Below are 71,438 nucleotides of genomic sequence, written 5' to 3' on the forward strand. Positions count from 1 at the left end.
GTCATGTGGGAACGTCCTGACCTGCTTGGGTCTGATAAGGTTCCTGGTTGAAGGCTTAGTATGAGTCGACAAGGACCACCTGCCCCCTCCGTCCTTGCTTCCGCCTGCCAGTAACTTTCCATTCTGTCTGAAAGAAATATATAAGTATGAGCTGAGATAATAAAGTCAGAGATTCCCCCCGGATGAAGAACCTCGGACTCCTGTGTTTTTTGTTTTGTTTTTTTTTTTAATCCCGCCGCCTCTCGCCGGACTCGGGCCATTCGCCGGAACGCGGCAGGGTAGCTCGCACCATCTTACAGGGACGTCGCGGTTGTCAAGGAAACAGTGAAAATCCTCGCTGTCACAGTCGCAGCCTCCCTCCTGGCAGAAGCCACCGTCCTCTGGAACCACAGAAACAGACCTGGGCGGAAAGGGAAAGCCTGGTTCCACCTCAACTGCTGGGCACCTTGAGGACAGGGGAAGGGTGGCACTCAGCCTCTGCCACGGGGCCTCCAGACCAGGGGGACACCCAGTGCCTGACCTGAGAAGAGTCAACCGAGGGAGACACAGCTCCTGGCTGCAGGCAGCTTCCGTTTGGAGGAACACTCAGCCCCTGCTCCCCGACGATGGAGGGGTCGACCTCTCCCTCAGGCACTGCTGAGCCTGGCGGTGGAGACACAGTTGCAACCCCGGGGAGCCCCCGTCTGATGGAGGGGGCCCTAGAAATCCTGGAGCAGACCCTCCGAACCATATTCCCAGGGACCCTACATGATCTGTCCCCAGTGAGCTGCTCCCCCAGCTTCCTTCCAGTGTCCCCCCACCGTCCTTCACAATGAACTTCATCCAAAGAAAAATCCTCTCCACTCACTGCCTCCCACCCTCCCTCACTCCTGAGCCACAGCCTGGCTTCCTCAGCACCACCCCACCACCCTGTCCTCACACACGGGTCCACTGGGCTCCAGGCCCTGGGCATCATTGTCCCACGAGGTCACACAGAGACTTTCCCACATTCGTTGCCTCTGGCTTCTTGAAGCCTCTGCCTGCCCACTCCAGGATGCGGCCTCTTCTCTGCCTCCCGTGGCTGACTGTCTTCCTTCTTGGCTCCTTTCTGGCCCTCTAAATGCCGCAGGGGTCATTTCTTTCTCCTCTCAGTGGGAGAGTCTCCGGTTGTCATAGTCAACTTTTCCTCTGCCGTGACTAGAAGATCGGACCAGCACAATTGCAGAGGAGAAAGGGTTTGGTGGAGGGATCACGGTGTCCGAGGTCTTAACCCACAGGCAGCCGGCTCCATTCCTAGGGGTCAAGGTGAGGCAGAACATCGTGGCAGAAGAGCATGGCAGAGGGACCAGCTCACATGAGACTCCCCTCTCCAGATACAAACATCCACCCCACAGCCCCGCCCCCAGTGAACCACTTCCTCCAGCCACCCCGCACCTGCCTCTGGTTCCCACTCAGGTAATCACGTCAGGGAATAACCCGCTGATCAGGTTGAGGCTGTAATCCAATCATCTCGCTGCCAAGCCTTCTTGCATTGTGAGCTTTTGGGGGACAGCTCACATCCTGACCATTACACTGGTTCAGACCCTGAGCTGCAGGGTGTAACCCAGCCATTCCTGGACATCTCCCCAGGCCCTCACAGTCACCATGTCCCAAGCTGAGCTCATCCTGCTCCCCAGGCCTCTATCCAAGACCTCCTGCCTTGGCCCTCGCCATGGGTGGAGGTGCCACCATCCCAAGCTGCAGACATGCTCACCACAGTGATGACTGTCCTGCCTCCCTGTCCTCAGGCCCCTCCTGCCTGTCCCACCACCTGCCCCCAACTCATGCACTTCACCTTCACTCTCCCTGCATTTTACACCAGCTCCTCAGACACCTCCCCACCTCCTCCCAGGTCATCCCTGCATGAGTCCCTCCGGACTCCCCAGTACCCCAAGGATGGGCCAGACCTCTATCTGGGACCTCCTGGGTCTGTGATGTGGCCTCCACTTTGGCCTCAGCCCTGCTGGTTTGTCATCCAGCATCTGCTCATCTGTCTGGCAGGGACCAGGTCCTCCCTTACCGTCCTCCTTCCCCAGCTTAGCCTCCCAGGGTCAAAGGTCATGGGTCAGCTCTGACCACAGGTCGTAAGCACAGCCAGCAGCAGCAGAGTGTTTGTGCCCAGGCCAGCCCTGGGGGAAGGGCCTCTGAAGGTGGTGTTTGCACAGGAGGGCGCAGCAAGTGACAGGCGCAGGGGTGAGGAGGCATGCAGGGCCCCCAGCTCCAGGGCCAAGCCCCATAGATACAGGCACATATTCACACACCCTGGTACCCGGGCTCCCACAGGGAGCCCCTGCCACACAGTTCACAAACACAGAGAGAAGCAAAAAACCTCCCAGAGTCACGGGCCCTCTCCACAGCACACGTACATGCACATGCCCACAACCTCACACTCGGCCTCCCTCGCACTGTGTGTGTAGCCTCACAAACACAGGCTCCGGAGGCCCTAGCCCTCTGCCCCCCTCGCTCACATCTGTGGCACCAGACAGCCCCACGGACCCCTCTGAGGCTGGGGTGACTTCTGACTCCCTGGATCCAGTCCTTTCTTGACTTGATCTTCCCCACCAGGAGGAACCTGGCCGGGCAGGCTGCAGGTGGCCCAGCCAAAGAAGTAGTGAGACTCCCTCTCTTCCTGTCCCCAAACCATCACCTCGCTTTGCTGGCCAAGTTGGGCCCTCCCTGTGGCAGCCAAGGGGTAGGAGGGACACTGAGACCCGCAACCTGCCTCCCTAGAGTGGGAGAATGGCCACAGGTGACCAACCACAGGGACAGGGACAGACGCCTACACCTAGACTGGGCCCCAGGAAGCGCGGAGCTAAGGCACTGCTGCCTGCTTCCGACCTCAGACCACCCTCTGGAGAACCAGCTGACAAGCGAGACCCCCATCAGGGGGACCCAGATGTCAGCTGTGTCCCTGCCTAGGATCCCGGAAGCACAGGGAGCCCCCACATACAGAGAGACCCATCCATGCTGCCCTCCTGTGGGACATCTGGGGGTCTGCCCAGTCCTGTCACTCAAAGATAAGGAGGGCGGTAACCAGGAGCCACAGGAGAACTGGCACCCCAAGGCCACTGCTCTAGAGGAGAGGCGGTAGGTGTGCTGGGCTGGCAGTCAATCCCTCGGGAGCTGATTGGGAGGACCCTTGAGTCCTTATATTTTTTGCTGTTGATAAAGAGACAGGGTCTCACTTTGTCACCCAGGCTGGCCTCAAAGGCCTGATCTCAAGCTGTCCCTCTGCCTCGGTCTCCTGTGTGTGCCACCGTGCACGGAGCTCTTACCTGAATTCTGCTACAAGGCAAATCCAGAGCCCAAGGAAGGCACTTGCCTTCTTTGAGCCTCCGTTCCTCCGGACGGGGGCGGGGTGCTGAGGTGCACCTCCGTGGTTGCTCACCCCTGCTCTCTGACCCTTCTAGCTCAGGTGCTCCCTCTGCCTGGAAGCCTGTCTGCCTGATCACGAGAGAGGGCCTGCATGGGTCAGCTCGCCACATCTGCTCCTGCTCTGGGTGGGAGCACCCCAGATTCCCCCAGAGAACCAGCCCCCTCCATACCTGCTTCAGCACCTCCACACCCCAAGGTCCAAGCCTGAGCAGGGGCCATCCGTTCCCCTGGCTCCAGCGACTGGCTTAGGGGGGACACGGGAGCCAGAAAGGGCCGACACCCATCAAACCTCAACTTCTGTTGCAAAGGCTGTGGAAGAAGCGCACTCTCTTGTGGACTTACGTGGACAGGCCGCAGCCCTGCACCCTCTACAGCGGCCACCTTCCACCTCTCAGAGACTGGGAACAGAGCAGCAGAAGGCAGTGCTAGAGGGGGGCAGACGGGGCTCCGCTGCGTGCGGAAGCCTCTGCAGGCCCTTTCATCATGGCCTAAGGCCACTGGCGTTGGCCTTCTGTCACTGAGATTGAAAAACTCCAAATTCACACAGGTCGGTGGATTCCTTCAAAATGACCAGGCCATTCAGGAACTCTCGGAACTGCCGTCCTCTGTGAGCACCTTGCTCCTGCCTCCCCCAGAAAAAGGGAGTTTTATCCTGTCGGATTGTGCCGGGGTGACTCCCCAGCCCACATGCCCTCACTTCACAAAACCACGCCGTGTGGTAAAGAGGAAAAGGGTTCTGAGTCCTGGCTCTGCTTCTGGCTAGCTGTGCCATCCAGAGCATGTTACTTGACTTCTCTGAGCCCAATTTTCTTGTCCAAAGAGAAGCACAACCACACCTCACAGGCTTTGTGTGAGAACTGTGCACCACACCACGCCTCCCCTGGGGCACCAGTAAGCAGCTAGACCGAGGGCAGTGGTGGGCAGATGATGGCTTCCCCCTCACTTTCCTCCTCCTCCCAGTTTTTATGGGGAGAAAATATTTGGCACAGCAGACATCAGTGATGCCAAGAGGACCACAGCAGTAGCACGAGGGAGACTGATTTATCCTATAAATGCCCACTCCTGCCTTCCCAAGATGGCACCAGGAGTGAGTCTCCTCACCTCAGGGGGAGGGGCTCATGCGTTGCCCTGGCCTTCACCACAGGGGCAGCAGAGAAGGCTTTGGCGCCCGCATCCATGAGAGCTGAGAACTGTAGCCTATCTAATCACCCTAGAAATGAGCCAGGAGCTCTCTGCCCCTGTGAGTGGGAGGAGGCAAAGGCTGCGGGAGGGTCCCACATGGCCCTCAGTGAGCCAAATGCCTTCTCAGTAAAGCAGGAAGAGCTGAGGGCGGACTGTGGGGACTGCAGGGGAGGCCAGGAGGTTTCAGGATGGACCCCTCACCAGGAGCAGGGCCTCTGCTATCTGGTGTGAGTTGACGAGGAAACACAGACGCACCCCCGGGCTTACTCAGGAAGGTCTTTGCATGGGGTTCCAGGGCAGGAGGGGCCATGAAGAGTGGTTCCCCCCCCCATAGCAGGACACATGGGATGGCCACAGGGAGGACGGCAAGTCTATGAGCAGGACCAGGCATAACCAGCGGGAGGCCCTCAATCATCATGAGCCCGGGACCCACCCACTCAGTGTCCCTGGGTTCACAGACTGTCACAGGGAGAGGACAGCAACACACCCCACTGGGACAGCTTGGGACTTGGGGAAGATGTGGGGCAGGTGTCAGAGCTAGAAAAACTTGCCTCTTCCAGGGTTAGCCCTTTGGGGAGAGGTTACCGTGACAGAGGTTGTGATCGCCTGAACGTCCCCACGATGTCCAGGGCCTGTTCCCTGAAACCTATGAAAATGACCTTATGTGGCAGAAGGAACTGTGCAGGAGTAATTAAGAACTTGTAACGGGGAGATTGCCTGAGTGGGCCCCGCATGGAACCCCAAAGTGTGCATCATCATAAGATGGAGGCAAAGGGAGGTTTTTCCACGGAGGATGACAGCCACATGACCATGAAGCCGAAGGTGCCCTGACACTGACTTTGCAGACCGAGGAATGCAGCTCTGTGAACCAGAAAGGCAAGGAAGTGATTCTCCCCTGGAGCCTCCAGAGGGGGCGTGGCCCTGCCTGCACCTTGACTGGCACCAGGAAAACTGATTCAGGACTTCTGACCTCCGGAGCTCACAATAATAAATGTGATATGATAAGACATCAAGTTGGCAAAAATGTGTCAGTGCAGGATAGGAGAAGAAGACAGAGACGACATACAAAGGTGGGTTGTAGGGCCTGGAGAACCGGGAAGGAGCAGGAGGGAGCTGTGCTTGATTGGCAGCTGGAGCTGCAGCTCACCTGGCAGGGAGAGGCTGCCCAGGACGCAGAAGCCAGGTTTCTGGCTTCCCAGTCCAGGGGCCCAGAGGGTAGGGCAGGGGAGCTTGCTGGGGAGGCAAGTTGAGACCCCACAGGACCAGCAAGGCCCCTGCTCTACTCTGAAGAGCCTGAGAAGCTCAAGATTCCCAGCAACCCCAATGTTCCGGCAACCGATTTGGGTGGAAAAGAGAATTCCAGGGTTATTGAGGATCAGAAGAGTGTAAGCAAGCAGGAGGCATGAGGTAGGAGGACATGGTGGGGACTCAGCATTTGGAGCCAGGTCTATATTCAAATGAGTCAAGCAGGAGTGCAGGAGGAATGTAAGGGGACAAGTGCCAGCTCAAAGGTCAGTGCCTCCTTGGCACAGCTGAGCACCGGGCCCACACCTAACAGCTCAGTGCCTGGTCTCCGCCACTCAGAATAATACGTGTTTGGGAAGGTGGCTCTGACACCTGGGGAGTCTCCTGGATGGGCCACCAGTGGTGAGCTGGCCAATGGCCTTGCCACTATGCCAAGCTCAACTGGACCTTGAACCTGAACATCTCCAAAGTTGAAAGTGGCGAATCTTACTGGGGTCCTACCCCAAGGGTTGCCTCTCTCTGTCACATGGTCAGGTTCAGTCATCCTCCACTCAAAGAGCTGGAGAAAATTCACCTGGTCCCAAGACAAAAACCAGGGCCAGATAAGCAGCATACGGAGAGCCAGACCACGGAGGACCCTACCTGCCTGCCTCTCACTCAGTGACAAGGAGGAGGGTGGAGAATGGACACTGTTGTTGGGGGAGGAGACTCCTGCAGATGGGAACTCAGTGACATAATTGGGGGACCTAAGGCTCCGGTTCAGTAGTACTGAGAGTTAGCAAGCCCCACCCTAAGACCTTAATTAGAGCCCATGAGCAAGCCCAGAATGAGAATTACAGTGACCATGGAAGAAGGGACAAAGCCAGAGCAGGCTTGGTGTTCAGTGGAGTAGTGTAGTCCATAACTCATGATTTTGTGGAATGTTGTGGGGTTTTTTTGTTATATTTTCAATACTCTACAACATTTAAAATGTCTTCGTTTATATGGGGCATTTAGAGGAACTATCTTTCCTAGTTCTTGGGAGATTTTATCTGTGTTGGTTAGCTTTCTGCTACTGTCACAAAATGCCTGAGATAATCAACTTACAAAAAGAAAAGGTTTATTTTGATTCAGTTTTGGACGTTTTAGTCCATGTTTGCTTGGCTCTGTTGCTTTGGGCCTGTAGCAAGGAAGCACATCATGGCAGGGAGCATAGGGCAAAGCCAAGCCACTCACTTCATGGCCAAGAAGAAAAGGGAGGGAAGAGGAAGATCCCAGGAATCCTAAAGTCCCTTTCCAAACACCCCCAATGACCTGAAGGCCTCCCTTTAGGCTCCGCCTCCTAAAGGTTCTACTACCTTCTAAATGTGCCACCCGGGGACCAAGCTTTACCAATGGACCTGTGGGGAATATTCAAGTCCAAACTACAGCACAGAGGGATTTGCTTTCTTCTTTTTCAGTTATTCCTGGTTTGGGGGGTTATGGATCAGATCTGTATTATTTCTACTCTTTTAAATCTAATTGATGATTCGAGGTCAAGAAGATGGTCCATTTTTCCTCTGACCCCCGCATACTAGCCCAGAAGGACAAGCCTCTAATTTTAGGGCACAGAATTAGACCTATGAGGTTCTCTCTTTCAATAAACACGTACTGAGCACCAATTGTGTTCCAGAACTGCCCCATTTGATAAGACAGCTGTCTGGCCAAGGTCCCTGCCCTAGAGCAGTGGGGCTGTGGGGAGGAGAAAACATAGAAACAAAAAAAACCACAATGAATAAGGACTTCAGAGAGTTTGAGAGAAGATGATAAATGGTATGGAAAGAGAAAAGATGCAGCCAGGTATGGTGGTGCACACCTGGAATCCCAGCAACTCGGGAGGCTGAGGCAGGAGGATCACAAGTTTGAGGCCCTCAGCAACTTAGTGAGACCCTGTCTCAACATAAATATATATATAAAGTTTGGGGATAAGGCTCAGCAATAAAGTGACCCTGGGTTCAATTCCCAGTGCCAAGAAGGAAGAGGAGGAAGAAGAAGGAGAGGAGGAGGAGATAATGGAGGAGGAGGAGGAGGAGGAGGAGATGTGAGTCAGGTTAAGAGGCGGAAGGAATGTCATGTGATTAAGGTGGCCAAGGTGGGCCTTATGGAGACAGTGACATTTGAGCACAGAACTGAGGGACATGAGACAGCTGGGAGAAGAGCTTCCTGGGCAGAGGCAGCATGCAGGCCAAGTTCCCAAAGCAAGGCTGTCACTCACACATTCAAGGACCAGCCAAGAAACCAGGCAGATGGAGCAGGGTGAGTCAGAGAGCTGCCCCAGAGGAAAGCAGCGTTGGCCTGCGCGGGGCCTGACCCACCAGCGCGAGCCTTTGCGTCTTCCAGAGTGAGTTGGGGTCCCCTTGAACATCTGAGCAAAGTGAGACGATACGACTCACACTCAACATGATGTGAGTCATTGAGAAGAGCCTAGAAGCACAGGCAGAGCTTGGAGAAAGGAGTTCACTGCAGTGATCAGGTAAGGGACGGTGGCAGCTGAGGAGGCAGAGGAAAGTGGTCAGTTTCTGGTCATGAGTTGAAAGGAGAGTTTTAAGTTAAAATACAGATGGGCCATTGTTTTGCAGAGCAGCGGCACTGGCCCAACAGAGAAGGCTGACATCCAAAATGGAGTCACCCGGGCCAACATTCCCCATCCCCAAACTGAAACCCAGCCATCTGATCTTCCAGGAAATCAGGAGAGAAAGGTAAATTTCCTAAACAGGCCAGTTTCAGTCAACCTAAAGCTCCCTCTGCTTTAATCCTTACCCCAAATAAGTCACTTGGAGTAGTCTGACGTTTCCCAATCAGTTATCTTTTTGTGTCTGTCTCCCTGTCCCCTGCCTTGCAAGGAGAGCAACTTTGAAATGACCGCTCTGGTTTTTATTCTTGCGTCCACTTTCTCTAGCCCTCTTCTGTCCACGAATCGACTCTCTCTGGCTGGCTCACTGCAATGCACCGCATCCTAGGGGATGAGATGTCACCTGACTCTAGAGTCACAGATAAAGCCAATTAAGAGCTTTAAGATGTTGTAATTTTGTCTTTTGACAAGATCCACAGGACCTGCTAACTGACAGGATGTGGGCGTGAAAGAAAGAGAAGGATCAAGGATGGATCCCAGGGTTTAAGGCATGGAAGGAGGGATTGCCCCAGGAAGGGGAGAGGGAGGGAGCAGAGCGCCCCTGGGGAGCTGTGGAGGGGGCTCCGTGGTGTGGAGTGAGAGGCTCCTTAGACACGTCGACTGGACTGCAGATGCATTTTGGAGTCATCAGCCACAGATGGTGTTTAAAGCCAGGAGAGCCGAGGACATCACAAGAGAGGAGCTATGAGGAGCAGCAAAGGTCCAGAGAGCTGCAGAAAGAGGCTGGGGAGGAGGAGGAGGAACAGCCCGGGGAGGAGGAGGGCACCTGGGAGAGCTGGCTGTCCCAGAGAAGGACAGAAAATAAAGGCTCTGGCAGAGGGGTCAGCACATTAAGCACTGGGGTGTGGGGGACAGGTTGGGGAGGGGGGCTCCCTCAGAGAAGGATGAGAACTAGCCCTTGGGCTAATGTGGTGGCCCTTGGTGACCTGAGGAAGGGACACTGTTGTGACATTCTGGGAGTGAGAATGATTGACTGGAGTATGTGGGTCAGTCAAAGTCTTGATGGAACAGAGGTGTCCCTTCAAATTGGTGAATTCGAGAATGTAGTAAAGAGACTTGGGGCAAAGCTGTGGGCAGGTGCAGGGAAAGTCCCAAGAATAGGTAACAAGGAGGCCGCTGTCACCACGAGCCACGCCAGCAAAGCCAAGGTGAAGAAGTGGCTGCTGGGACCCAGAGTGAGTGGTGAAGAAGGGGACACAGAACTGCCACCAGTGTGACACCCCTCCCCGGGGAAGGGCCAGGATAAATGCCCTGGCCTCGCTCTCCTCCCTCCCGCAAGTCCTGCCTGGGCCCAGCCCAGCGGGAAGCCAGAGGGCGAAGGGACCTGTGGATGCAGCCACGCAGGTCAGGCTGCCAGCCCGAGCAGGTGGGGCAGGGTGGGGACAGCTGCAACAGCAAAGGAAGGTTCCAGAGCGCTGCTCGCTGCGTTGATGATGAGAGTTTAGCTCCTCTGTGGCTCGAGGTGCAGTTGCTGCAAGAGAAGAAGCCTCGGACTGAGATGAATGGAAAGGCCATTTTCAAAAATTCTGTTACATTTTTAAAATTGAAAAAAAAAAAAAAGGATGAATCTTTTAACGGACTGTCGGCGGAACAAAAGAGCAAACTGAGCCAAAAGAGAGCTTGGTGGCCCTAATCAGAAGGAGAGGCACCGCCACATCCTTCCTCAAACTCTCTCCTCCCTTTGGACCTACTGTCCGCCGGTCCTCCTCCAGCTCCACCGCAGCCCGCGCCTCTACTTGACCCCAGTTCCCTCCGGCCTGCACTGGGGCCCAGCTCCTTTTTGAGTCAGCTTTGTCACTGCTGTGACTAAAGGACCCAACCAGGACCACTGTGAAGGAGCAAAGGTCTATTTAGGGGCTCACAGTTTCAGAGGTCTCAGTCCATAGAAGGCCGGCTCCACTCCACAGGGCTCAAGGTCGGGCAGGACATCATGGTGGGAGAGGGTGGCAGAGGGAAGCAGCTCACATGGTGATCAGAAGGCAGAGAGAGACTCCACTGGCCAGATACAAACATATACTCCCCAGCCACACCCCACCACCTCAGTCACCACCTAGTTAATCTCATCAGGAGGACTAATTCATGGATTGGATTAAGATTCTCACAACCCAATCATTTCTCCTCTGAACCTTCTTGCATCGTCACACACGTGAGCTTTTGGAGGACACCTCACATCCAAACCATAACATCTTCTGAAATGGAATGTGAACGCCAGGGCTGGCACTCCAGCAATCATTAATGATCCATGAGGTACTACACGAGGAATGGCAGAGCAGCAAGATAGAAGACATTGTGCCCTTGGTGACTGTAGTCTCACCTCTACATTCAAGACTGTCGACTTCCAAACTTCTTTTTGGTGAGGGACAAATAACTTCTATCTTGTTTAAGTTACCATTATTTGGAAATTCTACAGTCATGGCTGAACATGATCCAGATACATCATTTTAACCCCTAAACTGAAAATTCATCCCACGTTCTATTTCCAATTTCCCATCATTTCATCTTTATTGTCCAGTTCATTCTGTTGATGATTCTGCAATGAGTCCAAATGACATGAGAAAGGAGACTCAAATAGCAAATTCCAACAACAAAGTGCTCCTCATTTGAAAATGAACCCTCTCCTTCTATCCAGGTTGTCAAGAAGAAAGTATAGACTGAAAATTACCCTAATTCTTTTATTCTATAATGCATATTTCCCCCTCATTTTAGCATCTCTGCAATCTGGATGCATCTTAAAACAAACGTCATCCTACAATTGTCTGACAGGTAGCATTCATGACCTTGTTTTGTGAAAAACCTTCCTTCCACTGAGAGAGAGTGCCAGCATGGAAATAGATTAGATTAAATAGGGGTATGTCATCTTGCAAACTAAAACCCAAGTGGATTATGGGCCACATTTTATATTCCCACCCCCCCACACACACACCGATTTCTCCTTGGCTCAGCTTCAGCTAGAAGATTCTAGAAGCCTGACCTTTGAGACCTCGCTGTCCCACGTTTCTGGTCTGACCCTGGCATCTCCACCTTTCTCCTAAACAGCTCTCCTCCCGCCTGAGTGAGCCTCAGCATTACCTGGGGGTCTTAGCAAAATTAATTCCAGGACCCAAACCTGATTCAGCAGGTCTGGGGTGGGGCCCGGGGATCCGGGTTCCTACCAGGTTCCCACCAGGTTCCCACCAGGTTCCCAGTGGCTGCCTGAGCTGCTGGGGGTGGGGGGCTGCATATTGAGAACCACTCTCCTAAGGAAATCTCTTTTCCTGTCTTCCTTTGTTTTGTTTTTCTTCTGCTGCTGCTCCTGTTCGGATTCTTAAAAATAAAATTAAAAATGCACCCAGCCACACTTCTCAAATAATTCTGGCTCCTTTTAAAATGTCCTGTGCAATCCGGATCCTGGAGACAGAGGATTAGTGGCATGCTATATTTATAGTAAGAGTGCCCATAATTTAAAAAAAAATTTTTCTCTCTTGTAAAATCTACCATCCTTCCGGTGGGGGGGGGGGGGGAGTCAAACACTTGGCTATGGCCTGACTTCTGGAACTGGGACATCCAGGCCAGCTTGAGAGTTGGAGTGGGACTGAGCATATCTGAACAAGCCAGCCATCTTCGAGGCCAATCCTCGGGTTTCTCAACCCCACACGAGCGACCTCTCGGCTGGATCACTTTGCTGCAGGCATTGTGGGGTGTTTGCGATATCCCTGGCCTGCGCCCACCAGAGGCCAGTGGCACCCTCCCTGTTGATATCTCCAGGTATTTCCAAAGGTTCCCCAAGGGCCAGAGTCACCCCTGGTTGACAACATTGTGCTGTGGTTTAGTTCCTTGTCTCTGAGGTCCCTCAGAACAGTGTAAATGGAATGGAACATGTTTGCCAACTGAAGGGGTGCCAGGGACATCACCCCACAACACGGCTCCTTGGCATGCCAGTTATTTTTAAAGGCGCTTGGAAACCAGCAGGTGCTGTGACTTCTCTGAAGTTCCCCTTTCCTCGGGCCCTTCATCTCCCCGCCCCAACCAAAGCATTTACTCTTCCTCTAAAGTGCCTTACCACCCCCCACTTCTCCCCCCTGTGACGAAGGGTTAGAAAGTCTCTCACCGTGATGGTGATGTCCCCCAGGCACATGATGAATTGTACACCTTTTGTCCTGTGAATCGGTCTGTTGCCGGTTTCTTTCTCAGACTCACTATATGCACACACACAGGGAAGGACGGCGTCCCTCTCCCCAGCACAACTACTCAGACTTTCAGTGCCCAGAGCTAAACCCTCGGCACTCCGGAGCGGCACTTCCCAAAGTAAAACAGGCCTCAAAGTCACCCAGGGAATCTTACTAAAATGCAGATCCTGATGCAGGAGGCTGGGGTCTTAGTCCCCCACACAAACCAAAGGAATCAAAATCCTCATTAAAGTTGAGAAGCCCAGCCCCGTGTGCGCACACAGGCTGGAGTGGAAGCTAGAGTCCTGGCCAGGAGACCGGGCCAAAGCAGCACAGGAAAGGCAGCAAATCATCGTTCTGTCCCCAGGGGGCGGTGGGACTTGCATAGAGGGAGTCTTTCTTTCTCCCCATAATGAGTCCCCGCCTCAGCTGTGCATGCTGTCTGAAGCCTCAGCTAAAGACCCTGGTTACCCCCTGCCCAAGTGCTAAGGCCAGCCCCTTGTAAGCCCTAACCCTAGCCCCAGTACTCACATATTGCTAAGTCCTCTCCTATGTACCTGCCTGTTTCTGCTGAGATTGTCATAGCAGCTTGCCTCAAATGCCATTTATACTTTGCTTCCTAGTTCTCCTCCTCCTCCTCCTCCTCCTCCTCCTCCCCTCCCCTTCCCTCCCTCCCTCCCTTCCTTCCTTCCTTCCTTCCTTCCTTCCTTCCTTCCTTCCTTCCTTCCTTCCTTCTTTTAAGTTCCTAGCCATCTCACCAGCTCTGGGATTAATGATCTTGGAGGCAAGATCCTTAAATAATACCTTGTTTCCCTGTCCATACACAAATGAGTCAGTCAGCTAGTGATCAAATGATTTCTGACTTTGAACGTTTTGAATAAGGCTAAATCAGAATAGGAGGCTTATGATTATGAGAACAATAACTTCCTAGTTCCATTTACCAGAATTAGATGACTAGCCTACATACTCACCAGCAAGGCTGAGCGCCCAGAGGGGCAGAGCCTTTACAGCTAAGCTGGCCACCCACCCCTAAGCAGACCAAAGCCCATGCCCTCCACAGACAGGCAGCGATTCATGAGGAAGGAGAAAGAGGAGCCGAACTGGACATGCCCAGTTGCTTCTCCCAAACTTGTCAATCAGGTAAGAATCACGCAGGGAGGAATGAGGGAATGGGTGGAGGGAGACCAGGAGTATTAACCCACGGGTCTTTGACATGTTGGATGGAAACGCCAGAGACAGGGTACACACTCCCCACAAGAATAACCATCCTTGTCTACAATGCAAAACAGACTATTTAGCAGAGTTCCTTTATCCTTGCAATCCTTGAAGACAGTCTCCGGTGAAGACAGTCTCCGGTAAAGACAGAGGAGCCGCGTAAGTTTTTTGGTCAAAAATATTCAGCCATTTTCCTTTTCTGTGAATGTATGTAAGGGTCATGCTTTCTATTTCTTCGACATGAGTATCCTCTGCTTCCTTGGCAGTCATCCATTTGTACTTCATTAATGGGTTTAATAATAAATATCTGGAAAATGAGCAGTTAGTCCCCAAACACAGGTCATTGCTTTCTGCTCTGTATCTTTTACCATTATAGAGTAACACTAGCTCTTTAATGCTTTATTCCTGTGGCTTTTTAAATCATGGTAGCAAGCCCTCAATTTCCCACAGTTATGAAAGTTCAAAAGATCTTTTACTCGGCATGTAATACCTTGCCATGAATAGCTTTTTATATGTGCTTTTATAAGTAAGCAGCAGATAGTTAGATTGACTTTGCTTTTTGTGCAATCAGTCACAACACCCCCGTCCTTATTTAAAGGAAGGTGGTACATTTTTCTCATGTTTAGGACACCACAATTGCTTCTCATTGAGTTAAATTCTTAGTGTTTTCTTTTTGTTTCCACTTCCATAGCTTTTTCATGAATGTTAAAGTTTATCTCTTGTTAAACCAGATCTAGAAGAAACATCTTATCTCAACGCCAATAAATCCAAGCTGACCTCAAGTTTTATTCTTAGAGGAGAAAGCCTCAACATTTATTTCCACAATTCCTCCCCAGATTTTTGAGAATGAAAATCAAGTTTCTTCCATCCTTTCTGCAATGACCTTTGTGGGTTTTAGTCTAGAAATTCTAAGCTAGAGCTTGCTGTTAACGCATGTGTGCACTGGTTCATCAACAAGGCCCGCTCTGTGCAAGCCATGATCCAACCATGCCTGAAAGCTCCCTTCCCTCAAGGAATTTACATTCCATTAGGAAAGAACAAAAGAAATAAACAAATCTTAAATATCATATGGCGAACACTGCTGGAGATGTTAAGTTCTTCCCTCTTTAATTGACCTGATACTGTCAAATCACCATCTCATCCAGGGGCCTCCCTCTTGAATGGCAGCAACCACTAAGGCCCCAAGCTCTGCCCTTGGTGAGCAGGCAGCTGTTGATCAGCTGTGGATGGGCGGAGGGTATGCCAAATCTCTGCCCCGCAATCCTATCCAGATTCCCTCTCTCCCTCGGGACCTATCATCTATAATCCTCATCCTGGCACCAACTGCCATTTCGATTAACGTTCTTTGTTTGCAATTTATTCTGGCTAAAACAAAAAAAAAATGATGAAAGAAAGCTGGACCACTCATGAAATAGAAGGAGGAGTTAATCCACCAGGCCTTGGGAAGATTAGGACCTGGAAAGTTTCAGTCATCAGACCTCATGAATAATCTCTTTAGGACCCAAAGACCAAATGGCTCTGCTCTTCTTAAGCTAGCACAAATTCTGAGGAAAAGAGTCCCAGGAGAAAGACTGATTGGCTGGCTGGGTCATGTGCCTCATTATGATGGGCAGCTCTGATCATAGACACTAAGTGATGATATCAAAGGGACAGGGAAGCCCTGCAGAGGAAAGGTATTCATAGGACTGGGCCTCAGCGCCCACAGCTCCTGTTCTATGTCCCTCCTGACCATCAGCTGAACCCTACTTACCCTTCAGGGTCCCAGCTCTGGTGACAGCCCTGCTTGCTGCTCCACAGCTCTCTTTGAAGGCTGTCCAAGCAGAATTAATTGTCCCCTCCTCTGTGACTCCCCAAATGCTCTACGCCACACCCCTGCTACAGACGCGCACACATTAACCTGTCTGTGCCCACCGGGATCAGCGGGGAGTCTTTCCATCTGTCCATCAACACAGTGTTGGAAACATAAATGTCTGCTAAGCTGAACCTGTTGGAGTCTTTTCTCTCTGAGCAAGGATGTGGGAACCATTAATTCACACCTATTTTGAGCATCTCCAGGCAACTCAAGGTGTTTGCTGCTGCTCAGGCCGCTCCCTCTGACTTCTGGCAGCTCCTTTGTGCAGATTTCTGAGAGCCCCTGAGCTCCTTGCTTCGGTTCTGTTTGTTCTTACATCTTACCTTGCTGGTTTTTCTTCCCATGGTTGTCGTTTCTCTCTGTGTAAGGGAGTCCAGTTCCTTCAATGGTTTTGTTTGTGTTCTGGCTGGTAGGGGACATCCTGGGGCATTCTTGGTATGGTGACTTCCTGGATGTCAATTGCATGTCCTCCAACAACTTGGAACAGCAAAATTCATATCCCTGGATGAAGATTCCGGGGCTTAGAGAGAATATCTCCAGAGTCGCCCGAATCTATTGAAGGTCTTCCAGATGTTTCTCTGGGGGTAGTTCTAGCTTCGCGATTTTATCGAATTAGTTTAGATTTGTTTTTCGTCCCCCACCTCAAAAGACCGGGCCTTTCTCCTCATCCTACCTCTGATTTAAAAGGCACTTCTGGATATGCTGAAGGTGGTTCCAGAAATGCCCTGGGTTCTGGCACACAGGGTAGAGGGACACACTCCAATGGCTTCTGCAGCATCTATTTGCCCTCCTAACAGAATCCAGAGTTTTGCTTGGGGAGTCTCCCTTCCCTTATGGCACAGCAACTGGGCAGTTGGATGACATATTCCCCTTCCCTGGAACCAAGGGTGAGCCTCAAAGGACAAGCCAATCCATCGTACCCTCTTTGCAACAAAGATTGGTCCATGTTGTTCCTATAAGGAGGGCTTTGAGGGATGACCGTGGGAAGATTTGCCTCTTCTACTTTCCCCCACGGGAATGAGGAAGCAGGAGGCCCTTGTGGCACATGCAGACACCTTGAAACCACACAAGAAGTCCCCTGAGAAGGAGCAGGAGAGGAAGAACTGCAAAGGAAACAGAGCCAGAGCCATGATCCAGCCATGCCTGAAAGCTCCCAGACCTCCAGAATCTTCAAAGACTCCAGCCAATAGAGAACCAGGCCTGGTTTCACTCTCCAGCACATAGTAGGTGTTGGGAAAAGTATAAACGGCAGCTGTACCCCAGAGAAAAAACCCCAACATGGCGCCTAAGGACTTCTTCTTCCTACCTTCTTCTTCTCTGCAGTGGCGCGAAAAGTTCCCGCCCTTGTGAACTCTCCCGCCGGCGCCAATTTCAAATCTCGCTGGTGGGGAACCTTAGCCCAATGAGAGCTAATTCCTGGGCTCCGGAGCTGATATCTGGAAGAACTTGCCAATAAACGGGTGGCCTGCCATTTATCTAAGCCCTACCATCTCCCCTTTAGTTCTATATAAGCACACAGCTTGTTGCAATAAAATTGGAATTCTCCCGGCGAAGTGTCTTTGCGTGGGGAATTCTTTCAGTAGGTCCTCAATGTAGTTTACTGACTGGATGAGCAATCAGTCCTTCCAGGAATAAGGTGATCCCCCACTTTGTTCAAAGAGGTCTATAGGATCCCTAAAGTTCTGAGGGAAGAAACAGAGGCTATGAGAAGAAGGGACGATCCTCCACCCACCTCCACCTGGTCTCCATGCCAACCACCCCAACGCCCACCCTCATCTCTAATCCCTCACTCCTCACTCCTCAGCATCACCCCTCAGTCCTCACCTGTCACCTGTCACCCCTCTCTCCTCATCTGTCAAGTGGGGACAATGATCCTATCAAAATGCCAGGAGCCCTGGCCAGGCTGCCTGCTAGTCCCCAATGGGGATAAATGCTTTGAGCTCCCGGGACAGGCACTGCCTCCTGTGGCCAGGTAAGCAGGGAGGGAAGGAGGGGCCTGTATTTATGGGCTTCTCCCCTGGGAAGGCCCTGCAGAGGGCTTTCCGCATTTCCCTTCCTTTCCGTCTGGCTCACACCCCTGCAAGGTCAGTCACTTGTCTCTGTTCTATGGAGGATGAAGCTGGGTTCAGGGAGGGGATGGGACTGGCCAAGTTCACACAGCCCCAGAGCGGAGGAGCTGCCGCTCAGGCCCTGGTCTTGCTGACACTCCCTGCCACATTGTGCTGGTGGTGTGAAAGCCATACCAAGACCCTTCCCAAATGTCTGCAAGTGTCCCCCAGACCAGGTCCCACCAACACTGCCACCTCAAACCTCAGCTGGGACAATGTCTGTCTGCCTGGAAGACAGCCGGGTTGTCGCCACCAGCCTCTGGCCCTCCACTCCTCCGTCTTCTGCCCCAGGTATAGACCAGCAGGGGCTTGCAGGGGCCCTGTCCTGGGCAGGCCAGGACTGGAAGTGGGTCATGAAAGCAATTGTCTCAGAAGCCTCGCTCTTCCTGGGAACACCCCTCCTGCTGCCACGGAACAGCTGTGGGCCAAACATCCCCGGGAATCAAAGCTAATTTTCGGTTAGCTTTTGAGGCAGCTCCTCAGTGACTCACTGTTTGGTCCCTGGTGACCCAGGCCAGGAGCCAGGGGCTGCTAGGGGCCCTTGTTAAAATCAAAAGGAAACGGTGAGCAAAAGGGAGCCCCCTTGTCAAGAGACCGTGACTCACTGCTACTGGGTGCTTCTGGGCAGGCGGACTCACCTCTCTGGCTCACTGGCCCTCAGTCTTCCCTAGAGAGGGGCGAGAGAGCAGGCCAAGGTGTGGAGAGGCACAGGGGAGCTATTAGCAGGAAGTGAATGGGCAGGGCAGGAGGCAGGGCTGCAGCCTGTTTACTGCGCCTTACTCCTCTGTTAACAACCTTTAATCCCAAATCACAGCCCAGGATCTCTGCCACTCAGCCCTCTGCTCCTAATTGCCAAACCTCCCCAGATCTCCATCCCAAGCCAGTGAGTTTATCTGATTCCTTCCTGGGAGCTCCAGCCTTGCCCAGTTCTTCTGTCTTCTCTCCCAGAAAGGAGGCTGACCCCGGGCCCCACATGTGCACCTGCAGCCTGGATCCAGGTGGTTCAGCCCAGAGTGCCAGCATGACCTTCGTCACAAATCCTGGCCACTTCTGCCTCTGTGAACCCTTTCCTCCAGATAAAAACATACTAAAAGTTAAATTTTACAGCTGGGCATGGTGGCCCATGCCTATCATCCAAGCCACTCTGTGGGCTGCAGGAGGATCACAACTTCAAGGCCAGCCTCAGCAACTTAGCAAGGCTCTGTCTCCAAACAAAAATGAGAAAGGGCTGGGGATATGGCTCAGTAGCAAAGTGCTCCTGGATTCAATCCCCAGTACCAAAAAAAAAAAAAAAAAAAAGTTAAAATTTAACAATCATGTTAATATGAAGATAAATATAATCCAGGCTGAGTTGTTCTCATTCTTCTTCTGATTTTTTAAGAAACTGAAACATTCTGAAGGATCTCAAAACTGGTATGGGTGTTAGTTAAGCTCTGTATCCCCTTCACCTGGAAGATACGTTGGCTCTGGGTAAGTCCTTTGGGCTGCCTGGACTCAAATTCTGACTCACCAGGTACTTAGGCCTGAGCCTCGGTTCCCTCCTCTGTAAGATGGGAGTGGTCGTGGTCGTAACACACAGGACACACGCACGGCTCAGCTGATCTTGCTTGTGAGGGGCTCAGCAGGGTGCCCAAGGTTTCGTGAGGGCCACTGCCTAGTCACATTGGAGTTTCCTGTCCTCCCACAAAGGAGGCAAGGGTGGGATGCCTTCTACCCCGTCATCTACACAGGAAAACTGAGGATCCAAGCAAGGTAAAGCATCTGCCCCGGCCACGTAATAAGTGGCAGAACCAGGACTCCCAGGCCAGGGCCAGCAGCTCCCGGCCCTGAACGTTGATGGAAGTGGATGGTCAAGTTATCCCAGTCGCAGGTCGGGAGTGGGGAAGGCCTGGGGAGGGCGCCTTGCCTCCATTCACCCAGTGGGAATGTGGAAACGGGGCAGACCCGGCGCATGGCACTCCTGCTGTGAGAGCTCCAGTTTCTCCTCCTCTCTGGGTCTCAGTCGCCGAATCGATGAAACAGGACGAGGGAAAGATGTCAAGAAAGAAAAGCCCAGCCCCAGGCCCTGGGTACCAGGGGCACCAGGACAGTGGCTAGGAAAGGGGAGGTGACAGAGGACATGAGAGGGGAGAGCCATTACATCCCCTGCTTCCTGGGCTGTGGGCCCAGCTGGCCCCTCCTCTGGGGACTTGGCCAGAGTCTCAGACCTGAAGGCTCGTTGCATCACTGGGCACTCAGGGGTTAATGACGGGGAGTGGACAGAACTGGGTATTTAACTGACTGGGAGGTGCCCTGAATTCAGAGCGCCCCTGCTCACTCCCTTCCACTCTCAGGCTCCTCTGCCCCCTGCTCACCTCTTCCGAGACCCCCAAGATGAACCCTCCCCATCTTCTGGCCTTCCTTTGCCTCCTGGGTAAGTGAACTCGTGACCTGTGACAGTCCCCCTTCCGGCCCCCCGCTATCTGGCAACCGGGAGCCTGCTGGATGCCCCTGAGCTTGGTTCTCCAGAGGGCACCATGGGTACCAACTACTGGGGACCCCCTCTTCTTGCCACCAGGGGATAAGCCAGTTCTGTCCAAGCCAGCAGTGGCTGGAGGAGATGGGGGAGTAGGGGGGAGAGTGCAGCCCGAGGAGGGGTGGGAGCATGGACAGGGGCTGGCAGGGACCCCAGCAGCACATTCGGGCTCCTCCCTGTACTGGCTCCATTTTTGGCTCCAACCTGCCTCGGTGGGCACCGCGCCATGGCTGCATTGGGAGGATCTGGAGGAATTCAGGGGGGTCCCTTGAGGGAGTTAGGAATCATGTCCTGTGGTATCTGTGAGACCTCAGGGGACAGAACGCTCTCGGAGGATACCGGAGCTAACAGCTGGGGGGACAATGAAGGTCTTTGGGAGAGAGGTGAAAAGCCAATGGGGGTCCCCAGAAGGGTGAGTGAGGGATATTCCTGGGGTGGTGGAGGAGAGTGGGGGTGGGTGGCTGACGTGAAGGAGTGGGGTCGATAGGATTACGACACAAAGGATGCCACTGGAGGGGTCACTGCTTAGTATCATTGTTGTTATTGGTGACGGGGTGCTTTGGGGAGAGAAGCTTCACTAGACAAATGTTGAGCTGTCTGGAATCAGATTTGAGTGACATGAGGGGTGGGCCCTGGGTGAAAGGCTCCCTCCTCCTCCACAGTGGCCCTGGCCAGCGGGAACCTGGTCCAGTTTGGGGTGATGATCGAGAGGATGACAGGGAAGTCAGCTCTGCAGTACAATGATTACGGCTGCTACTGTGGCATCGGTGGGTCCCACTGGCCAGTGGACCAGACAGACTGGTGAGGAGGTGGCCAGCAAGGGGAACCCTCTGGGAGGAGCACCCTGGGAGGGGGAAGGATCTGGGGGCACTGAGAGACCAGCAACTGACCCTCTCCTCCGAGCTCCTTTGGGCTGTGCCCCAGCCTTCCCTGTCCAGCCTGGCCTGGCTCACAGGCCCCTCCAGTTGACCATGACCCCACAGGTGCTGCCACGCCCATGACTGTTGCTATGGGCGTCTGGAGAAGCTGGGCTGTGAACCCAAACTGGAAAAGTACCTTTTCTCTGTCGGCCAGCAAGACATCTTCTGTGGTGAGTGGACAGACCCAGAGCAATCCACATGTTGTGGGGAGGGGCAGCTTGAGACGGGATCCCCCTCCTCATGTGACCTTCGGCCTTGTCAGGGGCAGATCCTGGACTGGAGGAATGGGGTTTCCCATTGTCAGTAGTGTGCAGAGACCTGTCCCTCTGTCTCCATGCTCACCAGGCATCTGGGCTAGAGAAGCCAAGGTCCATTGGTGCAGCCCCAGTCCCTGCCTCAGCCCCAGAAACTTCCTCCCCACCCAGAGACTCCTCCCAGCTCCAGCCTCTGGGGAGGGTGCAGGAGGGGCCCAGCTGAGCCGCACCCAAATGAGCTGGACTCACACACCCATCTCAGGTCCCCAGGATGGAGGCAGCTGGAGTTTTGATTTGGGACAGCAGACCCCATTCCCAAAGGCTGATTCCCCTTACTAGGGTTATCAGGCTGGGCCGGTTCTCTCCACTTTGCCACATCCAATGCCCTGGACGGTCCATCCCTCCTCTGGTCTCCAGCTGGGGAAGCAGCCTCAACTGAGACAGAGTGTAGGGTGGAAGGCGGATCAGAAGCCACCAGAAGCCGGCCTTCCTGCTGTAAAGCCAGGATAGCCTGGAGGGAGGGCAGGGCCCCATGGGTGTGGTGCAGAGATGGATCTGGAGTCTTCTCCTGCGAGAGGACTGTGCAGGAATCAAAGGTCTACCAGAGGGGAGGGACAGAGCCAGGCCAGCACCTCCAAGGCAGAGGTAGCTCAGAATGTTCCTTCCGCGGTCCACTCAGGAGAGCAGCTGTGTAAGGTAAAGGTGGTGAGCGCCCCACCCCTGGGCTTCATGCAAGGCTAGGATAGTCAGCTGTGAGAAGAGGGGAGGGGGCGGGGAGGGCTGGGCTCTGGGTTCTTCTCAGGGCTTCACCTTCTGCCCACCATGTGACTTTAGGCAGGTGACACAGCCCCTGGAAAACTCTGCATCCTCATCTAATAAGGAGGTAATCATACCCCCCTCCCTAACTCAGCCCAGCTCCTGGAAGGAACCCCCCAAAAGAGGGTGTGAAAGAAAAGTGACCACAGCATTCAGAGTGACCAAGAGAGCTTTATTGCAGCAGTGCAACAAAGAAAAAAGAAAGAAGGAAAGAGAGAAAGAGAGAAAAGAGAAGAGGAGAGATGAAGAGGGAGAGAGCAAGAGCAAGAGAGAGACAGAGAACTCGCATAAGAAAGACAAAGAGAGCAAGAGAGAGAGAGCAAGAGAGGGGGGGCCTGGCAGGAGGGAGTTTTTATAGCCCAAGTCTAATGGGGCTTCTGGGTCTGCAAGCTGCCTTGTTGGCCCAAGGGGGGGGTTAAGTGTTCAGCCTTGAGGCAAACAGGTGATAAAGGACCAGATAGAGGGGGGTTTGAGTGCGAGGGCTATCTTGCAGCCAACATCTATCTGTTCAGCCTGTCCTGCAGACAACACAGTTCAGCCTGCTCTGCACCCAACAGGGTGGCTGTCAAGATGTCAAGCTCCCCAATCCTGAGTGCTGCTGAAATAGCAGGCGTGGGCAGAATCCTGACGGGAAATAAAGGCTCATCTTTGGGTGAGGGGGAGGAGGCACCAGGACCCTTGTGGAGAGAGACGTATTTGTGGGGACAAAAAGGAGTCGGTGCAGAGAACAGGAGCCTTCTGCAGCTTGGGTGCCTGCAGAACTGACGCCAGCCGGCCTCAGGGACAATGGTCTGGGAGGTCTGATTCCTAGGCTGGTGTGAAAAGAAAAGTAGGTTCTGTCCTCTCCGGGGGGAGCAGGCAGGGGGCCCTAAGTAAGGCTTCCAGCCTGGACACAGGCCCCTCGTGGGCATGAACGGCCATCTAGAATTGACACTACCTCCCGTAGTTTCTCCGCTCCTCAGTGCACGATCACAGGAGGAAGGAGTTGCCCAGAAATCCCTGGGCGGGGGCAGGTGAAAACCAGGCAGGAGGGGGCCAAGGGCCATGAGAGTGGGCCTGGGGGAGCAAGGAGGGACAGTGAGGGCCAACTTCTGGCCTTCACAGGGTCTCCCACGCTCTGCTCTTGACTCCCCCATTCTGGAACAGCCCCCTTGAGTGCAGGCTCCCATCAGAATGGGGCTGAGGATGAGGCTGAGAACATGAACCCAAGAGCAGCCAGGAGCCATCCCAACCGTGTCCGAGAGCGGCAATCCCGCACCTCCAACCTTTGTGCCTGACTTACCTATTTCATCCAGCCGGCAAGACCACGTGCCAGAGGCAGACCTGCGAGTGCGACAGGAGGGCTGCCCTCTGCTTCCGCCGCTATGTGAGCACCTACAACCGCAAATATGCCCATTACCCCAACAAGCTGTGCACGGGACCCACCCCGCCCTGCTAAACTCTGCTTGGCTGCAGCCCCGCCTCAGGCTGCTATACTCCCAGTCCTGAAGAAGTTTAGAACCCAAGGCCCTTCCTCTGGAAAATTCCGTCCCTTCCCCAGAGTTTCCACATTTCCCCCAGGAAGAGCCTCAGGAGCCATGGGCCTCTGCAGCACCCACAAGACTCAGTAACCCCACCCATTCTCTCTTCTGAATAAGTGAATATGCTCTCTTTAATTCTAGGATTCTCTGATTTGCAGATTTTGTCATGCTAGGTTTTGATTAGTCTATAATCCCGTTCTCTCATTTATTCATTTGTTCATTAGTTCATATTTTGAACACCTGCCATGCACCACCCTGGTGCTAAGCACTGGAATACGGTAGGAATGAATCTGATTTGGGGTCCCATCTGTAATGCCAATATTAAGTCCTTTTAATTTTCCACAGCAGTAAGTTTCCATTATTCTCTTCTTCTAAAGTTCTACAATCTTCTCTGAGACAATAATGGCAATCTCCAAAAGGAATATTTCTGGCCATATGGCTTAATGTAAGAAGGATAAAAACTACCAACCTAAAAATATTGTCCCCACTGTCATCAGGCCTCAAAACGCCCCCACTGACAAAGACTGATTTAGATGGAAAAGTAGCTCCAGATCCATCTTATCTAACCCTCTTTTTTGACACCTGAGGGTCAGAGAAGGGACACTGTACCAGGGTATCCTTGCTCTTCTCCCTTGATTTTTTTCAACAAGTTGGCATCAGCTGCCAGTGTTGTGACATGGCCATGTTGACCAGAACCTGTAGTTGTTACCTTGGAAAGATCGCATATCTAGGGCAGGCCAGCTGTGAGCATATGCAGCCTGTGATGTTCCTGAGAGAGCAGGAAGAGGAGAGGGTACAACATGGCAGGTCAACCAAAGGATTTCCACCAGAGAAACAGCCGGTTCTGAAAGCCACAAGCCTCAGTAGATTTAACTCTGGAAGGCAGATCTGCTGTCTCCACCAGCTGCCAGACACGGATGGAATCCTACAGGACCAGGATGAGCCTATTGAAGGAGACCAAGCATGTGCTGCATGGTGCAAAGCTGTGGCCCGTGCTGGATATACTTCACTCCCTTTCATCCTTCGCATGGTGTGTGTACACCCATGGGGACTTTGAGGAGCACAAGAAATCAAAGGGATGCATCCTCCTAGACTTTTAGACAACAAAGCTCTGAGCTAGAAAAAAAAAATAGCATGGGGGACCAGTATGTGAGCTTTGCTGTTGTAATTGACCCAAAGTGGGAACCATCCAAAGATGGTGTCTTGAAACAAGATTGGCTTTTGTGAGCCTGAGTCCGATTTGTCAGGGAACATGATCCTAAGGCGCCCCCTGGTGTTCAATTTGTTCAGATTACTAGGAAGAAACCCAAATTCGGTTCACATGGATTTCCCTTCACCCCCGGGCAGTTCCTCAGGCTGGTGAAATTCCTAAACTTGCATTGTCAGAAATGAATATGCTAAGGAATCATCAGAGAAGGACTTCCCACCATCTTAGGGTATTGGTGTGTCTGCAGAAATAAGAAAGTCGGGGAAAAGGAGCTGACTTGGGTAGAGTAGAAAGGTGACTTCTGGGCATAATGGGATGAGGACCTGGTAATCTTCCCATTGTAACTGTCCAAAAATGTGAGAACTGCAACTAAAGACAGATCTCAGTACAACCTGCTGTGACCCCAGGTGGTGAGCCCCTTGGTCATTCATGGCCAGGTCGTATCCTTTGTTTTTCCAGAGCTCAATAAACGTTCAATGAATGAATCGAGGAGAAGGTTTGGATTCCATCTGCACATGTGTGGATCTATAATGCACTTGGTTTCTAGTTGCAGACTTGTGAAAATGACTGAAAAAGGAAAATGAGAGCTCTGAACTGAAGTCAGAGGCTCCAGGTACACATCTATGTTCATCCTCTTAGCAGCAGGGGGTGTGTTGGCGCACTGACTGCTCAGGGAGGTGTGTGGACAGCAGCAGCAGCAGCAGCAGCAGGGGGTCTTGTTAGAAAAACAGCCCTTACTCCAGCCCTGCTGAATCCTTCAATAGGTTAACAAGACCTCCAGGTGCGCAGGTGAAAATCTTAGAAGCCTGGTCACAGATTTAGTCTCTGTATTTGTAAAATGGAACAATGACATTCCCGACAGATGGTTGTGGTGAGGTTTAAATAAATGAGTATGTGTGACAGCATATTTATATGCCTAGCACATAAATAAGCATTTGGTCCTATGAATGAATGTTAAAATAACAAGTGATACCGCTGGTTATCGGTGACCTGCTCCCTCTCGTTGAAGTTTGAACATTAGAGAAGCACGCCGAAGCAAGCATGTAAGTCAGGGTTTACTTAAAAAGGGGTAACATAGACTTCTCCCGGGAGTGAGAAGGGGGCCATAGCTGGTTCCTGGTATCCCGAGGAGAAGTGAGGTGTTCTGCCCTTTTATGCGTCTTAGGCTTCCTTTGTTCTCCTGCTCTCTTGCCCTTATCTTTCTCCTCCCTGTGACTAGGCCTAGGAAAGGTTGGTGGGGTGGCCCAGTGGTGGGAAACAGGTGGGCTGAACAGGGAAGGGCAGGCTGGAGCAGCCCAGGACATATTAATTAACAACTTCACAGCTCTCTGTAAGGAGAGGCAATTCCTGGGGCAGGTTGCCTTAGCAACTGGTTGGAGCAGGGGAGGGTTACCTTGATAGGGTGAAGGAAGGGCTCTGAAGGCCTTTCAATCCCTCGGGGGTGGGACAGTTTCCAACTTCCCGGACTCACTCAAAGTGGCCTCCTTGATCTGACCAGACTCGATTTATCTATCTATACTGTCTGTCTGTCTAATTCTGGCTTCACAGGGATAACATTTTATTAAGCACCTAGAGTTTACAGGGCACTGTTCTCAGCGCTTTATGTGTATTAATTCTTCAGATGAATGCGTGGATAAAGAGTAAGGCAAAGGACTACACCAAGGCTGGTGAGAGGGCACTGACCTCAATGTTTCATAGCATCTCTCTTCCATTTTGAAGACAGGGTTTGGATTGTTTTTGCTTTTGTTCCTACTTACCCCCCTAACAAAAGCTAGGCATGAAGTGCCCAATTAAATCACTTGCTGAATAAGTGATTAGAAATCACAATGGAATTCCCGAGCTAACTGAAGAGTCTGATTATGATTCCACGGACATGTGTCTGCTTCTCTGAGGTTCTTTGCAATGTTGCAGCTGGAGAACTGAATACTATTAAAGATCATCCTTTCTTTCAATAAGCTTTGTATAAACTACGTTTCTGGCATTAGGTTGAGTGTTAGGGATAGAGAAAAATTAGATGGGTTAACTGGCAGGCAGAGAGCAAATATTCTACACTAACTAAAGCTAAGAGTAGAGAATCAGGACCAAAGGGCCTCCCTCCTTCATCCAGTCTCTCTCCCGTCCACCAGTGGCTTGATGTCCATCCAGTCAACTCCTCCCGGCCATACCATCAGTAGCTCTCCATTATCCACTGCTTTTCTGCCTTCATTCCTTCATGCAATACTTCCCTCAACCTAAAAAGCTTCCCCTGTCCACGAATGCACCTCAAATTCCACCTTTCCCAGCTGGAGCAGAGTTCAGTCTCCTCTGAAGGCCAGCTCATGTTTTGGGACCTTTACTAGTGCTGCTTACCCATTATTTGGGTTCTTGTGTGGTGACAGTAGGCAGTCCTGGGTCCAAATCCTGCTTCTGCTACCACCTGTGATCTTGGTCCATTTATTTACTCTTTCATGTGTAAAACACAAAAAGAGTATCAGCCCTGTGGGGTGGTTTTAAGCTTCCTATGAGACAATGTATTCAGAGTGCCTGGTGCGTTACTAACACTCCATCCATGCCCAGTCACCTGTCCTTTTGCCTCCCCGGCGGCATCATTGAACCACAGATGCTAAATAAGTATCTGTTCAGTTGAATCCATGGGCTCATGACAACCGGAACTATTTTAGGGAACTGATGCCACACACTAATGCTATATGATTCATGCAAACAGTCTGTTGGTTCACTACCATCTGAGTGCTCATTTATCTTAAATGGGCCTTATGTTTTAAAATATTAATCTTCAGTGTCCTTGAGCTGACAGCCCACAGACAGATAAAACTGGCTGGAGAGACCTCACAGCTACCTGTAACATCCCCAGGTCAGAAAGCACACGAGACCTATTCCATACACCAAGAAAGCAACCAGGCTGAACTAAGCACACCTGGTCTTTAGAACTCACTCAGCAAGCGTGGTATTAATCTTCCAGTAGCGAAAGGGACATGGGAAGCATGTGAACAAATAAGTCCCCAGTCTTCCTCCAAAATTTGTACCCTTAATAAACTATCTTAACTACATAGACGTTCCCACTCCAGGGTTTTGCTTATGATGGTCCTTAGGTACAAAATGCTCTATTCTGCATCCTCTCTCCCCTTTCACTCCTGGTCCCAATGCCACCTCCTATAAGAGCCTTCCTTGATGTCCTGATGGCTGTGTTCACAATCACCTTCTCAGCCTTCCATTAGGGCATGTGTTCTCTCCGGTCACAGTCACATGTTCCTTTTGCCCCCTGGACTGGAAGCTTTTTGAGGACGGGCCCATGTCTGTGTCACTACCCAGAAATATTAGCTATATACAGCAGAGGGTCATCAATGTTGGATGGATTCCTGAATGTTTAGATGGGTGACTAAATTGAACTAAATCTGAGTAACCAAGTCCTTCTATAGGAAGGTTTTTAGCAAAGAAAAGAGCTAAAACTTTGTTTTTAAACTAGAATTTATTGGTATACAAAACTCCATTTCATAGATAAGTGGCACATCTTTGCAGCTTCTATTGCACCAAGTAGTAAAGATTAAAAACAAAAAAGGAAACATTTGGTTTTGAAAACACTGCAAATAGCCAAGTACAGTACTTTGGTAAATAAAAAATAAAATGGTTCAGATGAACACAATCTGTGAAAAGAAAAGGCCTAGGGGAAATGAACTATGGACATCGATAGTGGTCACATTTCTCACCCCCGAGCTCCAGAGATAAGGCAGACTTGCTAAGTCTATGGATTATGACCCCATGGAGGTCTTAAGTATCTCCAGACCGAAGCTAGAACAAGTATAGTGCAATTAGGAAAAAGAGAAGGCCCATCCCCACAGACTCCTTGCCCTCAGTCCTAGGGGTCTGGCGCACACCAGCACTCTGACACCAGGAAGGGGAACACGTGGGTGCTGAGTCTAGCTCCTAGCTCTCTTCCCCCTTTCTCTTAGTGCTAGTGAAAGATGCTGGAATGGTAGCCACCATGGAAAACAAGCCCCAAGAATGGAAAGACACCAGTACGGCTCAAGTTTCAGTCGAAAGACTTGCCAGGGAATCAAACCACGAACAAAGGTCTGTGACTACGCGACAATGATTGTCATGGACGGCTGGCAACAGGGACCTGCTAGATAACATGCAAAGGATCAGAGCCAGACCCCAAGGGTTTCCTCCAGTGATCAGGACCTTCTGTGACAACCAGCACAGCGAGCAGAAGCACTGTGGATCACAGGTGTGCTCATGGAAATCATGCTGCACATTGGCACCAGTCCCTCCCTGGGTAACTCTGAGAAGATATTCAACACTTCACTTAAGCTACAAAGTAGTCATAATGAGGAGGGTTAAGCAGAGATTCTAGAAAAAATCACTTGGAAGAAATCATTAAGAGCCTGAGGTTTTGAGAGCATGTTTTACCTGGGACAGAAGAGGGTCAGGCCATCCACAAGGCACAGCTCTTTCCTGTGGTCCAGCCTCCGTGGACAGCAAGTCACACACTGTCCACACACCGGGCCACAGAGGTTTAGTATCATCTCCACTTGTGAGAAATGATCAGTTTGACTTTTTCTAATATGTAGTGGCAGATTTATTAAAACTTAAGTGCATGCATCTAGATCTTCAATTCAAGGATGTCAGTGGGAAAACAAAATCTACTTCACAGTTAGGGAAACACATCTCTGTAAAAAGTGCCATTATTAAGTCAGCTCTGAACAACTGCCAGAAAGCTGTTTCAGCACACCCGACGTGCAAACGGAGATGAGCAAAACCGTGAGTAACGACAATGGCAGGAATGCTGCATCTGACCCTGCATCTACAGGTGCGATACAGACTTGAGGTAAAGAGATGAAGAGCTATGTGTCTACGTGACATGGGCGTCAGGGAGGACACGGAGGTGACACACTCAATCAAGAAGCTCCACTCTCTTCCTGCCACAAAGAGCCTTCTCTCCAGTCAGGGTGACTTTTAGTCAGTTCTGACTAGGGATTCAAGTTTCCTCCCATCAACTGAATATTTGGGTTGAACATTTCACAGAGGTAAACTCAAGGGTGTTCCATGTTGACCCAGTAAAACCCGGGCACACTCTAAAGAGTTTCTCACAATGCAAGAAACTGCACATTGACTACAGGGACTCACTACAACTGTGATCCACTACCAAAGTCCATCTGAAATGACCACATGACATGTGAGCAACTCTCTCCCCCCACCTTTACAAGGCCCTCCTCCCCAGCCCGCCATCATAGGTCACATTGTCAAGCTCCCCGGGGAAGCAGAGCAGGGCACTGTCTATGACCTACATGAAGGTTCACTCTGAGCCCAGCTCCAACTGCCCATTAAGGGAGACACACATTGCACAGTCCTCTCCATCAAAATGAAATTGGAAATGTCTTCAGAGCTTATTTAAAAAACAAACAAACTATAAATGACTTCAACTAACATTTAAGATTCTTCTTTCTGCCACAATTCCTCAACCATGCTTTACTCCTGAAGGTGTATATTCTTATTATTGAAAAATTAAATATACATATACATTCTATCTTTCTAATGTCTCCCAGTAACAATTATATTATTTATAAGTTGTGGTCTATGTTGTTTTAATACATCTAACTCCCTAGTTAAAAGCTGTTGTAATAAATTTTTTTTCTTATTTTGATGTTTAAAAAAAAAATCCATAAAAACCTTTATATACAGTCTATAAGGCCAGAAAGCAGCTATGAAATGCTGCTCTACCCTCTTCTCCTGGCCCTCCACAGGCTACTGAGACCTAACCTTGTGTAGTATAATCTTTACCAGCTGAGTTGCACCCCAGAGGTTGAGACAGATTCAGTCCCCAGTACTGGGTTGACCAGCACAGTTGCTGTCATTAGTTGGATTGCTGACAATCATCACCTCAAGACTGAACGTATGGCCTCCACTTTGGCTGCCAATGAAGTAACGATCGAGTGCCCAACAAGGCAACTAAGCCTGAGGATTCTATCTACTTCTCACTCCAAGGAGACCAAGGCAGTGGTCTAAATTCCAACCTTCAGCTAGAAGATACCTTTGAAGCTGGGTGCCATACCCCCATTTCCAATAATTAACACACTAAGCACAGACCAATTATAACTGAAAAGCTGTACAATGGTAACAAAAGAAAATTACTAAAGTCATTTGATTAGTTTTTAAAACCACTGCTATTGTGCCCCAGAATTGCTGAAGCCTGTTATCAGAATTAGGTAATTTATAAACAAATATTCCTAATATTCTTTAATAAAACATTCAGCAGCCTCTAAAACTCTGTAGGGCCCAAGGCCACCTTCATTAACCAAGTCAATGAAGCAATCCAACTAATCACAACAACGGTCACCCACAGGTATTTTTCTACTTTAATTCTGAGCTTCTGATAAAGCTGATCCTTTTGAGAGGATCTGGTCTCTGCACTCACACAGTACAGAGCAGATAGGAAAGAATGTTCTTTCAGAAAAGCTCAGCCAGCCAGGAATCTGCCCAGAGGTGAAAGCCAAGAGAACAATTTGTCCTCAAACACCAGATCCCACCCCCTAAGAAAAGGCAACAGAGAGCCTTCCCAGTTGGAACTGAGTGCCGAGTACTCGGGAGTCTTAAACTCAGGACTGTGATGAGCAAAGAAAAGGTGCTGTACAGTCTTTAAATCTGCACAATATTGCAATGTACTGTACCCAGGAAGAAGCCCAAACCACAATGTCCTGGGAGCAACTCCAAGAGACTTCCGATGATATTGTAGATATTCCAACTACAAAAAGTCCCCAAATCAAACAAACAAAAATTAAAAGGCATCAATGAAAACTAAGAAAGCAAAAAGCCTACTGACAGGGACAATTCCACAGGGCCAGGGTCCACTCTGATAGTGACAGTTCTCACACTTTAAAACTACTTACGGTTTCCACTCTGCCTCTAGGTTCTCATAATTTTGAGATCTGAGGGTTGCAGCCGACAACAAAGAATTGACTTTTTGACTCAGCATATATTATTTGCCCAAGTACTAGGCTCCCAGAAGGCAAAGACTCCCACCCGCCTCACACATGACCATTTTAGAGTTCTCATCCACCTAGCCCAGTTCTGGGAATGGGAGTGTTTCAGAACTGTGAGTCACTTGAAGGCCTGAGCCCAGAGAAGCACTCCACCTTGCTGGTTTACCCTACAGGCACAACTAATGCTGCCCCATTCAAATCCCACACTGGGCTTAAGTAACAAAAAATAAATGCCATATTTTATGGAATTTCATTGCCACAATACTAAGAAAATTTTGCAACCTATAAGGTCAAGTTATCATTTTTTTCTCTAAAGGCATCTTTCTAAGTCTATAATACTAGGGAAAAAATAGTTGTTCAAACAGTGAACACAAAAAAACCTTAGATATTCATCCAAACTTCTGCTATAGAAGCAAATCATTCTTTAGATTCTTCCTAGACAGAAACCTAGGAGTTTCCTGACTGTTCTACAACTATGGCATCTGCTCTACGACTATGGATAATCTGAACTGCAGAACTCTCTCACAGCAGTAACACACCATCTTCCCAACTGTTAAAAAAACAAACACCAAGACTCAACAACACGACTGATCTCCCAGGAAAACTGAGGCCTCACTCTCCACCAAGCAGGTGCCCACATTATGGCTGACCACAAATGGGCCCATAGCACCTGCCATCTGCAATGACGTCAGTCAGGAAGGAGAGGTGAGCTGTGCAGTCCCCACCCTGACTCTGTAGGCCACCTCCTCATATCACATTACTCTGGGAAAACACCTGCTGAATTGTTGAGTAAATCAGGGAAAAAATTCAATCTAAATATGTTCCTGAGTTGGAGATCATTTATAAACCACTCTACATGTTGATATCTGTTTGAAAATGAAAGAGAAACTAAGGAAATCTGTTATTCTGAATTTCTAACAGTTAAACTACTTCATGAACAATCACAGCAAAACTTACCCTAAGTAATAAAGGAAGATCCCAGGGTCACTGAATTCTTTTTTTCAGGGCAAATAAAGCCACAAAGGTTTTTCCTGACCTAACTATCCACTCTTAAAACTCAGTATTTTAAGTGTGTATTACAGAATATGAATGGCTTCACTGCACCTTTATAAAACAAAACACAGCACTGACAGAACTTTGAACAAAAGAGGCAGCTTGAAGGAAACTAATTCAGCGTGTGACCAAACAGGCTTTGTTGGTTGCCTCCCTGGAAGGCCTGTGTGCGGCGCTCCATGGTCCTTCTGCTTCCTACAGCTCCCAGGAGGCAGAGTCAGATGTTCAGAGCAGCGAAGGTCTTCACCAAAGTGACCTGTGTGTTCACATCTGCTTCACTCCTGTTGTTGTCCCTGTGGCCACTCCTGTTCTGCAGGGCTTTGTGACGATGCCTCTCCTCCTGTCGCTTCTTCTTCTCCAGCCGTTGCTGTTCCCTGCGTTGTTTGTTTGTGACCTGAAAGAGAAGGCCACTGACGCACAGCTGACTCAAGCTGCCACCTGCTGCAAGAGATGCTGGGCTCACAAATGTCCAAGGCTCTGACTACTTCAGCAAGGAGAGAGGACACCATCCGCATGCCAGAGCAGCTCATTTTCCATTATGTTAAAATGTATATCCCCTCACTGAACTAGCAAACAAAATCAACTCCTTCCTCCTCATAAACCAATTCCAGATGACCTAAAGAGACATTACCCCTATCCAGCAACAGACAATAATCAAGGGGCCAGACGACACCTTTCTCCATAATTTAAGACCCAGATCACTGTAATGAAATCCTCAGAAGCTCTGCCTCTGCCTTTTCACATTAGGTGGCATTCTGAGCTCAGAACTTCATGGTAAGTTTTTAAAATGAATCCCAATTTCAGCATAATGAACACTGTCACATCTACTTGTAGGGGTGGGGAGGGAGATGTACACCCTTTCTGGGAAGCACCTGACAATTTACCAAAAGCCTTCAAAAAATTCCAATATACATGCCCTTAAACCTGCTAACTCATCTCCTAACTCTATGCAAGAAAATAGTATGCAACACAAGCAAACACTGTTCACTGCAGATGTGAAAAGTGTGGAATAAGGTGGAAGGAGCCCACGTGTGCAACGACGCTGCATGGGCAAAGGCAACTACCCATTTGCACAGGACAGCTCAGCACATATGTCCTAATCGTCACAGCATACACCAAACAAGACAAGGCCTTCATTCTGCTTCTAGACATATCTTTATGTATCCCCCAGATTTCCACAATAACTGTTTTATAAATTAAGAGAAAAATACATACTAAAATGAAATGCAAGTTCCCACCATCTGCCCTTCTGAATACCTCCCTCATACCTTTGGGAGCTGGTTTTTGTTTGCTTTGTTTTCTTCACTAGGGCTGGTCCGGGCTTTGTTGTTTTCAGTCCTATCTTCATTTAAACCCTGATTTCCAAAGATTCTGGCACCACTGCCACCCTTCTCCCATAAAGGGCCACACTGCTTCGGCGCTTGGTCACCAGGCTCAAGGCTCTCCTCTGCATCTTCCAAAAAAAAGGTATTAATTAAACTGAGAACCTTACAGAGTTACATAATGCAAATGCTATGGTAAAGGACTCCAACATTACCCGAGTCCCCAGATAATTGTTATTTAGGAAGCAAGTTTCTTTGAAACAAAACTCTAATACCAAGTCAACAGAGTGGGAAAAATGGGGACAAAATGATGGGTAAATTAGACAGATTTAAAAATAACGTGCTAGTCCTAAGGCTTATGGTTAGCTTCCCACAGCACAGTGCTTTGTTTCCTTGGATAAAATGTTTAACATGAATTTTTAGGGAGAAATCATTCATTTGTACTCAAAATTCAGAAGGAGGGGAAAAAAAAAAAAAACAGGATCTAAAGCTGTGTTGTCCAATACAGCAGTCACCAGCCACATGTGGCTATTAAAATTGAAAATCAATTAAATTAAATACCACTTCAAATGCATCTCCCAACCTCACTCTCCACATGTCAAGAATACATCACACTGAATGAGGCTTTCAACTACAAAGATCAAGTTACTCACAGCTTCTGAAGAAGCACAGCAAACATATCAAGTGGATACTTAAATACTCAGACACATGAAGAACTATAATGCCAGGCACAGGAAGTACCTGGCATTGATAACTGTCAAAAGAGTATTTATTGGGGCTGGGGATGTGGCTCAAGCGGTAGCATGCTTGCCTGGCATGCATGGGGCGCTGGGTTCAATCCTCAGCACCACATAAAAATAAAATAAAGATGATGTGTCCACCGAAAACTAAAAAATAAATATTAAAAAAAATTCTCTCTTAAAAAAAGAGAGTATTTATTGATACCATTTTAATAACCCAAGAAATTATTAAGATTTTACATCTTCTTTCCTCTGAGTCACAAGATTAAACCCAGTTCAAATTTTTAAAACAATTTTGAATTATGTTAGTTCTCTTAATATTTCCATTACAAAAATAAAATATTTCTCTCTTCTTCAGTTACCATTTCAGTTTGATAAGATCTTATTTTCAGAAGGACACTCTGCCGCCCTCAAGACTGGGTTAGGTGGATTTCCTGTGCATTCTCCCAGCATCCTGCACTGCACCCCACTATGTACTATTAGCCAATCTACCTGCCTCTCTACCACCCTCTCTCTACCTCTAAACATTTCCTGATGCAGGGTCAGGACCCAGTAAAAAATGCCCGCATACAGAAGGCACTCAGTAAATACCTGCTGAATGAATGAATGACAGGACAAGTACCACCTGTGAATTGATTAAAAATGAGTATTTGGAAAATCACCAACACAATCACTTTGAAGGCTTATAAATATCATTTGTGGACTTACTGTTTCTTTTTCCCTGGTTCATCTGAAGCATGGCAATTATTGCAGATTCAATATTATAATTTTCAGCTTCCAGGTTCTGGACTATTAAGTCAAAATCCTAGCCAAGAAACAAAGAAATGCTTCAAGACTGGATCTACTTTTCTACCTAGCTCTACTTCAATAATTTGATAAACACAAAGATGTAACAGTGAGAACGGACAAAAGGTCTCAAGAATTTTCCATTTACAATTCCCAAATAAGGTTGGTCACTTGAAATAATGCATTTTATTATTACAAATGAATTCCCTTTATAAAACTGCACTTTTAATAGTGCAAACACCAGTCAGAAAAAATTAAACCCACTCATTAAGATTTTGAGTAGTGCCGGGTACAGTTGCACACACCTGTAATCCCAGCAGCTCAGGAGGCTAAGGCAGGAGGATCACAAATTCAAAGCCAGCCTCCGCAATGGTGAGGCGCTAAGCAACTCAGTGAGACCCTGTCTCTAAGTAAAATACAAAATAGGGCTAAGGGTGTGGCTCAGTGGTTGAGTGCCCCTGAATTCAATCCCCAATACCCCAAAAAAAGATTCTGAGTAGTACTAGGTCAAGTCTGGCAAACAAGAGGGAAATGAATAAACAGCTCTCATTAGGTCAGACCACCAATCTCCTGGACTGTCTAGCCCTCATGCTGGCATGCTCGAGTGATGCCACAAGACCAGCAGATACACTAGGCACACTGTTTAGAAAGCCCTACTGCATGACAGGAATACTAACTGAACATCCAGTTGCATTGCAAACTTTCTGGACGGCATCTTCTACTTCATCTCTCAGGTCGTCCTCCAAGTCAACTCCCTTTGTCTTGGTCTTTTCTCTTTTATTTGCCTCATCTTCGTGAAGCATCTGAAACTAAAGAAAGCACAAAGCATAAACTCTTGCAAATCTCGTTCAGAATCTCCAACACAGAAAGATACTCTAATCTCAAAACATTCAAACATAGGGGAGAAAACTCTGGAAACAACTTTAAGAGAACAATAAGTATACTAAATTCTATCCACACACCGAGATTCCAGGCCACCACAGTGAACAAAAGAAAGGCCCAAGAGACAAGAACCACTCAGCAGAGACAACGTCAGAACTTCTACAGTTTCTAGATGCTGACGTTTGGCTACTTCTGCTGACCACAACAGCATATTTGCCTCCGCTCATTTCCAGAGCTGTGAACTGAACCTCGGGACAGTCCTCTACACAGACCCATGCTAGTCTTGAAGAAATATACACACAACCCTCATCTGGTTCCCAGGTCCTCTCTGATCATTGGTGAGCTCTGGGGTACACAGCAGAGCATGACTCCTCACCTCCAGTGTATACCATGACATTCAGGGAACCTACCAACTGGAATTCTAAAGCAACAAAGAGTAATTCACTTAGAGTTCAAGAGGCCTTTGTGACCAGATCCTAAATCAGAAAAGCTATAATCATCCCTGTGAGGACTCCAGCAACTTCTCCTTCTGCTTCCCATTAACACAGGAATGGAAATGGACAAAGGTGTTTCTATTTTTTGCATGTAAAAGTTGAAGTGGAGTCCAGCAACGGACAGTATATTCCTTAGAATGTTATTACAAAACAACCTATTATAAAATTATACATTAACAGTCTGACATGAGTATCAAGAGTCTTGGAACCAGTAGTTTCACAACTTTGTAATTTAGCCAAAGGAAATGTCAAATACAGGATTTACATAAAAGTACTCATAACAACATTACTTATAGTGGTGAATAACCAGAAGCAAGGTAAAGGTATAGGTACAATTAACCACTAGAAATCCACAGAATGCTATCTTCATTCCCATTAAATTAAGGAACACAATCAGGATTTCACTACCACCATTATTATTTAACATTTTAGCAATAAGAGCCAATGCAATTAGCCAAGACAAACAAAAGTATAAAATGAGGAAAAAGAAATCACTCTTTGTAGATAATTCTGTACTTAGGAAAAAAAAAAGAGAATTAACAAAAGACAAACATCAACAGAATATCCTAGTACAAACAAAAAGAATTCTAATTCTGGCAAATCATGTATTAGATGAGAATCTAAGTCTCTAGACTATATAAGTATAAAGAATTTTTACAAAAAGACAGCCCAATTAAAAATAGGCAAAGGACTTGAGCAGACATTTTTCCAAAGATTCAAACTACCAAAAAGCATATGAAAAAAATATCAAACATCATTAGTCATTACGAAAATGCAAATCAAAACCACCAGAAACTAGGGTGGCTATTTTCCATTAAGAAAAGGAAAAGAGGGGCTGGGGTTGTGGCTCAGCAGTAGAGCACTCGCCTAGCATGTGTGAGGCTCTGGGTTTGATCCTCAGCACCACATAAAAATAAATAAACAAAGAAAAAGAAAAGAAAGGAGGAAGAAAGATAATAAAAATTCGAATGTGGAAAAAGTAGAGCCTTCATATATTGCTGGTGATTATATAAAACAGTACCACCCAATGTGGAAAACAGTTTGGCAACTTTTTTCCTCAAAAGTTAAATTCAGAATTCACCATATAACCCAGTAATTCCACTCCAGTATATCCCAAAAGATTGAAAGCAGGTACTCAAACAAATATATTCACAAATATTCAAAGTAGTACTATTTTCAGTAGCCAGAAGGTGAAAAAGACGGGCTTTGTTGATGGGCAATCAAATGTCCATCTTCGGATGAATGGATAAACAAAATGTGATACATCTATATAATGGAATATTATAAGCCCATTTTAAAAAATATTGACACATGCTACAACACAGATGAATCCAGAAAGCATTATGCTAGACAAAAAAAGTCAGACAGGAAGGCCAAAGATGGACGGATTCCATTTGTACTAAATGTCCAGAACAGTTTTGAGACAAGGCAGGCAGGCGGTTGGCTGGATGAAAGGGGAAACAGAGAATGACTACTTCATGCGTACGAGGTTTTCTTTGGGGGTGATAAATGTTTTGGAACTAGACTGAGGAAGTGCTTCTGTACCATTCTGGTGGTTTAAAATGGTTCTACAGACTATCTGGGTATATAATTAGCATTTTGTTAATATAAATGATAACCATCGAGGAAATATGAAGAGAAAAAAAGACCTTTTCTTTACAATAGAAACACAGAACAGCTCAGAATAGGAGACTTTCTGATCCCACAAGTTGCCTCTAGGGAAGGGAACAGGATGGGTAAAGCAGAAGGGTGACAGAAGGACTTTCAATATATATCCTATTATATTTTGAATTCTGACCCATGGACAAATATGAACAACTCAAGAAACAAAATTGTTTTAAAAATGATGGCTTCAGAATGTAGGTAACAATATGAGAAAAGGCTTCTGTGATAATGTGTTAATTGAAAAAAGCAGGAACCAAAGTTATATAAATAATAAATCTCAAGCCATCTGTGATACATTAAATGACCAAAAGGAAATCTACCAGAACAGTAACAAAACTCGCAGCCGGTGGCTGATTTGTGTCTGTTTTTTCCTTACCTTTTCTATAGTTTCCAATTTTCAGTAAACAGTCATGGATCAATTTTTAAAATACAAAAGTGTTTTTTTAATTTCATAGATTTCATATATACATGAATCATAACTATCAGCTGATGGGGAAACAAACGGCTAACAAGCAGTTTTATCTCTCTCCCTAACCCAACCTAAAAAGGAAGAAACATTCTAAGAACCAAAGATCCTTAGCACCAACTTTCCACTAAAAAAAAAAAAAAAAAAAAAAATCCCTGGTTTCAGCTCCAGGGCAGGTGGCTCTGGACCTGCTTCCTGTAGGGCTGAGACCACAAAGGAAATGGGGCTCACTCACATCAGTCTGGAGATGTGCTGGTGCCTCCGAGTTGTCATTGATCCTCCGAACGCTGTCATAGTGTTCTCCATACCGATAGGCAATGTGCAACTCCCGCACACTGCTTTTGTCTGTACCCCGAATCTGCAGACAAAACAAGGAGCAATGAAAGACAGGGTCTGGACCGTTCACTCTGGAGACCTACCAGATGCTAACTGGAAATGTGACGGAGTATGTCATTACTGATTTCTGAATTATTCTCCTCCCACTCTTATATGCTTTGATGTGCTTAGTTAATATGTAATGATGTGGGAATAAATCCATAAGAAAACACCTTCAAATACCAAGGGCAGGTTATAGATAAGCTGAAGTTTCAGGGGCTTTAGGACCTCAGAACCCCTCAAATGCACAGACCCTTCCAACAGAGAAGATGGGGGTTGATCTAGATTTGTTGAGCTTAAAGCTCAAACAATTTGAGAGGCATCTTTGAGAAACAGAATGCAAAATTCCAATTTTAAAACTGCTAAAACTTTGAAAGGGAGCCATATAAATGGAACCTAACACACTTCATTAGCTTCACCTGTCCTTAAAAGAAAACCTGCATTTTCCATCACCCACAGACATATTATCAGCAACAAACTTGAAATCTTCTGCTTACACCAATTTAAAAACAAAATAATATTTAGTAATGTACCACACTGCACAACCCTGGAAGCAGCATTCACAAGGCACTCTGAACAAATGGCACCCCAGTACTACACAAGAAGAACAGGGCTCCCTAAAGGCATACAACAGAGAAGCACTGAGTCTGGTTTGGGCAGATTCCAAAATAAAAACTATTTCCATAGAAATTCTAAAGTAACCCTGACTCTATCCCTTAGGACAGAGTACCTGTCCAAGGAACTCTTTTTGTTAAAACTCCAAACATCAATACCTTCTTCTTTTTGTTACTCCAAGTCACAAGTAGTTCAGATACTACCAAATTATAACAGCATCTGTGGTCCAAAAACAGAAAAAAGAAAAAAAAAAAAAAACATGGAACAAAGAGGAACCACACAGGTCCAGATGCTGGGACTGTGGAGGTTTTCTCCAGTGGAAGACCTGGGTCTCAAAGGGCAGAGGGTCTACTATATACACAGAAAATGGTAACAGCTCATTTGTCTCCCAGGAAAAGTACTAGGAAAGGGAATACTTCATTAGAATTTTTGAATGATGCAACTCTCTACAGCCCTTAGATACATAACAACAATATACACATACTACAAATGTAAAAAAAAAAAAACCCACCACTTGTGTAGTCACCAAGTTTGAACCATAGTTTTCATGGATGGATTACAAAGGACTTTCACCCTCCACGCCACACATCCACAGCACAAACTCCATTTCTAAGCAGAAAAGCATACAGGTGTCAGTATCTCCATGCTGTGAGTGTGAGCTGACTCATCATTAATGCAAGAGGTCTTGCCCAGACAGGAGCAACTAATGATTTCAATTCTTAAAAGTTTCATAAGAAGCTTGACTGGAGAGAAGGGACATGGAGAAAATCCAATGGAAATAACACTAATCTATTTTTTAAATGTATACTTTCATTGTTCAGCAATTCATGAAAGGGAACACTACAGAAATAAGTGTGAAAAAAAATCTAATTATACAGTAGGCTGGAGTTGTGGCTCAGAGGGAGAGCGCCTGTCCAGCATGCACAAGGCACTGGATTAGATCCTCAGCACCACATAAAAATAAAATAAAGCCATTGTGTCCACCTATAACCTAAACATAAATATTTTTTAAAAATCTAACTATATTGAATTATCTTCTATACTATCTAGGTAATCAAGAAACTTAAAAAAAAAAGTTATCAATGCAGGAAAAAACAGGTTATGGTTACTGAGTTGGCACCAAGTATTTTCCTTCAAACTTAGGCTCCAAATGACTTTGATGACTTCTGCTAAACAGTATTAAGTGTAATGATAAAATCTGGAAAAGCAGATGGCAGCGGGTGCGGAGAGATCAAGTCTCTGACCTCTTCAGCTGTGCGGGCATAGGGAGTCGTAAACAACCTAAATCTGTTTGCTCAGGATCACTAGGCAATGCTGACCTGACATGGATCTGGGGCGAACAGTCTGGGCCTCTCAGAACACACACTGAGCCCGGATCGGCTGAATTCAAGCTCCCGTTTGCCTGCTTCCCGCAGACAAACAGCTGTGATTCAGCACTAATCCATCGGGCTGAAACAACTGGTCAGCCCTTCTGATCCTACGGAGGTAAATGCCTACCGAGCCTTCATAGGTAGTGGCCACAGGTTTGAAACGGGGCTTGGGAGACACAGTAAGGACCCACCCGTTGCATTGGTCGCCCGGCAAAGGGAAACGAACTGTCGCCATTTGCAAGATACCACCATGGCAGAGAACTGATGTCTTCAGACTGCGTCGGAGGAGATAACTTCATTGAAACCTGCGGATACAGGTGTGTAATTCCCTAGCCTTCCCTCTCCACACATCGGGGAAACCTTAAGGGCCCCTCCCAGCTCTCCCGTGAGCGCGATAGCCAGCCCGAGGGAATCAGAGATGGCGCGGGACCCGCGGTACGGAACTACCGCTCCCACCAGGGCTGACTGCTGAGGCCTCTTGCACCAGCTACCGGGGGCGTGGCTACCGGAGGGCAACTAAAATTCGCTGAGGGTTCTCAGCCCCAAGCTCTACAAACTTAGGGTCTGAGGGAATGGCAAACTAGAGGAGTGTGCCCAGTCGTTCATGAAAACAGGGCTCCCGGGAGCAGCAGACCTGGCGTGTAGCCAGTATTGTGGTGAGCGGCACCCGTGAGAGGGGCCTGGCTAGAGGAAAAGTGGGAAGTGACTAGACACAAGAGGAGGCCCTAGGCACTCAGGATTGGAGACTCGCCCAGTCTGGGAGGAGCTGCTGCACAGTGATTGGTTCCCGCGTATTGACAGGAGAAACTTGGCCTGGTGGGCACAGCGCCACCTACTGGAAGAGAAGTTAATCAAACTCTGACTGCATTTATTAGTTTTTTTTTCTTTTCTCTTTTTTTTTTTTTGATTTGGGTTTTTCTTTCATTTTCATTTTTCTTTCTTGTTGTTTTTTTAAATTTTTTTTTACATTTTTTTTAATTTAATTTTTTTCTAATTTTAATTTTAATTTTTTTTATTATTTTTTTTTATTTTTTTTATTTCCTATTTTTTTCTTCTTTGTCTTTTCATTTCTCTTATCCCCCCTTCCTTGAATTCTACCTGCTTACTCTCATTCTCTTTAGTGACTTCTTCCCTTCCCTTCTAATACCTTTCCTCCCAAGCATCAAATAAATTTATAGGAGTAAACGGTAACTCAGCAGTCAAACAGAACAAGAAGTAACATGAGCAGCTTCAAAAAGCAAGGAAGAAAAGGCGTACAAACAATGCAGGACAGCCTAAATATTCAGGAGGACCTAGAGTCATCAGAAAAATGGTCATATAAAGAACTCAAGGAACACCTTAGACAGATGGAATGGAACCTTAAAGAGGATACAAGACAGCAAATTCAAGCAGCGAAAGAACACATTGAGAAGGAATTACATAAACAGATAAAAGAAGAACTTAAGCATCTTTATCAGGAGATAGAGATTATAAAAAATAATCAAACAATAATTCTAGAAATGAAGGAAACGACAAACCAAATTAAAAACTCAATTGAGAGTATCACTAACAGAGTGGAGCAAGTAGAAGCCAGAACGTCAGATAATGAAGACAAAATATATCATCTTGAAAAGAGTCTAGCTAACTCAGAAAGGCTGGTAAAAAATCACGAGAAAAACATCCAAGAGTTATGGGATAACATAAAAAAACCAAACTTACGAGTCATCGGGATAGAAGAAGGTACAGAGACTCAAACCAAGGGAATGAGTAACCTGCTGAATGAAAAAATTATAGAAAACTTTCCAGAAATAAAAAAGGAAACAGATATACAAATTGAAGATGCATACAGGACACCGAGCACACAAAATCACAGTAGACCAACGCCAAGACACATTGTTATGAAGATATCCAATATACAGAACAAAGAGAAAATATTAAAAGCTACAAGAGAAAGGAGGCAGATTACATCAGGGGTAAACCAATAAGGTTAACAATGGATTTTTCATCACAGACACTGAAAGCAAGAAGGTCATGGAACAATGTATTTCAAACACTGAAAGACAATGGATGCCAACCAAGAATTCTGTATCCAGCAAAATTAAGCTTCAGGTATGACAACGAAATAAAAATCTTTCATGATAAACAAAAGTTAAAAGAATTTGCAGCCAGAAAACCAGCATTGCAAAGCATTTTGAGCAAAACACTACACGAGGAAGAAATGAAAAACGATAACCAAAACCATCAGTGGGAAGTGCCTCAGTAAAGACAGAGGGCGAGGGGAAAGATAATCATGGAGAAACTAAATTTTTTTAAAAAAGGATAAATAATCAAACATGGATGGAAGTACAAACCATATATCAATAGTAACTCTGAATGTTAATGGCTTAAACTCTCCAATAAAGCAACATAGGCTGGAATCATGGACTAAAAAAACAAATCCAACAATATGCTGCCTCCAGGAGACACATCTGATTGGAAAAGACATACACAGGCTGAAGGTGAAAGGATGGGAAAAAATATACCATGCACACGGTCCTCGTAAGCAAGCAGGGGTGGCCATCCTCATATTGAATAAAATCGACTTCAAGACTAAGTTAATCAAAAGGGATAAAGAAGGTCATTATATACTGTTAAAAGGAACCATTCACCAACAACACATAACAATTATCAATATTTATGCACCAAATAATGGTGCTGCGACATTCATAAAACAAATTCTCCTCAAGTTCAAGAATCAAATAGACCACAACATAATAATTATGGGTGACTTCAACACACCTCTCTCACCATTGGACAGATCCTCCAAACAAAAGTTGAATAAAGAAACTATAGAACTCAATATCACAATCAATAACCTAGACTTAACTGACATATATAGAATATGTCAACCATCATCAAATGGATATACTTTTTTCTCAGCAGCACATGGATCCTTCTCAAAAATAGACCATATATTATGCCATAGGGCAACCCTCAGTAAATATAAAGGGGTGGAGATAATACCATGCATTTTATCTGATCATAATGGAATGAAACTGGAAATCAATGATAAAAGAAGGAAGGAAAAATCCTACATCACATGGAAAATGAACAATATGTTACTGAACGATCAATGGGTTACAGAAGACATAAAGGAGGAAATCAAAAAATTCTTAGAGATAAATGAAAATACAGACACAACATATCAGAATCTATGGGACACAATGAAAGCAGTTTTAAGAGGAAAATTCATCTCCTGGTGGTCATTCCTCAAAAACAGAAAAAACCAACAAATAAATGAGCTCACACTTCATCTCAAAGCCCTAGAAAAGGAAGAGCAAAACAACAGCAAATGCAGCAGAAGGCAAGAAATAATTAAAATCAGAGTGGAAATCAATGAAATTGAAACAAAAGAAACTATTGAAAAAATTAACAAAACTAAAAGTTGGTTCTTCAAAAAAATAAATAAGATCGACAGACCTTTAGCCATGCTAACGAAGAGAAGAAGAGAGAGAACTCAAATTACTAACATATGGGATGAAGAAGGCAAAATCACAACAGATGCTACAGAAGACAATTAGAAATTATTTTGAAAACCTATATTCCAATAAAATAGAAGATAGTGAAGACATCGATAAATTTCTTAAGTCATATATGATTTGCCCAGACTGAGTCAGGAGGATACACACAATTTGAACAGACCAATATCAATGGATGACATTGAAGAAGCCATCAAAAGACTACCAACCAAGAAAAGCCCAGGACCGGATGGGTATACAGCGGAGTTTTACAAAACCTTTAAAGAAGAATGAATACCAATACTTTTCAAGTTATTTCAGGAAATAGAAAAAGAGGGAGCTCTTCCAAATTCATTCTATGAGGCCAACATCACCCTGATTCCGAAACCAGACAAAGACACCTCAAAGAAAGAAAACTACAGACCAATATCTCTAATGAACCTAGATGCAAAAATCCTCAATAAATTTCTGGCGAATCGAATACAAAAACACATCAAAAAAAATTGTGCACCATGATCAAATAGGATTCATCCCTGGGATGCAAGGATGGTTCAATATACGGAAATCAATAAATGTTATTCACCACATCAATAGACTTAAAGATAAGAACCATATGATCATCTCGATAGACGCAGAGAAAGCATTCGACAAAGTACAGCATCCCTTTATGTTCAAAACATTAGAAAAACTAGGGATAACAGGAATTTACCTTGACATTGTAAAAGCTATCTATGCTAAGCCTCAGGCTAGCATCATTCTGAATGGACAAAAGTTGAAGGCATTCCCTCTAAAATCTGGAACAAGACAGGGATGCCCTCTCTCACCACTTCTATTTAATTTAGTCCTTGAAATACTAGCCAGAGCAATTAGACAGACGAAAGAAATTAAAGGCATAAAAATAGGAAAAGAAGAACTTAAATTATCACTATTTGCAGACGACATGATTCTATACCTAGAAGACCCAAAAGGGTCTACAAAGAAACTACTAGAACTAATAAATGAATTCAACAAAGTGGCAGGATATAAAATCAACACGCATAAATCAAAGGCATTTCTGTATATCAGCGACAAAACTTCTGAAACAGAAATGAGGAAAAACACTCCATTCACAATATCCTCAAAAAAAATAAAATACTTGGGAATCAACCTAACAAAAGAGGTGAAAGATTTATACAATGAAAACTACAGAACCCTAAAGAGAGAAGAAGAAGAAGATCTTAGAAGATGGAAAAATATACCCTGTTCATGGATAGGCAGAACTAACATTATCAAAATGGCGATATTACCAAAAGTTCTCTATAGGTTTAACGCAATGCCAATCAAAATCCCAACGGCATTTCTTGTAGAAATAGATAAAGCAATCATGAAATTCATATGGAAAAATAAAAGACCTAGAATAGCAAAAGCAATTCTAAGCAGGAAGTGTGAATCAGGAGGTATAGCGATACCAGATTTCAAACTATATTACAGAGCAATAGTGACAAAAACAGCATGGTACTGGTACCAAAACAGGCGGGTGGACCAATGGTATAGAATAGAGGACACAGAGACTAATCCACAAAGTTACAACTATCTTATATTTGATAAAGGGGCTAAAAGCATGCAATGGAGGAAGGATAGCATCTTCAACAAATGGTGTTGGGAAAACTGGAAATCCATATGCAACAAAATGAAACTGAATCCCTTTCTCTTGCCATGCACAAAAGTTAACTCAAAATGGATCAAGGAGCTTGATATCAAATCAGAGACTCTGCGTCTGATAGAAGAAAAAGCTGGCTCCGATCTACATATTGTGGGGTCGGGCTCCAAATTCCTTAATAGGACACCCATAGCACAAGAGTTAATAACAAGAATCAACAAATGGGACTTAATTAAACTAAAAAGTTTTTTCTCAGCAAGAGAAACAATAAGAGAGGTAAATAGGGAGCCTACATCCTGGGAACAAATTTTTACTCCTCACACTTCAGATAGAGCCCTAATATCCAGAGTATACAAAGAACTCAAAAAATTAGACAATAAGAAAACAAATAACCCAATCAACAAATGGGCCAAGGACCTGAACAGACACTTCTCAGAGGAGGATATACAATCAATCAACAAGTACATGAAAAAATGCTCACCATTTCTAGCAGTCAGAGAAATGCAAATCAAAACCATCCTAAGATACCATCTCACTCCAGTAAGATTGGCAGCCACTATGAAGTCAAACAACAACAAGTGCTGGCGAGGATGTGGAGAAAAGGGTACACTTGTACATTGCTGGTGGGACTGCAAATTGGTGTGGCCAATTTGGAAAACAGTTTGGAGATTCCTGGGAAAGCTGGGAATGGAACCACCATTTGACCCTGCTATTGCCCTTCTAGGACTATTCCCTGAAGACCTTAAAAGAGCATGCTACAGGGATACTGCCACATCGATGTTCATAGCAGCACAATTCACAATAGCTAGACTGTGGAACCAACCCAGATGCCCTTCAATAGATGAATGGATAAAAAAAATGTGGCATCTATACACAATGGAGTACTATGCAGCAATAAAAAATGACAAAATCATAGAATTTGCAGGGAAATGGATGGCACTAGAACAGATTATGCTTAGTGAAGCTAGCCAATCCCTAAAAAACAAATACCAAATGTCTTCTTTGATATAATGAGAGCAACTATGAACAGAGCAGGGAGGAAGAGTAGGAAGAAAAGATTAACATTAAACAGAGACAAGAGATGGGAGGGAAAGGGAGAGAAAAGGGAAATTGCATGGAAATGAAGGGAGACCCTCATTGCTATACAAAATTACATATAAGAGGTTGTGAGGGGAATGGGAAAATAAACAAGGAGAGAAATGAATTACAGTAGATGGGGTAGAGAGAGAAGATGGGAGGGGAGGGGAGGGGAGGGGAGATAGTAGAGGATAGGAAAGGTAGCAGAATACAACAATTACTAATAGGGCATTATGTAAAATTGTGGATGTGTAACCGACGTGATTCTGCAATCTGCATTTGGGGTAAAATTGGGGGTTCATAACCCACTTCAATCTAATGTATGAAATATGATATGTCAAGAGCTTTGTAATGTTGTGAACAACCAATAAAAAAAAAAAAAATCTGGAAAAGCAGTAACCAATGTCCTTGGCTCACACATCATCCTTAGAAAGAAAGCGCCCCACTGAAAAGGTGATCACTCCACCTGAAGTCAGTACCTCCAGCAACACGGCCCCAAAGGACATACAGCTACTGTCCCACTCCTGCTCATTAGATCCTTATAAGGTGAAATTCCATGCTAACCCTGGGAGCTGTAGCAGAATTTTGTTAGAGGATGCTGTGCTGTATACAAAAGGCTGAATACTTCCATTTATATGGCATTCTGGAAAAACAAAACTGTGAAATTCAGACAAATCACATGGTGGTTACAAGAGGCTGGGCACTGGGTGCAGGTGTCAGTGACTGGAAAGAGCAAGAGGCACCTTGTGGCAGTGGAACTATTTCACAAGTCGATGGAGGAGGCTGAACGACTTGTCAGAACACAGAATTGTTACCTGAAAAGGGCGGGTTTTGCTACATGTAAATCATCTCTCTATAAACCTGACCTTTTTCCCCTTAAGCAGTACAGGCTATGATTAAGCAATTTACAAGGGAATATACACAGATGCCATATGAAGAAAAGGGTGCTGTAACCTTTATTATGATAATAATCAACAGGGAAATGTAGGCCTGTGTGTGTATATGTACACATATATGTATATGTATATACATACACACACAAATTTGTATTGCATGCAGATGTATTTCAAATGGGTTGTAAAAACACCCTGCTATATACCTTCCAATTACATAGGAATGTTTGTTTACAGCTTCGTAGGTGTGTGACACTGGTTACTGCTTTTCCAAATTTTGTCATTACACTTAATACTGTTTAGCAGAAGTCATCAAAGTCATTTATATTAAAATGTTAACAGCGATCATCTCTAGGCAGTGTGACTCTGGGTGAGTTTTATCTATCTTTATGGACTTTTTTGAACTCTCAAAGTTTCCTACAATTAACATGTTTTAATTTTCTAATTAAGAAAAAGTTAGGGGTTGGGGATATACCTCAGTTGGTAGAGTGTTTGTTTTGTATGTACAAAGCCCTGGGTTCGGTCCCCAGCACCAAAAACACAAGAAAAAGTTAGAAATAAGAAAGTAGTAGGAAAGAGAGAAACACAGAAATCACAGGAGCAGTCTTCAGGACCTGAGCTACAAAGTGACAAGAAGCACTCTGAATCTGAGAAGAATAAGAAGAGGGCAGGAGCTGTATACACCCGCAGCCCAAACTTTGATCTTCCGTACTCAAGAATGTTTGGTTTGATGGACTATTTGGGAGATGAGGTTAATTTAAGATAGAAAAGGTAAATAAAGGTGAACACCACTTCACAACAGGGGTGGAGGAAAGAAACACTAGTGGCTTAACAACATGTCTGCCCTACCACAGCACACACTTGGCATGTGTTCTAAAACTGTTGTAGAAGAACCACTGAAACCGCTGTGTACAGCTGAGCAGAACAGAAATTGACCTGACATCCTAGACCCTGGTAAGTTCTGCTGAACAAAATACATTGCTAGCAATGGCTATTATGATGAATATTATCTTGTTTCCCTCTACCTTCAAAGCACAGGTACAAATATGGGAGTGGGCAACTTCAAAACCAGAATCTGTAAGCACTAATCCTTTAAATTCTCACTTGGATATTTTTAAGTATTTCCACATTAAGTTCTCTGTCCCCAAGTTACCCAATTAACTGACTGCCAAATAACATTTAGAGCATTTTAAGATTTCTGAATTGTACTCCAGACTCTATTTGTCCACAGCACAGGGGTCAATTCCAATTACCACAAAACTCTTTGTCTTTGATTAGGCTAATTGTCCAAGTTTTTCTGCATATTCAATGTCACAAGTCAAGCCCCATCTGTTAGAATATCCCCAAAGCTAATTATGTAGATATATTCTTGAACATGTGACCTACCTGCCACAGGGGGGCATTTAGTTGATGAATCACCACATTCAACTGATGATTTCTTGCAAAGGCTACAATTGCATCATTGCCAGCAAAAGTACCAGGCTTTGCCAAACTGGCCACTACATGGAAATAAGAAAGAAAAAGGCAGTCTTTATAAAGAAGATATCCAAATGCAAACAAGCTTTGATATTTATTCAGTTCCAAAGAATAAGAAACAAGAGCCCACATCTGCATAGACCACCAGCTTCATCATAGTCTATGAATTCAGCTGGGTGAACAACATGCAGACTAAGGAGCACTAACCATTCAGTAAAAAGGATCCATTCATTTATTCCTTCAATGAACATAAACTGAGTACTTCCAGTAAACACAACATCAACACAGTGATCACAACAGCTTACACTAAGGAATGTTTATTAAGCAGGTGTCAAGCACTGCTCTAATTGTTTCTCACAGATTACCAATTTCAGTCCTTAAGCCTCTGGAAGAAGTATTACTATTATGCATGCCACTCAAGAGATGAGGAAACTGAGGCATAGAATAGTTAATAACTGTTCAAGGTCACAGAGTCTGTACAGGGCAAGCTGGATTTCATAAAGGCAGCATGACACTAAGCCACTCTTGGCTACTCCACCTTTGCTCTCAAAGAGTTCACACCTAGTGGGAGCAAACAACCAGAAGACACGCACTACTGATGCCTAAGTGCTTCAGAAAAGGGACGTGTAATGAAGAATATGCCCTTGCCCAAAGAGGGGTCTGTCCTTTATTCCAGGCTCCTGCAAGACAACCTCTAAACTTCAGAAGCATCTCTGTTATCCACAGTGGCCCCTAGACCATACCTCCATATCTACCACATGACCTTCCTGAAGATATTCAAAGGGAAATTTCACATCACAAACTAAAAACTCTTTTCATACAAAATGATATTTTAATAGGAAAAATGACACAACTTTTTATACAGCACAAAACCACAAAATGTGCCCCATATACATATATTTAACTTATAAACTGCTGATTCTCTGATAAACTGTGTCTATCAGCTAGACAAAAAATGATCCCAGAGGGGCCGTCAGAATTTAGAGACTGGCATAAACCACCCACTGATAGTTTCATACTATATATCTGGTTCTAATAAATGGATTCTTTCCCAGTGAGGAACGGTTAAGGTCACACTGATAGCTTCTACCCAAATGTCCTCTTCCTACTGCCCTATTTCTTGCTAACAGCACAGCCACCAAGCTGTACTAAAGCAGAAACTTCAGAATCACCTTTGTCTCCTCCTTCTCCCCTCTTCATTTCCAGTGAGTCCTGTCAATTATACACAAGCTGGGTCTTAGACTGGGTCCTTCTACTCCTTATTCGTAAGGAGTCAATGTGGAGAGCCTACCTCGCTTCCCCTCTGGGCCTCCCTCCTACCCATTCTGTATGGCCTCTGGGATCCATGATCAACACACAGGAGTGATTCTCTTTCCTGATAAGAGACAGATGTGAGCCCTGGGATGAAAATGCTACGCATAAAACATAAAGGTATCAGCACTTGGCACAGCAGAGCCTCAGTAAATATTTGTTGAAATTAAAGTCTAAAAGTTCATTTTAATTTCTTAAATAGATCTGAACCCAAAAGACATTAAAGTCATTAACTGATCTGCCTCAAAGAAAATAGGTTGTGTTTGAGTGTGAGAAATTAACATGACTTTATTAATTTTTCTGATTACAAAAGTAATGAGAATCTTTAATAACCAAAAAAATGTAGAAGATAATCCTGTCATCTCCAGGCAACTAATTTACTAAGCACTTATTTTAATCTTGTTATCTAATCTAATCTTTACAAAAAGGCCTAGAGATAGGTGTTTTGTTGTTTTTATAGAAATGTAAAGAGAATGAGTTCTGAAAAATAAGCACAGCCAAGAAATAACAACCATACAATATCAATGTCTTCCCAGACTTCCTCTGCTGTGTGTGTTCACCTTTTAAAAGAGAACCAGCATACACACTGTTGTCTAGCCAGTTCTTCCCATTCCACTGACAAAAAAAAAAAAAAATCAAGAATTTAATAGTACTTTTGTTTGTTTCTTCTTTGGTGGTGCTGGGGATCAAACCCAGGGCTTCATGCATGCTAGGCAAGCACTCTAACACTGACTACACTTTTAGCCTCAATTCCACCATTTTTATTAAGGGCACATACATCTAAATCTATGGATCTCCAATTACCCAGCACACTGTCTGTTACACAGCATGCAAATAAGTAGTTGATGAATAAACAAATGCCATAATTGATAGTAGCCAAACCTCTTGGTGGGGAGGATGGGGGATGCGAATGCACTCAATTACCCAAAGCATCCCTGACTCCTAAAGGATCCAGTCCCACAATGAACCTACCATGCTTCTCGAAAGGAATGTCATCTTCCACAAAGGGTTCAAAATCTTCCCGCTGCTTTATCATATAGTCCACAGTCTCCTGTCGGTGCTTGAGATGATTTCGTGAGTGTCCCTCCAACTGATCACCAAGGGCTCTGAACAGGCAATTGCTGTCAAAACAAAAATGATGGTCAAGACCTTTCAAAAATAAACTTAGTTCATTTAAAACAAATGCTGCTTCAGGCCAGGCCACCCCTGGAAATCTTTTTTTTTTTTTTTAATTTTTATTCTCTAAGGACATTATTTTTTTAATGTTTTTTTAAGTTGTAGATGGACACAATACCTTTATTTATTTTTTTTAATGCGGTGCTGAGGATGGAATCCAGTGCCTCACATGTGCAAGACAAGTGCTCTACCACTGAGCTACACCCCCAGCACCCCCTGGAAACCTTTCACACACAGATAAGGCAAAGCCTCCAATCTAACAGGCCAGGATTCTTCCCAAATGCCAGGGACAGAGCCCCAGGACACAGATTCAAACACATTACCTCCTCAAGCAGCAACAAACAAGAATGTTAGTCCCCACTTGGCAGCTGACCGGCTTGGGGAAGTCATTAAATTTCTCTGGGCCTCAGATACTTTAATGAGTGAAGCTGGGGATACCCTGACTACCTGAATACAGGGTGAAGACCTCATAGGCCATTCCAGGCCAAAGGGCTAGGAATCCCAGACCCTCTTCCAAATAAGGTCGTATCTACTTCCTTTTCTGAACAAAGTTTCACTACAGCTATCCTCTAGGGCATCATTCATTTAATAAAAAGTACCCAAAAGAGAACAATTTGTTAAGACCCCCAATACTAACTGAACACAGTACCCTATAGGAGCGCTAAGAAGTAGAGAAAGCTACAAGAAGGAAGCACTTGGACGACAAGCAGCTATACTATGGAGACACTTCCCCCCTTGCCTCCTCACCTCTAAGGGAGCAACATGCCACTGTCACTCCTGCCAAATGAAAACTTAAAACACATTTTTTCCTAAAATCAAAATGCTCATAATAAATTCTAATTATCTATATGTTCAAATCCTTCAAAGACTCCTAAAATTCCAAACGTATCACAAACACAGAAGCCTAGAAACATAGAGACTGAAACAAGACAAGTACAGCTGGTGTCCTGAAAGGAATGAAACAGACACTCTACAGCCAGCTACCCAGCGGCAGCCTAACTAGGAGCTCTTCCAGCAAAACACGGCGCTGGTACTCTAGTTCCAAAACACAAACTCACCACTTTCAGAGAATTTCAGACCTACATGTGTAGGAGAGAAAGTCTTTGTTTTTCAACTCAGAAAAGTAAGTTTTCAATAGAAAGTTAAAAGGCACAAACCTCTTCAACGTTTAAGGAATATATTTATATTTTTGGTGGGGAGAGGAGGAGATAGAATTTAAATAAGGGTGATTCTATGAATTAGAAATCGAGAAGTTACATATCCATCTGGGACAAGATTCTAGAAAAGATTGGGATATACAGTTCTAGCTACTAGACTGAGGTGCCTATTGCTAAAATCTAACAATGGCAGTCTTTTCTCAGCCACTGGGAAAAAGGAGACGAATGGATAAAATGTTTTCCATTTCAAGCTTTTCTCTCAAGCTTTTCTTAAACCTTTAGCATCTGTCACCACTAGTCTATCCCTGAATCTAGTTTAAGAGGTATTATTTAACATGAAATTATATATATATATATATATATATATATATATATATATATATATATAGTTATGTTTTTAATGTATTAGTGCATTACAGTTATACATAATAGTAGGGTTAATTGTGCCATATTCCTAAATGCATATAACATACATTTTCTCCATTACAATTCCCAGTTCCCAGTACTTCCTTTCTCCCTCCCCTCCCCTCCCACTGGTCCCCTTCCTATGCTCTATTAATCTTCCTTCTATTTATTTTTCAATTGGTGCATCATAGTTATACATAAAATTGGAATAGATGGCAATATATTCCTACATGCACACAGCATGATTTCTTCATTCCTCAGTTCTTCACCTTTCCCGCCCCTCTCACCCAATTACTTACGTTTAATACATCAAAATTCACAATATTCTATACAGAGTAACATGCTTACTAAGAACTTTTATTAACATGGGCAAATGTCCTCCTTATAAGCCCAGACAGCAGGTATAAAACTGTTCATATTGCATGAGCACTAACACCATCATCTGAACACTACACATAGAAACACATGCAGAAAGGTACTCAAAGAAAAAACACTGAAGCCACCACCTTAATAACTCTTACAATGTGCCAAGGGCAGTTGTGAATACCTGACCTGTACTAAACGTACTTAGTCCTCAAATTCTAAAAGATAGCTACTACTATTATCCCTCAAGGGTAAATTGCCCAAGGTCACAAAACTAGTAGGTGGCAGACCAAGGACTCAAACCCAGGCAACTCTGCTTTCAGTCTACACTCTCTCCTAAAGGTCAACACTAAAAAGTTACCCATCATCATTCCTAGATAGGAGTGATTGTTAAATTTATTTAAACTACTTTTCATTTACCAAACTTGAGCCCAGTAAAAATAAGTCAGGAGGGCTCGGGCTGGGGCTCAGTGGTAGAGCGCTCGCCTAGCACATGTGAGGCCCTGGGTTTGATCCCCAGCACCACATAAAAATAAATACAATATATTAAAAAAAAAAAAAGTCAGGATAGAATAAAACCACTTGCTTTCCTGACAGGGTTACAAAGCAGTGACACAGGAAACATGACAAACACTACAGGGCCTGGACTCCCTCAGGGAACCCAGCAAGAGCACCTGAGATGCTGAGAAGACAGCAGCAGTGCCCAAAGGACCTCTAGGAGATCCAGCTGCTTCCGGAGTCCACACACCCATAATCACACCACAGCTGAGCTTCTCAATCTCCACACTAGGGACATTTAGGGAGTCCTTTGTCGTGAGGACTGTCCTTTACATTATAGGACACCTGGGAGCATCTATGGCCTCTAGCACACCACTACCTCCCACCCCACCAGTTATGGCAACCAAAAATGTCTCCAGACAGTGCCAAATATCCCCTGGGAGGTAAAATCATCCCTGCTTGAGAACCATTGTGCTTTAGGGATACAAGTAAGGTCTTGCACTGAATTCCCAAAACAACCAATTACAGAACACCACAAGTACCAAGCTGCCAACAAGGAACCCGCCTACAGTAAGATGTAGCACCTCCGGCTACTCACACTGAGATCAGACCAGAATGGAGAAAAAAGGGAAGACCCTCAACTATTTTCTTAGAGCAGCAAACTTTGTTTTATTTTATCCTAAGGGTACATTTTTTTTTAAAAAAATCTGACACTTTCCATCCATCACACACACAGAACCCTACACTATCCACTGCAACAAAGACTGACATCACCATATCAACAGACCACAACCCAAAGAGGGCTGAACCAGTTCAGCTCTGCTACCCCAGTGAAGAACTGGTGAACCGGAGGGGTTTAGCTTCATGGAGCCCACACAAGAATAAATCTCATTTTAACCAATAATGACCAAAGAACAGGGAAGACCTGAGCATTCTGCTTAAGCTGGCCTCTGTGCCCGCACTGCCCTAACTTCCAACTTTTTATTCTATACTCCTGCTGTGCTACACAACTTATAGATGTCTCAAAAACAATGTGCTCCTGGGCCTTTGCAGATACTACTCAACCTGGAATGTTCTCCTGGGATATTCCTATGGGTCCTTCATGATTCAATTAGGTCAGAGGATGACTTCTTGAGAGGCTTTTAGTAGTGTAGCCTATGAACATCTGTTGAATGAACCGAAAAGACCTTCCTGACCACTTCAGGGAGTGTTAGCCATTTCCTTCTCAAAAATACCACTACTGTCAGTCACTGTTATTAAGAATATATCAAGGGCCAGCGTGGTGGTGCACGCCTGTAATCCCGTCACTTAGGAGGCTGAGACAGGAGGATTTTGAGTTCAAAGCCAGCCTCAGCAAAAGCAAGGCACTAAGCAACTCAGTGAGACCCTGTCTCTAAAAAAAAATACAAAATAGGGGTGGGGATGTGGTTCAATGGTCAAGTGTCCTGAATTCAGGCCACCATACCCCTCTACTGGGAAAACCATAAATATGTATACTGTAATTATATTGTATCACCTATTCTCAAAGTGTGCCCCAAGAGACTGGGAAGTGAGAAGGTCTTCTGAGACCCTTTCAAGATATCTGTGAGTTAAAAAAACATAACATGTTATCAATTACCTTCTTCATTTTCACTGTCTTACAAGTGTACAGTGGAGTTTTCCAGAGGCTACCAAGTATATGAGTTGATCACTCCCACATTAGGTATGGAATGCTGAATAGCTAGTGGAATGTGTGTTTGTATATTCCTATGTTTCAAGAATTTGTTTTACTTCCCAATATAGAAAATACTGACAGCTATAACTCAAATAAACAACAGCTCTTGGGTTCCCCTGTAATTTTTAAGACTACAAAGAGGTCCTAAGACCCAGTGCCGTATGCTTCTCCTTACTAGGTATGAACTCCTGATGTACCATCATACATGTCATCAATCTGTCACCAGTATCTTACTCAATGCTCATTGGAGTAAGTGGGGAAGTATGCTCTCTCTGGGGGAGACAGAGAAGAGGTAGTATCCTCAAAGTTTCCCAAAAACCATATGAAAGCCCCCTCAAGATTTCTAGCTCCCTGTACTGATTCCTATTCATGAGCAACTTTGTTAAGCACTTGTTTCCAGCACCCTGAGGTAGAGAATACCATACCCACTATAACAAACAATCCAATCATTTGCAAGCAATGGCCCCACACCAATTCCAACATATCCAACTGGCCTTTTGGTTTATACAGCAGTGTGCTTATGCAGGGTCTATTAGGGTACCCTATGAACTTTTAGTGTAACCTCTAAACTTTTCTCATTCTCTCAGCAAACAGGTACTGAATCCCTTCTGTGTCAGACACTGTGCTAGGTGTGATGAATAAATGTGATCAAGCTGTAATTGTGACTTAAGCAAAAACACCAAGGCCAGAGGGTGTGGCCAACTCTTTGTGAACAGAGAGAAATCCAATTTGCCCAAAGCAGTGAAGGAAAGGTGGGAAAGGTAAATTAAGGACAGTTTATTATCAGCATTGACCAACAAGCTGCAATGTAATATGAGATCATGAAAACACCTTTTTTTCACAATTTCTAGCTAAGGAGACTCTGCGTGGTCTCTAGCTTCACCCTGTTCTTCCCTCTGCCCAAAATGACAGCTCATTTGAAGGGATGAAAAAAAATGGAGCCAGGCTATCCCCGTTTTTGTCTCTTGCAGTGACACCCTCAGCAAACAGGCCTCCTTTTCTCTACCCCTGCAATGGGGATGCTGTTCTCCTCCCACTCTATCTTCCCCCTTCCACCCAGGCTCCTAGATCCCTATTTCCGTCCCTTCCTCCATTCTCTCCCTCGGGCCAGAATTTTATCCTGTGTTCCTTAAAGTCCTGAACCTGGATTCCTGTCCAAGCCCATGCAAGCTCGGGTAAGCACGTCTGCTAACAGGAGAAACTGAGGCCCATGGACTAAGATACAGAATCTGCCTTCAGCTGGGTGAACATTAGGTTCCAAGTGCCAACGGGGGCCACCGCCAGCAGCAAAGGCCACAGGAGGCAAAGCCCTACACCAAGGGGCTGACGCCTCTTCCTATCTGTCTCCTCTCATTGTGACCGCTCCACCTCGTTCCTTCAGGTCTCGGCTTAGACGTCACCTGTCGGAAAGGCCTTCCCGGCCCCCAGTCCGCCGTGAGGCAGCTCCAGGGCTCTCACGCGGGGCCCTCTTTCTAGTTCCCTCGAAGCGTGGGCCACGCCTGGGAGCCTGGGGTCGCCACGTGCGCCCCGGGGAGGGAGCCTGAGCCGCCTCGCTGCCACCGGACCCGCGCCCTCGCGCCGGTGCTGGCTCGCGGGAGGCGCCCGGGACGCCCGAAGGAAGGGAAGGACGGGAGCGGCGACGGCGGCCAGACCCGGCCCGGCGCGTCCCCGGCGCCGCCTCCCGCGCTCCCTGCCCGCCTCACCCGTCCCCCGGCACCTCCCGCAGCTTCAGCCCCAGGGCCTGCAGCTGGTTGGCGAAGCTGACGAACTCCTCTTCGCAGCCGCCGCCGCCGCCGGGCTCCGGCCGGTTCCGCCGCTCCTTGGCCAGGGCCCGGCGCGCCGCCCGCTCGTCCCGCTTGCGCTCGGCCTCGGCTTTCCGGCTGCCGCTGCCCGGCCGGCTTCTCGCCACCTGCTTTCGGGACATGACCCCCGCCCGCGGCCCGCAGCGGCGCGTGGGAAAGCCGCAGGACCGCCGGGCAGCCGCCTAAGAGAAGGGGCACGGGCGACCGAGCCCGGCGACGGCGACGAGCCCACGACGCCTGCGCGGGCGCCGGGCACCCCGGTCACGTGAGGGAATCCCCGCCCCCTTCTCTGGGGCTCGGCAGGCAGGCGCCATAGAGAGACCCTTGGAGGGCTAGAGAGGCACTCACCTTGGTTTGTTCTACTCCGCCCCCTAGTGGTGGGTGGTACTCAGTGAGGAGCAGGCCTAAGCAGAGCCCTAAAAGATCAAGGACAAGACAATGTTTGTAGAATAAGGGGAGATGAGAGCAGAGGCAAAAGTTAGGAAAAGAGGGAAAGTGAAAACAAGGGACGGCTGGAGATGTAGCTCAGTGACAGACGCCTGCCTAACGTGCACCAAGCCCTGGTGTTCTATCCCCAGAAAGAGAGAAAAACAAAAACAGCCTACAGTTGCAATAGGCACTTCCAGATGGCTCATTCTTGTTTGTTTATTCATAAATTACAAGGGTCTGAATCTTAAATAATTGCAAGATCACAGAACTAAGAGATGGGGCTTTGCCCTGGCTCCAAAGTCCCCCCCTCTTCTTCTTCATCCCAGCCCCTGTTTCTCTACCTACCCACAATAATGCCACTGTCTTCTCCTTTGGACTCTGTAACCAATCTCTTGCCATCCCTGGGACTGTTCCTTGTGGTTCTGCCTTTTATCTTATTTTCTCATCTCCTTCAAGATAACCTTTGGCAACAGTCTCCACTTCGTGGGTTAGGACTAGCATCTCTGTTTCCAATTATCTATGTAAATTAACTCTCATTTCCCGTGCTAGGTGCCAGGAGTGGCATGGAATTAGACACAGTCATGGCCTTCAGGGAGCCCACAGTCCAGTGTGGCAATCACAATACCACATGGCAGATGTGATCAAGAGGGAGGTTCAAGATGTCGAGGAGAAAAAAGTAAACGATGCAGAGACGGCTTCCCAGGACAGTTAATTTCTAAGCTGAAGCATGAAGGATGAGTAGGTCTTGGCCAGACTACGGAAGTTCAGAGCAAAGAAGATGGTCTCCACCACCATGCTGGATTTCAAGGAACAGAAGGGAAGTAGGGTTTGAGCCATGAGGCAGGAAATGAAAGTGAGGTAGCATAGGAGAAATAAAAAAAAAAATAAGTAGAGAGGAGACACGTAGGGAAGAACAAGGGAATGTCATTTTAATCCAGTCTCTCTCCTGAGACTGTCACTCCCAAATTTCTGGAAAATCTGTAGATCTTAAAGTTACCATAAATTCACCCACTTAGGAAAATTACCCTGTGCATTGTTATTAACACACCGATAAATAGATTAAAAGGTATGAGAGAAATCTATAATGTAGGGCACTTTTGAGCGCTATCACCAATCAGTCAGATCATAGAGAATCCACAATTCCCTAAGGATCCTGAGAAGGAGCGGTTTATGTCATCCCTACCTGCCCTCCATGCCCACCCCTCCCCAAGTTTCCTTTAGAAGAGAAGCCAGGACCCCCAAACATGTCTCCCACTCTCAAGATGGCCCAGGGTCCTCCCTTGAATGTATCCCTTGCTTGGCCCCAAAAGGTGTCTCTCTCTGAAGACAGCCATGTTCTCCGTGTATGTGTATCTGCTTTCTTAAATAAATCTGTGACTCTGGAACACAAATTCCTCTCATGTCGCCAAGGACCCCACTTGTCCTGAGCCCAGCTTCCTTCTTCCACCACCAGGAACTCCTCAGGACCCTATTCCAGTGACAGAAGGAAGGGTCTTGCTGTGGTTTGGATGTGGCGGCGTCCCCCGCCCCCCCCCCCACATCCTGGTCTCCAGGGTGGCGGTGTAGCGCTGCAGAGATGAGGCCTGATCCGTGTGACAGGTCACCAGGGCTGCTCCCTTGAGAAGGGCTGGAGCTGTCTTTCAGGCCTTCGTTCTTCTGCACTGAATCCCTTTTCTGCCTTTCCACCCTGTGGTGACACAGCCCGGGGCCTTTGACAGAGCACTGGCACCATGCTGTTTGGACCTTGCAGCCACCAGAACCCGAGCCAAATAAACCTCTGTTCTTACGAAGCCTCGACTATCTTGTTATGGCAACACAAACCAGACCAAGAGAGGCTCGACCCGAGGGTGTCACAGGCCATCGAAGGGGTTTAGCCCAAGTCCTTGGGTCATGGGGAGAGCCACTGGGGGCTTTATCAGGGCCCTGGCCCATCCAGTTCACGATTAGAGATATGACTTTGGCTATGGCAAGACGGGCTGCAGGGGCATGCCAGGTCGCTGCCCAGAGGGAGGGGACATCACCGTGGCATCTGGGGCTAGGATGGAAGAAGTCAACGGGAAGAAAACATGTCACCTGTGAGTCCATTGTTGTGACTGTCCTGTGTGTTCCACGTTCCTGAATTTCCTCCTCTATGACGCCTCCCTTTCTCACAGGAAGAGAGCGAGCACCGCGCCTGGCCGCGCCCTGTCCTGCACAGATGTCCAAAAGCTGGCCCGGACCCCTCTGTTTATATTGAGAAAAGCAAAGAGAGGGGCGTTATGTGTGGAAAACCCCAAACAGGATGGCAGAGGCCTGGGTTTGGCCCCATTCTGACACTGACTGACTCCATGGTCTGGGGCTAGTTGCTCGATTCCACGAGCTTCCTTTTCCTCATTGGCAAAATAGGAATGAGGGCAGTAAACACCACATGTGATAATGACAAACTTTTATGGTGTTTGGGATGTGCCAGGCACATTCTAGTTGCTTGACATATACTCTCTTATTTAATCATTACAGTAAGTTAATATATACTATTTTTATCTCCATGTTGTAGATGAGAGCACTGAGGCACAGAGAGGTTAAGTAACTTGCCCCAAAGCACACAGCTCATGAATAGCAGAGCCAGGATGTGCAGCCAGGTCATCTGGCTCCAAAGTGCCCTCTGAACTACTCAGTCATACTCCACATGCAACTTCTCATAAAAGACAAACCACCCTGTCCAACACATGAATTTTATTTCATTGCTAACTTTCTTATGCTTCACGTTATTTGTTGCTGGAACAGTCTTTCTACCCTCTCTGTTGTCTCATATCTTTATTGTTGAATTTTGTATTTAATTTCTCTGCCTTAAAATAGATCATAGGACTTCAAATCCTATGAGCCTGGATGTACTCTCTCCTTAGGCAAGTTATTTACCCTTTGAAGCTCAGGTTCCTAGTCTATGAAATAACTGCATGAAAATAGGAGGGAGGGAGATTTGCAAATATTGAATAAAAAATATAAAGCCCTGAGCACCCAAGCCCCAACTTAGTGAAGTTCTTTAAATCATTCTTTTGATGGTGCAAAACTCGCAGGCTCAGGGGCAAAGACTGATATTCCAGACTTCAGAAACCAGGGGGAAAGGGTCTGTCACCGCTGAACATGTGGAAATGCAGGTCACAAACACGTTGACAGGAACGCAAACACTAGCCCTTCTTGCAAGAGTCTTTTCCTTAGCCTTTCAACCCACACAGAGAACGAGGCCTGGGCTAGACAGCGCAAATCCACGCCACTCAGAAATGGCATTTAAAGGCCAAGGGGAAGGAGGGCTTGTGAATGAAATGGATGCTGTGCCCGCCGTCGGAGTCCATTAAAAGAATCATCAGACCTCATTGAGTAAAAAGTGTGGCTAATAGAATTTTATTTTTAAAAAAAAAACCATACATCCTTTTTATTGTTAAGTCATAAAGAGGTATCAAAATTAAAAGCAAAAATTACAGGGTAAGACTTAACAAAACTACTAGGAGCGTCAAAGGAAGTGAAAATGGGACTAGGCGCAGGGCAATATGAATTAATGAACACGGGAAGGACAAAGATAGGGAGAACAGTGAGCATGGGCTGAAGATACTAGGGGAGAGGATCTGATGAAATGTTGATCTTAAGACAAGCGCCTAAGTAAAGAAATAATGGGTAAGATTTCTAAACCCCACTATGTGCTTAAGAGTCATCCTCGCCATTGGTGCTGTCTCTGTCATCCTCTCCTTCCTCTGCCTCTTTTTCATCATCCTTGATCAACTCCAGCTGGTCATCCCCCCGATCTTCATTATCATCATCATCCAGTAGATCCCCCTCCTCAGCAGAGTCATCTGCACCCCCCTCAGACTCCATCTTCACATTGTTTCATCTTTCTTCAGGGAGCTGCTGCTCTGCTCCTCTTCCGACTTATCATTCTTCGTCTCTATTGCTTGTTTGCTCTGCTCCTTTTCAATTTTTTCCAGACTTTCCAGAAGAGAATCCACTTTTTGTTTTATTTGGGTCAGCTCCTTCTTAATGGCCTGAAGGTCATCTCCTTTCAACTTTCCAGACTTGGAAGAAGATCCCCGCTGTCCACTCTTAGAATTGAAGCCACTTTTGCCCCTTCGGGAGGTGTTTCCTGAAACACGCTGGCGTTTAGAGGGCACTACAGCCCTAGCAATAGGAGGAGGAGGAGGAACTCGTGCTGGGTAACTCTACATCCCGTTATAATAATCACGTTGAAAATCATGGTCCAAGTCAAAAGAGGAGCCGTACATCTCCGCTGCAGATCGTTTCACACCTGCCTTTCCTCTGTTCACTTTTGGCTCTGCAGCCAGATTAATATCTAAAACCTGGCCAGCAATCATTCTGCCATCCTCTCCTGCTACAGCAGCCCGGGCATTTCTCTCATTAACATACTGGACGAAGGCAAAGCCCTTATGGACACAGCAGCCCACAATTTTTCCATACTTGGAGAAGATTGCTTCCACATCAGACTTCTTGACCACCAGAGTGTTTAGATTCCCAATGAATACACGGGAGTTCATGGAGCGTGGATCTGTCTTGTTGGTAACGTGGCTAGCCATCGTGTCTGATAAGGTTCCTCACAAAGGCGGAAGAATGTAGCTGAAGATCAAAAAAATCTCACTCAGTAAAGATCCACTAACTTATATATTTCAAGTGATTTGTAACCAGGAGCGGGAGGGAGAAGAGATTCGATTCTGAATCTCCTACTCCCAGATTCTATATGAAGAAGTCGACTGCTGCTCGAGGTCAGCAAGGCGGCCGCAACCGCTCAGCCTTCGTCTCTTCACAAAATCGACTAATAGAATTTTGGTGAAGCGATCTAGCTTAGGACTTTAAGAACACACCATCAAGGGTGTGGGGAAATGAGATTCCTCACGCTGCTGTTGGGAGCTGAATTTGGAGAGCAACTGGGCTGTACCTGGTAATGTTTTATATGCCCAGTACCCACATCTCATTATCTACCCTAAAAATAGAAACACAGTAGTCCCCTTCCCCCACAGGAAATACATGTCAAGACCTCCAGTGGTTGTCTAACATTGTCTAATACCAAACCCTATGTAGACTATGTGTTTTCTATACAGACACACCTATGATAAAGTTTCATTTAAAAATTAAGCCCAGTAAGAAATGAACAACAACTAATAATGAAATAGAATAATTATATCAATATGCTGTAATAAAACTGGTAGTATCAATACTCTTGGGCTTTGGGGCCATTATGAAGCAAAATAAGGGTTACTAGACCCCAAGCACTATGAAACATTGACAATCAGGCTGACAACCAATGGCTCCTAAGTGACAAACAGGTGGGTAGTGTATACAGTGCGGATACACTGAATGAAGGAATGAAGGTAGAAGGGAGCAAGACAGCATGAAATACATCATGCTACTCAGAATGGCAGGCAATTTAAACTTGTGGATTGTTCCTTTCTGTAATTTCCATATAATATATTTGGATCACAGTCAACTGCAGATAACCGGAGCCATGGAATGCAAAACCATGGAGAAAGGGGCACTCCTGGACCACATCGTATGACCTACCCTAAAGCAAATCATGTACATATACACTTGGGAGGAGCGTCCAAGGGGGGTTAAGACATAATGGTATGTTAAAGCAAATAATTAGAAACAACCTAAATATTTGCCAATAGGGAAAAGGCTTCTAGAATTATGGAACAGCCATTAATTTTATGCAGCAGATTAAAAGAATGGGGCAGGAGGGTAATGAGGCAGGTCTCAATGAACTCACAGGGATAGCTCCCCAAACATGAGGCTGAATGAAAAAGCATGGCAGAGTGATCTTTCCCGTTTCTTTTGTTGTTGTTGTTTTTGATTTTGTAAAACACAACTCCACCAAAAAACACCACGCACAAGAAGAGTTCTGTTTGCTATAGTGTTTATGCATACTTAAAGATGTGGAAACTGGTCTAGAAAGATACATACCAAATTGACACAAGGGTGAAAAGAGGAAAGAGCAGAAGTGACCTAATCTTCTTCATATGTATTTTTTTTTTCCATGGGGGCAATGTGTTCATGTGTCAAGTGTATAATAAGAATTCATAATAGTTTTTCTCCTATGCCAGTTAAAATCTATTCTTTCCTTCCAATTGAAGCCCTACGGGGTTCTTCTACAGACCAATTTTATCAGCAGTCCTAATAAACATATTGCTTTCCCTGGTAGAGGGCACGTCTTTAAGTCTTGGCACCTTGTTCTCTCCTCTCTTGCCATATCACGCTCCCATCAGTCTCAATTTAATTGTTAATTTGTTCTTCCCGTGCAGACAGGGCTCTCCATGCCAAGTTAAATATCAACTCAGCCATGTCCAAATGGTCACAGGTTATGTATTTCTAGAATTTAGGTGAAGGATATCTCCCTCTGATGAACACAGAGAACATATGTAGACATTAATCATTAGTTAAGACAAAGGGTGCTTCAGCCTCCACCTGGACCCACTCCACGAGCGGCCCTGGCTCTGTGCATGCAGGTGGTTGTCTGGCAGTCTCTCAGGACAAGTTCAGGGAGGGGATGTCACAGGAGAAGAGACGGCTCCAGAGAAAGGTCCAAGGAGTTCCCAGAGGAGAGAAGTAATTCAATTCAGGACCCCCAGATTTCTTGGCATACATGACAGAAAGGATTTCAGCCCAAGTCAGAAAAGGGTTTATTTAGGAAGTAGGTGCACATGCTATGGAGACTGCAGGCTATCTCAAGAGTGGGAAGCCCTGACTTGGGCTGGGGGTACAATGTGATAGAAGGGCTCTAAGTAGGGGTGGGACCCGGAGGTGGAGCCAGGATGCAGCAGCAAGGGTTTGTGCTGTTTTCCCTGCACTTGGGGATTTCGCTCATTTTACGAGGTCATAAGCCAAGGGCCGGCTGCTCAAGATTTACAACTGTGCTTTCTGCATCTCAAAGGCTCATGGACATTTCCTTTAAGAGTCAGTATCTGTCAATCAATATCTCTCTCTCTCTCTCTCTCTCTCTCTCTCTCTCTCTCCCTCCCCCTTCCCCCCTGAATCCCTATCTCCGGGAGTCTTTCATACCAAGGTGGTCTCTAATTGTTTCTACCTAATGTGAGCATGCAGCAAGAGTGCTTATCTTCGTGATAGTCCCCAATAGGCCACAGGGAAGAAGAGTGTTATTCAGCAAGTCCCTCCACCTCCTCTCTTTCTCCCCTCCCCTCTCTGTTTCTGTTTTGGAGGTCATGGTGATGGTTACGGTGATGATGGTTATGGTGATGCTGGTGGTGATGATGGTGATGGTGGTAGTGTTTGGGGGATGAGGGTTGCACCTTACACACGGCTGAGCTTCACGGCTCCTTGCCTCTTTCTCTGTTGGTGGTTCCTGCTCTTGTGGTGTTGGTCCCTCTGCGCCTATCTGTCCCACTTTCCCTCTTGGACTGGGTCCTCTTTGGATTTCCAGTGCTCCTCTTGCCTGACCTACTTAGGACCAAAAGGAAAAGCATTTTGCAAGGGTCAGATGGCACTGAGCCCAGTTCACACTTCTGCCACTTTACCAGCTGTATGTCCCCTAATCATTTCAAGCTCCAATTTCCTCATCTGGAAAATGAGAACAGTCTCCACTTCTTCTCTGAGTTGTTTGAGATATTGCTATCAGGACCCAGGATGTGCCTGGCACCATAAACGCAAATGTCTCCCTCCCACCTCCTTCTTCTCTTTTTGTTCCATCTCATCGGTTCCTTTAAACGGCTATAAAGTTGAAATATATTCCATATACTAAATTATTTATATGTGTAAAATGAAGAGTTTAATATCCTTCATCATCACTTTTTCTAGCAACTACAGAATTGCTAGAAGCCTACAGAAATGGAACATTTTACAGATTTTACAGGGCTCTGGAGAAGAATAAAAGACATGGTTTTTATTTGTAGGGGACCCTCGCTTGATTTCTCCACTTCATCTCTGGGGATCTTAACGAGTAAAGATGGTGGGGGCGGGGGAGGGATGCTGCCATGGCTCACGTTCTTCCCGTGGACTTGCTAACCCTGAGCTGCAGGGCTTATCTTTACAGCTCTATAGCAATTCCTTTGTTTGGCGGCTCCGTGCCAGAGATGTTAATTGTCCACGGCGGCGGTTGTAACAGTCACGGTGCGTAAATGAATTACCTACAACTGCCGCATCAGCACTGCCGGCCCCGCCCTGCGGCACCAAGGAGCGACCCTGGCGGGGGAGGGGGACCTGCAGCGCTGCTCCGCAGCGGACACTAGGGGGCAGCAGAAAGACGGGTTTTGTGATCGGAGGGTCCACCTGACTTTCCTGCGAGTCTAGAGGAATCCGAAACTTAGAGAGCAGGAAAGGGGATTGGAAATGATCATAGTTCAACTCCGCTATATTGTAGACCGCGAGCCTGCGGACAGGAGAGGTTAGATCGGGTCAGCGGGTCACTGGAGCAGGCTAACTAGAGCAGGAACTGACCAGCGCACAGCCCCCCGCGCCCACCCAGCCCCAACCAGAGCCCAGCTTGCTCGCTTTCCTCCCGGTGCACAATTTTTCTGATATGAACAACCAAAAGTGTCCATGATAGAAAATCGAAAACGACATTAAAGAATTTAAAAAAAGAAAACAAAATCTCCCATACCCCCACTTTGGGAGAGAATGGTTGTTGCTATTTTATTATCTTAGGTTAAAACATATGAAATTGTTGAAATTTGTGCTTTTTTAACCGACGAAAATTGCAATTTCGTGTGATTTAACCTCATATTTCCCTCCCCACCTTTTTTTCCGTGACAAACATAAAATCATTTTTAAAATACAAAACTAAAGCAGTTACTATGTGTTGATGTATCTTTAAAGGCTACTCTTAAAATGAAATATTAGCAATTACAAATACAGTTGGGGTGGGGGTGGCAAGCCTGTAAATCCCAGCAACTTGGGAGGCTGAGGCAGGATAATATTTTTTTTAAGAGAGAGAGAAAGAGAGAGAGAGAGAGAGAGAGAGAATTTTAATATTTATTTTTTAGTTTTCGGTGGACACATCTTTTTATTTGTATGTGGTGCTGAAGATGGAACCCAGGCCGCTCGCATGCCAGGTGTGCGCACTACCACTTGAGCCACATCCCCAGCCCAAGGCAGGATAATATTCAATACAGATAATACCCAATACACAAGTTCAAGGCTAGCCTGTGCAACTTAGCAAGACCCTGTCTCAAAATAAAAAAAATAAAAAGGACTGGGGATGTAGCTCAGTGGTAACATGCCCCTGGGTTTCATTCCCAGTACCAAAAGAAAGAAAGAAAAGAAAAGAAATACAGGTAGAGAGTAATGCTGACAGCCCATCTTGAGAAATAGAGTATCATATTACATTGAAACACCCTAAACCCCTCTTCTCAGCCAGACCCCACTCCCTACCACCTTGAGTTAACTGTGCTCATAAATGTGGTGTTTATCATGCATAAATTTGTGTCCCTAAACAAAGTACAGAATTGTTTAACATTTTTAGCTTTACGTAAATGAGACCAAAGTGGAGGTATCTTCTGTGACTTTTATTGTTTTTTACCCGTGTTGTTACATGTAGTTTTCATTCATTCATTTGCCACCTTTTGCTATGAAATACACACGTTTGCTCTCCCCCTCTGTCCAGGACAGGCCCCCTCCGTTGTGAAGACTCCCTGGATCTTAGTTACCTGCAGCGCTCAAGGGGCACCATAAACAGGTGGTGAATGGAATGGCAAATGCAGGTATCAAAAGGCTGAAACCACTGTTCCAGAAGAGCCCAGACTGGTCTGTTGGGAGCTCATGCAGACAGCACAACAGGAAGGCACTGTGTCTGGGACAGACATTTTGTATCATGTCACCTCCAAGAGCCAGATTAGGGTGCTGGGGTGCCCCATCCAGACCTGCAGGGGAGAGCAGAGGAGCAGGGGAGGCGTGCAGAGGGGCCAGAGCCCATCCCAGACAGGTGGAACCAGTGGCTCCCCTTCTCTGCAGAGGACACATTCCACAGTCCCCAGAGGGGACTGGAATGGTGGATAGCACAAGCTCTAGAGAAGCTGGATTTCCTGTACGTCCTGCAGACTTCCGCTTAGTGCCACAGAAAACCTGTTCCAACATCTCTCATGCCCTGGTGCCCTCTTTACATTACCACTCTTGTACTTGGGGACATTATTAAGTAAAATTAGGGTTACTTGGCACAAGCACTGGGACACTGAGACAGCTGATCTGATGACGGAGACGTTTGCAAGGTGACTAAGGGGTGGCTAGTGTGCTAGTGTCACACAGAATGAGTAAGCCGGGCATGGACCCTGGCAGGGTGGAACAAGCTGGCACAAGATTTCAGCACACTACTCAGAATGGCACGTAACATGAAATTTAGGAATTGATAAATTCTGGAATTTTCCATTTAATATTTTTGGACCATAGTTGACCTCAGGCAACTGAGAGTCCCCTCTGAAGTTGGCAGATGCAAAATCCTAAACTCACAAGCTTCCTGAAAGGGAAAATCTGGTGTTTCCACTAACTACTACTCCAGAGGCAAACATCTAGATACATAGATATATAGATAGGTAGATAGAAGAATAAATAGAAGAGATATACAAATGTAGATTTTTGGTTCAATCCCCAGCACCACAAAAAGAAAACAAATGTAGATTTGGGGGGGGTAGTTAGAAAAAAAATAATTGGAGTCAAAATGACCCCAATGGATATATCCTTAATGTCTCATTCAGAGGACAGCAAGGGCAGGTTCTGGATTCCTAGCAAAGTGACAGTAAGTTTCTTTAGCCTATAATTAAAGTGACCCAGCGAATCATGCGATGGTCAGTTCATCTCAAAGATCTAGTCAGAGAAATGAACACTGTTTAATTTAATTTAATTTCTGTATTTACCATCCATCATAATATTGTACACAGGTTTTATTCAAATTAACCTCTGCACAGCTAGAACTGCTGGGACCTCTCCATTTTGCTGGCAAAAAGTATGTCATACTTTAAAAGGGTACATACTATTTGACTCAGTGCCTCACCTCAAATAATATTATTTGGGTGTTTATTGTCATAAGAAAAGTTGGAAACAACATAAATGTCCACCACAAGGGGATTTTTCAAATAAACTAGGGTGCTGCCTACCATAGAAGAATCAGTAACCATCTATTATCTCATAGAAGACAAAAGACCAAATGAAACCTGAAACTGAATGATGTATACAATGTGTTATTGGACAAGAAAAGAAGTTTGCAATGAGGTAAGCCTCTCATTTCTGTAAAAAGACACACACACACACACACACACATGCACACACAATAAAAAAATCACATCAAAATGGTAAGTTGATTACCTCTGAGGAAGTGGGGGATGGGGATTTGTCTTTGTTTGGTTTGCATTTTTGCATGTTTGTATTTTTCTAAATTCTAGATATTGCAAACTTATTACAAGGATAAGAAAAGCATTCCAAACACATGAACAACCTTTGAAACACCCAGTTTTTTGCTCTAAGCCCATTACCTACATTTCTCTCAGCACCTGAACTCACAGATTCCAGGCTGCAGCAGCAGACCCTAACTGGGATTCAGGTTAGTTATGGCCCGTGTGACATTCTCTAGGCTTACTCACTGGGATCAGAGATTGTCATAGCTGCCCTACTCACTGGTTTGGCTTACTCAAAAAGAAAATTGGAGAGTAGGAACTCAATTCTTAAGGAAAACATTGAGTACTGCTCCTTGGGAACACTCCAGTCAGACTTATAGCTGTGACATTGGTACTGCTGTGACATTAGGAATTTGAGATGAGCTGGCCATCACATGATTCTCTGGGTCACTTTAGTTATAGGCTAAAGAAACTTACTGTCACTTTGCTAGGAATCCAGAACCTGCCCTTGCTGTCCTCTGAATGAGACAAAGGATAAACCCATGATGTGCCACTGTGAATCTGTTCTCTACTCTTTAGATGGTTCGTACTATACAGGAGGCTTGCAGTCATAAAATAGTAGCTAGGCTGATTTCCCTGCAGAACAATCTAGTTTACAAAGCTGGTGAGAACAAAGTATTTGGGCACCGGTCAAGTGGAAATATCTGATATTCCGTTTGAATATCCCCAACTCACAATTAAATACTCCTTCCAGCTCTAACAGCATCACCTACAGGAAGTCTTCCAAGGTTTCACAGGCTACTCTTGAAGCAACAACTATCATTTCTCTATCCCAAGATCAGGCCCTGGTATCTGAGAGTCTATGAATGAATGACTGATATGTAAATGAATGAATGTGAGAATAAGTAAATTATGCATCTTCTCCAATAGCATTTATATA

The 71,438-nt window shown here is 46.1% G+C and overlaps 2 protein-coding genes and 1 pseudogene across 11 annotated transcripts; 1 reads left to right on the top strand and 2 right to left on the bottom strand.

Annotated features, from left to right (window-relative positions):
• Positions 1–9,926: 9,926 nt before the first annotated feature.
• On the bottom strand, positions 9,927–59,003 carry OTUD3 (OTU deubiquitinase 3). 9 transcript variants are annotated; one of them, XR_014023618.1, is made up of 10 exons: positions 58,656–59,003; positions 52,612–52,760; positions 50,239–50,351; positions 39,643–39,765; positions 36,578–36,709; positions 35,823–35,919; positions 34,321–34,505; positions 23,578–23,669; positions 21,362–21,501; positions 9,927–9,941 (listed from the first exon to the last, which is right to left on the bottom strand). XR_014023618.1 is itself a non-coding variant. In XM_081306972.1 (8 exons), the coding sequence occupies exons 1-8, from the start codon at positions 58,874–58,876 to the stop codon at positions 23,658–23,660; spliced, it is 1,032 nt and encodes a 343-aa protein (XP_081163098.1). In that variant the 5' UTR covers positions 58,877–59,003; the 3' UTR covers positions 22,691–23,657. The 9 variants fall into 9 exon arrangements, 6 of the variants coding, with proteins under 6 accessions (XP_081163098.1, XP_081163097.1, XP_081163096.1 ...); XR_014023619.1 differs by lacking the exon at positions 9,927–9,941 and adding an exon at positions 13,356–17,364; XR_014023620.1 differs by lacking the exons at positions 9,927–9,941; positions 21,362–21,501 and adding an exon at positions 22,692–23,351.
• Positions 17,480–30,039, top strand: PLA2G2E (phospholipase A2 group IIE). The gene is made up of 4 exons (XM_081306984.1): positions 17,480–20,203; positions 20,968–21,106; positions 21,289–21,395; positions 23,591–30,039. The coding sequence occupies exons 1-4, from the start codon at positions 20,164–20,166 to the stop codon at positions 23,731–23,733; spliced, it is 429 nt and encodes a 142-aa protein (XP_081163110.1). The 5' UTR covers positions 17,480–20,163; the 3' UTR covers positions 23,734–30,039.
• A 3,577-nt stretch (positions 59,004–62,580) lies between the features above and the next one.
• Positions 62,581–63,803, bottom strand: LOC308657266 (heterogeneous nuclear ribonucleoproteins C1/C2-like; annotated as a pseudogene). The gene has a single exon. The product of its transcript is annotated as a heterogeneous nuclear ribonucleoproteins C1/C2-like (transcript).
• Between the last annotated feature and the right edge of the window lie 7,635 nt (positions 63,804–71,438).

The sequence above is a fragment of the Spermophilus citellus genome (genome assembly GCF_964194105.1).
Source record: "Spermophilus citellus genome assembly, chromosome: 9".
NCBI classification, from domain to species: domain Eukaryota; kingdom Metazoa; phylum Chordata; class Mammalia; order Rodentia; family Sciuridae; genus Spermophilus; species Spermophilus citellus.

Excerpts from the sequence above, each read along its gene's own strand:
- PLA2G2E (XM_081306984.1), top strand. The coding sequence starts at position 20,164 with ATGAACCCTCCCCATCTTCTGGCCTTCCTTTGCCTCCTGG. Across the intron at positions 20,204-20,967 it reads GGCCTTCCTTTGCCTCCTGG|TGGCCCTGGCCAGCGGGAAC; the intron begins GTAAGTGAACTC and ends CCTCCTCCACAG. Across the intron at positions 21,396-23,590 it reads CCAGCAAGACATCTTCTGTG|CCGGCAAGACCACGTGCCAG; the intron begins GTGAGTGGACAG and ends TATTTCATCCAG.
- OTUD3 (XM_081306970.1), bottom strand. The coding sequence starts at position 58,876 with ATGTCCCGAAAGCAGGTGGCGAGAAGCCGGCCGGGCAGCGGCAGCCGG. Across the intron at positions 50,352-52,611 it reads CATTCCTTTCGAGAAGCATG|TGGCCAGTTTGGCAAAGCCT; the intron begins GTAGGTTCATTG and ends ATTTCCATGTAG. Across the intron at positions 36,710-39,642 it reads CAGCACATCTCCAGACTGAT|TTTCAGATGCTTCACGAAGA; the intron begins GTGAGTGAGCCC and ends TGCTTTCTTTAG.